Source organism: Mustelus asterias, chromosome 7 (genome assembly GCF_964213995.1).
Source record: "Mustelus asterias chromosome 7, sMusAst1.hap1.1, whole genome shotgun sequence".
Taxonomy (NCBI): Eukaryota; Metazoa; Chordata; class Chondrichthyes; order Carcharhiniformes; family Triakidae; genus Mustelus; species Mustelus asterias.
The window spans coordinates 41,783,410-41,855,498 of NC_135807.1; the positions used below are offsets into that span (position 1 = coordinate 41,783,410).

Sequence of the window (72,089 nt, forward strand, 5' to 3'; positions counted from 1 at the left end):
GGTAAAATGCTCTGTCAGAGAGTAGGTGCAAACTTGATGGGCCGAATGGCCTCCTTCTGCACTGCAGACATTCTATGATTCTCCCACTCTACCACTGTCAATCAAACTTCCGTCCAACTGCTGAAGTTTTTGTGGTAGATGTGGAGAAGCAGAAAGAAGATTATGTCTATATTACAACAATGACAACATCCACCCACTCCACCAGCATCGGCACTCAGTGGTAGCAATGTGTACCATCTACAAGATGTACTGCAACAACTCACCAAGGTTCCTTCGACAGCACCTTCCAAACTTGTGAGCTCCAACATCTAGAAGGATAAGGGCAGCAAATGCAAGGAAACAACAGCTCCGGCAACTTTCCTTCCAAACCACACACCATCCTGACTTGGAAATATATTGCCATTCCTTCACTGTCGCTGGATCAGAATCCTGGAACTCCTTTGCTAACAGCACTATGGATGTACCTATGCCACATGGACTGCAGTGATTCAAGAAGGTGGCTCACCATCATCAGATGGGCAATTAAGGATGGGCAATAAAATGTTGACATAGCCAACAATGCCCACATCCCTTGAAAGAACAAAAAAAAGCTTTGCAAGTATTTAATTGGCTGTACAACATTTTGAGATACGTGGTGTCCATGAAAAGTGCTATATGAGCTTTTTTTCCCCTTTTCACAGTTTTAAAGAGACAAAGATTGGAGTCATGCATACATTTTCCAAGTACGCATTGGTGGTGATGGACCTTTCCTTGTCATTTTAAACAGGTGCTGGAAAATGTAGCACTGAAAATCCTGAGAGAATTTTCGTATAGGAGTGAGGATGCCTTGCTGCAGTTATACAAGGCCTTTGTGAGGCCACACCTTGAGTATTGTGTGCAGTTTTGGTCTCCTAGTCTAAGGACGGACATTCTTGCTATTGAGGGAATCCAGCAAAATTTCACCAGACTGATTCCCGGAACGGCAGGAATGACATATGAAGAGAGACAGAATCGACTAGGCTTATACTCACTGGAATTTAGATGAATGAGAGGGGATCTCATAGAAACATATAAAATCCTGATGGGACTGGACAGGCTAGACGCAGGAAGAATGTTCCCGATGTTGGGGAAGTCCAGAATGAGGGATCACAGTCTAAGTATAAGGGGAAGCCATTCAGGACTAAGATGAGGAAGAACTTCTTCACTCAGAGTTGTGGAACGCTCCACCACAGGAAGCTGTTGGGGCCAGTTCATTAGATATGTTCAAGAGGGAGCTGGACGTGGCCCTTGCAGCTAAGGGCATCAAAGGCTATGGAGAGAAAGTGAGAGTGGGATACTGGGAGTGCATGATCAGCTATGATCATATCGAATGATGGTGCAGGCCCGGTGGGCCGAATGGTCTACTCTTTCACCTATTTTAAGAACATAAGAACATTAGAACTAGGAGCAGGAGTAGGCCATCTGGCCCCTCAAGCCTGTTCCACCATTCAATAAGATCATAGCTGATCTTTTCGTGGACTCAGCCCCACTTACCCGCCCACTCACCATAACCATAACCCTTAATTCCTTTACTGTTTTCTATGTTTCTATGTTTTCCATGAACAGAAAAAAACATTGGCTGGAATTTTCTGGCCATTCACACCCACGCTGCAAGCGAGGTCAGAGAATGTGGCGCTCAGCCAAATCTCCGTTCACTGCTGCGGGACCAGAGAACCTGCTGGGCGTGAGAGCGGCTACAAAATTCCGGTCATATTGCTACTTTCTGACGAGGAGCAGTTACAAGAACTCTTAAAACAATGATTACTACAGAGGATAGAGATGATTACAGTCGTCCCAAAGTGGTCCTAACCAATCATTACACACCCAAATGATGATACTGTTAACAAAAGAACATGATCTGAATGAAGTGTGTTAGAAAATGTGGTTGACTGAATTCTCTGAAAGCAGATGGGGAATATCAGCCAAAGGTGACTGCTACAAAGTTAAATATTAAGCAATGTAAACCTAAACAAACAGACGCAAAAGCTGAAGGAAGGAGTATTATTTCTGTGATGTTGCATATTGTGAAGAAATTTCATGATAAAAATCTTTGCCTTACATAAAATTCTGGAAGTTGTTAAGATGGATAATTTGTTATTTAACAGTGCAGAATTCCAACAATTCTCAGAATATCTTAAGTTTCTCACAGAAGAATAACATCGTTTTGGCCAGAGGCCAATGAATCAAAGAATAATAGAATCATAGAATGGTGCAGTACAGGAGACCATGTGAACCAGTGTGTCTGTGTTTGCTTTGAAAGAGCTATTCACTTTGTCCCTTTCTCCTGTCATTTATCTATGGCCATGCCCCGTATTTCCCCAATTCTCATTTGAAAGTTACTATTGAGTCTGCCTCCATCTCCGTTACATTTCAGATCATAACATGATCTGTGTTAAATAGTTTCTCCCCATCTTATCTCTAGTTCTTTTGCTAATCACCTTAAATCTGTGACCCATCTTCCACTACAAACACTCCGGGTGGGTAAAATTCTGCCTGAGATCAACGGACCTTTCTATGGTCCGCCCCCACCCGCTCCGATTCCTGTGGCGGGCGGGATGGTAAAATTCCAGCCACTATCCTTACTTACTTATTGAGTGTCTTTAAGACAGAGATAGATAGGTTCTTGATTAATAAGAGGATCAGGGGTTATGGGGAAAAGGCAGAAGAATGGAGATGAGAAAAATATCAGCCATGATTGAATGGCAGAGCAGACTCGATGGGCTGAGTGACCTAATTCTGCTCCTATGTTTTATATAGAATCCCAACACTGCAGAAGGAGGCCATTCGGCCCATCGAGTCTGCACCAACCACAATCCCACTCAGGCTCTATTCCCATAGCCCCACATATGTAGCCTGCTAATCCCCCTGACACTAAGAGACAATTTAGCATGGCCAATCAACCTAACCCGCACATCTTTGGACTGTGGGAGGAAACCGGAGCACCCAGAGGAAACCCACGCAGACAAAGCACAAACTCCACACAGACAGTGACCCGAGGCCGGAATTGAACCCTGGTCCCTGCGCTGTGGGGCAGCAGTGCTAAACACTGTGCCACCGTGCCACCCCAATCTTGTGATCTTATGGTCTTATGGTCTTACTCTGCCAAAACCATTCAAGATGTTAAGCACCTCTACTTTGCTTTGCTTTTCCTGTCTCTGCTCTAACGTGAACAACCTCAGTTTCTTTAGTCTCTTCACCTTACTGAGGTCCACAATCCTTGGTACTTATCTAATAAATCTCCTCTGCACGCTCTCTGTTGTCTTGAGATCCTTCCAAGCAGGTGGTGTCAAGGACTGGACTAAATACTGCAGTTGAGACTTAATCATTATAAAAATTTAGCCTGGTTTCCTTTTTTTCGTAATGAAGGCCACTACTGCTCAGCCTTGCGCCTCGCCTGAGGTGTGGTGATCCTCAGGTTAAACCCCTCAAAGGGGAGAGCAGCCTATAGACATCTGGGACTATGGCAACTTAACCTTTACTTCTGTCTACAAGGTCAAAGACCCCATATGCTTCTAAATAGCATTCTCAACTCCACATGCATATCACCTTCAAGGATTTACGTGTGTACATCTCCAGTCCTATCTAAAATAAGTAGAGGGTCAACAACAAAAACAACTACATGAATTCATATGTCACCTTTAACATAATGAAACAAGTTATGACATCTACATAGGGTATAGAAACATACTCAGTATTTAGATAGAGTGGTTTCTCTTCAATGTTTTTTTCAATTCCAGTTCCTCATTCACAATACTGACAAAAAAAACTAATCAGTAAAGTGATTAAAAAGTAAGCAACGAGTTTCTTTTCATTTACCTAAATCAGAGCAGTGCATCTAACTCCTGACGTAGCCAATGTGAGGACTGATTCAGTGATCAGTGACTCACACTTAAAAAATGGCACATTGGTTGAACCAGTAGAGAATTAAGTGAACTAGATGTAAATTATATTTATTGCTTCATTGGATGTCTGAATAATACTAAACGTATATCAGTGCAAGACTTCTCCTAATGTAAATGCCAGATAATTCCAAACGTAACTCAAAAAGCAGTTAGAAAGCACATTACCTTGATCCTACGCTGCATATCAGTGTCAGGTGGAGTTAGAAACACACGGATAGCATACCTACTCAATCCTATAAATCACAGCAGTTACATGGTGGAGCAGGGAAACGGAAAGGCTTTTCACAGTTGTGCAGATCTACATATTACTTTGATTAAAACTAATAGCTATTGTTGGCTGTGAAAGTGATCTCAGCTGAGTCCTCTGAATCTAGATTGTCCTTCGGGAGTTGGCCACAAAACTGACTTTCGCAACTATGGTTGTAATTTTTGTTGGACTCTTGCCAAGAAACCCCAGAAACCTGTTGATGTTCATTCTATCCATGTAGTTTTGTTAGGTTAAAAAGTAAATCTGCTTCCCTGGGGATGAGTGAGATGTCATTTATTACCATTCACCTCCTCTGCATGGCTCTGGTGACCAATTAAGACAGTTTCCTTCCTGGGGAGCCCAGCAGATGGTACAACCGTTGGCGAATCTTGTCCAGGAGGATCTGTAGATTGACATTGACAGAATACTGGACTCACTTCCTTCTGTCACCACATGCCTGTGAAGCCTTCTTACTGGTCCAACAATGTGTGAAGTTTGAAACCATGGTTGCTCTCTTGAGAAATCACTAAGCAGAATTTCAGTAAGAAATCATTGCAGGCTGGGCGTTCCCACAAAAACCACAAGAGAAAACCACCACTTTAGCTGCTGGACCTCTCGGATTCTGCTGACTCCTTCAATTACGGCAGGGTTTTAAATCCATCCACCATCCATCAGCAATTTATTCCAGAGATGTGCTCCTGGCCTCTCACTCAATATTTAAATGCAATGACCCACACATTCCAAGAAGGGTCGGCAATACAATTCATTGTTTGGCAGATGTCCTTCCCGTTACTGCAACACAAACGGCAACAACAATTTTCAAGTTGATTGATAACTGGAATGTGAGGTATCTGTCTCGGGATGAGACATTCGACTGAGGCCCCATCTTCCTCCTCAGCTGGTTCTATAAGATCCCATGGCCCTATTTAAAAGTAAAGCCAGGAAGTTCTTCCCGGTGTCCCGTCCAATATTTATACCCCGACCGACATCCCTAAGACAGATTATCTGGTCATTACCGTATTGCCTTTTTTTAATGGGGTCTTGCTGTGTATAAATTGGCTGCCATTTCATACATTACAATAGTATCTGCATTTTTTTTATGTTACTAGATTAGCCATGAAGCATTTGGGGGATTTCCTGTGGTTATGAAAGGTGCTATAGAAATGCAAATTATTTTCTTTCTCTTTTCAAAGCTCTTTAATATAATCCTCATTCTTTAAAACAAAACTCAAATAGCATTTGTTATTTCGTCATATTTTTGTCATTGTTACGTTTCTTTTTGTGGTTGTCTTACTCTTCTGGTTCGAACATTAGACACATTTCCAAGACCGCCTGAACTGAAATTTGATCAGGTCATTGTGAAAGTGTACATATAGTAAGAGTGGCCCTCTTATACTTCCTCTATAAAGCCAGATCCCTATAAAACTGTGTTGGTCATTTATGTCATACGTTATGGGTGGTACGGTGGCATGGTGGTTCGCACTGCTGCCTCACAGTGCCAGGGACCCAGGTTCAATTCCTTGCTTGGGTCACTGTCTATGTGGAATTTGCACATTCTCCCTGTGCCTGTTTTGGTTTCCCCCGGGTGCTCCGGTTTCTTCCCACACTCCAAAGATATGCGGGATAGATTGATTTGCCATGCGAAATTGCCCCTTAGTGACCCGTAATGCATAGGTTAGAGGGATTAGTGGGGTAAATATGTGGGGTAACAACGGGGATAGGGTGTGGGTGGGATTGTTGTCGGTGTGGATGTGATGGGCCGAATGGCCACCATCTGCACTGGAGGGTTTCTATGATTCTATGACAGCTAAGAGAAATAGAAGTTACAACAGATACCATGGGAGACTGGTGGAGGTCGGTGGCAGACATGATTAGGGAAATTGGTGAAGAAGAATGATCATTGGGGAGACGAGGGACTGGAGCAGAAATTTGAAATTTGGGAGTGGAATGGAAAAAAATAGAAAACAGTGTGAAAGAAAAGAAGGAGCTGTTAAAGACATGGAAACATCAGGGCTCAATGAAGATAATAATAACAGTGTAAAAAGGAACGCAAAGAAAGTGATAGCTATAGCAAAATCCTTGACCATGGAAAAAGAAATATGAAAGTCTGGATACCAGAGAGGGACAAAATGTTGTCTTTACAATAGCAGCTGTAAGTGTGGTAAATGTATATATAATCAAGGTGGAGCAACCTTAATAGAAGAGGATGAAATTAGAGAGTTGGGGCTGGTACTTTAACTGGCCTCTGAATGAAGAAAACCCAGAACTAAGAAATAGCTGCAATGCAAGAAATGGCAGCTAACATCAACCTGAAAGGAATCAGAACCACACTAACAGGAATGCAAAGTGATACTAGTGAAAGTTTGGACTTGCCTTGGGAAATATGGGGTCCAGATCCTGAACCATCTACAATCAGCTCTGTGGGCGGCACAGTAGTTAAGCACTGCCTCACAGCACCAGGGACCTAGGTTCGATTCCCAGCTTGGGTCACTATCTGTGTGGAGTTTGCGCATTCTCCCCGTGTCTGCGTGGGTTTCCTCCGGGTGCTCTGGTTTCCTCCCACAGTCCAAAGATGTGCAGGTTAGGTGCATTGGCCATGCTAAATTCTCCCTCAGTGTACCCGAACAGGCGCCAGAGTGTGACGACTAGTGGATTTTCACAGTAACTTCATTACAGTGTTAATGTAAGCCTACTTGTGACTAATAAATAAAACTTTAAAACTTTCACTTTATAATGAGAGAGAAAATCCCATGGAGGCAAAGCAATTTGGTACCAATATTCAAAGCAAAATGAACACATTCAAAATTGCAAAAACTACCATCGAATTAAGCTCCTATCATGATATGGGAGAGAGTCATGGACCAGAGACTGAGAAAAATAGTGTAAATCCATGTAGGTCAGTTCAGATTCATGCCCAGAGGAAACAGCACCAACGCCATTTTTGTTATGAGACAAGAAATGTTGTGAATGCCAATGCAACATGAAGATTGTATTCATTGATCTAGAGAAGCGTTATAACCGACTGAATCATAGAATCATACAGAACAAAAGAGGCCCTTAAGCCCATCAAGTCTGAACCGACACATGAGAAATACCTGAGCTTCTATCTAATCCCATCTATCAGCACTTGGCCCATAGCCCTGAATGTTATGACGTGCCAAGTGCTCATCCAAGTACTTTTTAAAGGATGTGAGGCAACCCACCTCCAGCAGCCTCCCAGGCAGCAGATTCCAGACTGAAACCACCCTCTGGGTAAAAAGGTTTTTCCTTACATCCCCCTAACCTCCTGCCCCTCACCTTGAACCTATGTCCCCTTGTGACTGACCCTTCAACTAAGGGGGACAGCTGCGCCTTACCCACTCTGCCCATGTCCCTCATAATCTTGTACACCTCGATCAGGTCGCCCTCTCAGTCTCCACTGCTCCAACAAAAATAACCAAAACCTACCCAACCTCTCTTCATAACTTAAACGTTCCATCCCAGGCAGCATCCTGGTGAATCTCCTCTGCACCCCCTCCAGTGCAATCACATTCTTATGTGTTTTGGTGCCTGGGAAGGAAGTCTGGGGATGTGCTAGAATTCATAGCGTCCCTGAGAAGTACAGACAACTGTTCTAGGACATCCACAATCAATGCCAGACAAGAGTAAGAAGCAGAGTGGGAGAGAATGAGAGTTCTTAAGCCAAAGTTGGATTATGCCAAGAATTGGCACTGAGCCCCTTCCTCTTCCTGATTGTCATGGATGTTCTAACTGAGCAAGTGACACTGAGAGTGTCATGGTCAATGATGTTTGCAGGTGACATTGTGCTATGTAGTGTGGTTGATGAGAACAGGACTGGAGAAAAGCATTGGAAGACATGGGTATGAAGATCAGCAGACCAAATACTTCAGGTTGAGTCTATGGAACAGGATCAGAGAGAAGGTGTAAAGATTTGGGTGGTAACTTAGAAAAAGTGAGTAGGGGCAGCACAGTGACACAGTGGTTAGCACTACTACCTCATAGCGCCAGAGACCTGGGTTCAATTCCCGGCTTGGGTCACTGTTTGTGTAGAGTTTGCACGCTCTCCCTGTGTCTGCGTGGGTTTCCTCCGGGTGTTCCGGTTTCCTCCCACAGTCTGAAAGACATGCTGGTTAGGCGCATTGACCTGAACAGGCACCAGACTGTGGCGATTAGGGGAATTTCACAGTAACTTCATTGCAGTGTTAATGTAAGGCTTACATGTTACTAAGAAATAAACTTTCAACTTTTAGTTTCAGTACCTACGATCAATCTGATGTGGAGATACCGGTGTTGGATGGAGGTGGGCACAGTAAGAAGTCTCACAACATCAGGTCCAACAGATTTATTTGGTATCATGAACTTTCGGAGCACTGCTCCTTCATCAGGTGAGTTTGTTAAGCTGCTCAGTATGCCTTAGTATGGTGCCTGGTGTGTAACAGCTGTCAAAGGTGTTGTCCCTATATTTTTATTGGAATCATTGTAGTCTGGTTGGTGCTCTCATCAGTGGCTTTCACCAAATCATTTCCAGTAGTTTGTGGTCACTTTCCATAATCCCAACAAACCTATCTCCAAACTCCATGGCCTGGGCTTCAGCTCCTCCCTCTGCGACTGGATCCTGAACTTATTAACTCACAGACCACAATCAGTAAGGAGGGGCAACAACACCTCCTCCACGATCATCCTCAATGCTGGTCTCCCACAAGGCTGTGTTCTCAGCCCCCTTCTATACTCCTTATAGACCTATGACTGCGTAGCCAAATTCCCCACCAACTCGATTTTCAAGTTTGCTGATGACACCACTGAGTGGGTCGGATCTCAAACAATGACAAGATGGAGTACAGGAAAGAGATAGAGAATCTGGTGAAATGGTGCAACGACAATAATCTCTCCCTCTATGTCAGTAAAATGAAAGAGATAGTCATCAACTTCAGGAAGCGTAGTGGAGGAAATGCCCCTGTCCACACCAAGAGTGATGAAGTGGAAATGGTCGAGAGCTTCAAGCTTCTGGGTGTCCAGATCACCAACAACCTGGCCTAATCCCTCCACACTGATGCTATAGTTAAGAATGCCCACCAACACATCTACTTTCTCAGAAGACTAAGTAAATTTGGCATGTCTGCTACGACTCTCGCCAGTTTTTACAGATGCACCATAGAAAGCATCTTTTCCAGATGTATCACAGCTTTGTATGGCTCCTGCTCTGTCCAAGACCGCAAAAAAACTAAAAAGGGTTGTGAACAAAGCCCAATCCATCACATAAACCAGCCTCACATTCATTGACTCCATCAAACACTTCCAGTTCCTCGGAAAAGCAGCCAGCATAATTAAGGACCCGACTTACCCCAGACATACTCTCTTTCACCTTCTTCCGTCGGGAAAAAGATACAAAAGTCTGAGGACATGTACCAACCGACTCAAGAACAGCTTCTTCCCTGCTGCCATCAGACATTTGAATGGACCTACCACATATTAAGTTGATCTGTCTCTACTCCCTAGCTATGACTGTAACACTACATTCTGCATCCTCTCCTTTCCTTCTCTATGTACGGTATACTTTTGGCCTGTATAGCATGCAAGAAACAATACTTTTCACTGTATACTAATACATGTGACAATAATAAATCAAATCAGTTCAAATCACTGGTGCATGTTGTTTCTATTCAAGTAATAATCTAATGCTCCCTTGAATGCCTCAATGAACCTGTCTGCACCACTCTTCCAGGCTGTGCATTCCAGGCCCAAACAACTTATTGTGTGAAAAAGTTTTTTCTCACATCACATTTGCTTCTTTTGCAAATCACCTTAAATCCTTGACCTCGCATTCTTGATCTTTCTACAAACGGTCTCCCTATCTACTCTGTCCAGCTCCCACATTATCAAATCTCCTCTTAGCCTTCTTCTCTCCGAGGAGAACAGTCCCATTTAAGATTACTGTGCATAGCTCTGATCTCCACATTGCAAAAAAAATTTAGAAGCACTGGAAAAAGTGCAAAAAGATTTACAAATATATCAGAATTAAGAAGGTATAACTCTCAGAAAAGTTTTTTAAAAGTTTATCAGTGTCACAAGTAGGCTTACGTTAACACTGCAATGAAGTTACTGTGAAAATCCCCCAATCGCCACACTCCGGTGCCTGTTCGGGTACACTGAGGGAGAATTTAGCATGGCCAATACATCTAACCAGCACGCCTTTCGGACTGATTGAAGATCAGAGATTGAATAGGTTGGGATTCTTTCATCTGAAAAATAGACCAAGACTTGATCTTCAAGACGTCTTTAACATCATGAAGTGGCTCAATGGGTTAAATTTGTTTGCACATGTGGGCTGTGCAAAACTATGGGCTGTAAGTAGAGTAACAAATTCAGTGCAATTCTTTACTCAGAGACTGATGAGAATGTGGAATTGACTCTTACATTGATGGTTGAGATGAATTGCACAGATTTAAGATCAGCATATGAGAGAGATAGGAGTAGAGGATATGTTGATTGGGTGAGATGGAGTAGGATAGGAGGAGCCTCATACAGAGCAAAAACACTTGAACAAAAACCTGATCGCCTAAATGGCTGTTTCTATGCTATAAAATTCTACATGATTTACAGTTCACATGGCAAAAAGAGAAGGTAGGAAATAATAAAGATATAAAGGAGGAATTTATATTTAACTAAAACTGAGGCCAATCGAAAACAAAGCCCAGCTCACCCAGATATATTTAGTTTCTCTTGTTGAATAATTTCATTCAAAAGAGGACTACAAGTTCTTACACATCAGGGAAGGGAAAGGTGAGAGGTTAGATTCAGCTGGGACCTTTCATATTATAAAAGTAAATATGATCAAGTTAGCTGTTTTTTGTTTCAGTGGTTCTATCTTTCCAGGAGATAATGTTATACAAAATCTGGAAAGACAGAACAATATGGACCATATTCTCCATGCTAACGGAATCCATTGCATACAAGTAGGTTCCTCTGGAGCCTTCTTTTTGTGTTATTCATTCATGGTTTGTGTGCATCATTGGCAAGGGCAGCATTTATTGTCCATCCATAATTGCAATGAGAAGGTGGTGGTAACTCACTCTCCTGAATCTTTGTAATCCATGTGGATTTCGACCCATCAATAGTGAAGGAATGGAGATAGAGTTCAAAGTCAGGATGTTAAGTGGATTCGAGGGGAACTTGCAAGTGATGATGTTCTCACGAACCTGTTGCCCTTGTCCTTCTAGATGGTACAGATCACAAGTTTGGAAGACACTGTTGGAGAAGGCTTAGCAAATTGCTGCAGTGCATCTTCTTACAGTTTATTGCAATACCTAACAACAGACTTTGATGATAGCCTCGGGATAGAATTTTAAATTTTATCATGGTATGATCAAACCACGTTCAAACATTTGAGGTTGAATGCAATTTTTAAGAACAGACCCAAGTGGAATTTCAACTAATGTTTCTGCCAATGTAAAGTCCACAATTGCACTTTGATTAAAGAGGTAAGACAGTTGAACACCACTGAAGAATTGCGGGAATCCGATGTTGCTGACTGTGCATCAATATAGTCATAGCAGAGAAGTAGAAAAAACACTTCCAGATGGGTCCATTCTTCAATGAAAATTCAACAAACATAGAACAGAAAAATTAAGGGGCTAATAAAGTTGTCAAAATATGAAAGGCTTTAAGAGTGTGAAAAGCCAAAGATAGTTTCCACTGAAATATTAGCAAGTCGGAATAGATTCAAGGTATTCACTAGAAAAATGAAAGGGGAGTTAGATCAAATCCTTTCACAAAGAGGATTACCTTATTTTGCCATAAAAGGATATCGAGGCAGAGACTACAAAATAATTTAAAAGGGAATTGGGATAATTATTTCATAAGAGAGAACATAGAAAGTTATGGGAGAAACAGCAGGATAACTTCAGTGGAACCAGCAAAGGTGTGATGGCCTGCTTCCGTACTCTGGATTTTATGAATCTTGTGTTTAAACTTTAATCAAATATTTTAAGTACTGCACATTTATATTCATGTTTTGCTTCAATAACAAATATGCGCATTCCTTACTTTTAATGGTTACATCTTATATTTTACAGAATAAAATGCTTATTGTTTGAACACAGGAACCATTAAGCAGTTTCAATAATGACATAATATTTGAAATACTTTGCTGTACCCAAAAAAAGCAGCTGCTAATACTACTTCGCAGGACATGTGGTTTAAATTTGTACTGTACTCTAAGATTATGTGAGCTGTTCATATGTCCAACAATTTTGGCTCGAACCAATATAAATTTGTTGCTAAATGATTGTCTTCTAATGGATGCACTTACCACTTGACCAAACCTAATTATCACTGGGGTATAAATGTCAACTGTACATACCTCTTAGTAAATTAGCAGAGGATGCCAACATTTCATTTTGACATGTTAAGTTTAATTTTAGCCATGGAGCTCCAGCCAATAAAGCTAAAGTTTTTGAGCTCAAGTTCCTTCTGCTAAAAATCTTTTGTTTATTTCCTGAGCTTGACCAAAATTCAAACTGACCACAAGTTGGCAAGACTGAAATCATCTTGTTATTTCTCGAATTTAATCAAAGGAAGAAAAAAGAAGTACATGGTGCTCCTCCAATGAGTTGTGAGGAAACATATATCGGTTGATATATTAAATTATTACCGTTGCAAAATATTTATTTTCTCACTACTTTTCATTCATTTATACGTTAATGTGCTAAAACATTCCCTTCATGGTTGCTGTACAGAATCAATGAAAACCGACAACATCATATTCAGATCATAGAATCCGACAGTGCAGAAGGAGGCTGTTTGGCCCATCGAGTCTGCACTGACCACAATCCCACCCAGGCCCTATCCCCACAACCCCAAGCATTTACCCTAGCTAGTCCCCCTGACACTAAGGGGCAATTTAGCACGGCCAGTACACCTAACCCGCACATCTTTGGACTGTGGGAGAAAACCCATGCAAAGACGGGGAGAACGTGCAGACTCCGCACAGACAGTGACTCAAGCCGTGAATCGAACCCGGTCCCTGGCGCTGCGAGGCAGCAGTGCTAATCATTATGCCACCATGCCGTAACTTCTTTCCAAAGTAATTAAGTTTAGTGACTGCGGATTTCTTAACTAAAAGGTTTTCAAGTTGTGATTTGCGTTTAATTCATATTTGGCTAAAGCATGTCAATATACATTAACTTCATTGACTGCCCTGGCTGAAAGTGTCTTATGGTCACATTAATGTTGTTTGGGTCAAGACAATAAATTTTACATAGCAAAATAAATCCTTCTTTTGCAGTATAATTGGTGAATCCAACAGGATACAATCAAAGGAAGTATTTTTCATGGATGAATTAGGAAATCCATTCATGTCTTTTTGAAGTATGTAGTTTTAGGGAGCGCCCATAGTGGTAAAAGAACTGTGCACTGAAAGTCAGAATCAATGAAATCCCTATGGTGAGTCAGTTATGAAGGCAGCTTCATTTTCCTCTTTTGAACAATTTGGAATCAGTCAATCACATATTCAATTGTGAAACATAGAATCCTACAGTGCAGAAGGAGGTCATTCGGCCCATCGAGTCTGCACCGACCACAATCCCACCCAAGCCTTATCCCCATAACCCCATGCATTTATCCTAGCTATTTCCCCTGACACTAAAGGGCAATTTAGCTTTGCCAATCCACGTAACCCACACATCTTTGGACTATGGGAGGGAACCAAAGCATCCAGAGGAAACTCACGCAGACATGGGGAGAATGTGCAAACTCCACACAGACAGTGACCCAAGGCCGGAATTGAACCCGGGTCCCTGGCGCTGTGAGGCAGCAGTGCTAACCACTGTGCCGCCTCACAACTCACATCAATCTAGATGTTACCCTCGTTTCTGCCAGTCCAGGAAAATTAACGCTATGCCAATGTGTGGTACAAGTGTGCTTGTATCAGCAGCAGAGGAAGTGGGGGAATCATGGAACTTTGAACCGGGAGGTTCAAGGCTGCAAGCATTTTCAAAAATGATGTACAGTCAACAGTAGAGTGTCATTACAGTAGCTTCACCCAATATGGGAGTGCTCCAACAGGATTTTAGATTGAGCAATGGAAAAAACACTTTGGACCAGTATTCTTATTTCCCAGTTTCTACTGCTGTTCCATTTTAAGGTATAAAAGACATTTTACTGTATTTTCACTCTCGTTTTTACTGTTTTTTTCTCTTCTGAGGACCAGGAGGAAGCATGATTATAGAGCTTGGAGTACTTTAAATAGTACTATTTAGGCGTTTGGACATTTAAAAAAAAATCTTTCTTTGTATGGGATTTTTCTGGAATAGGTAGTCAGGTCAGTTCTAAGAGAAGTCTCATGCAGGGTTGTTAACCTAAGTGCAGAGAGTGGGTACCCTGTTTTTGATCCTGCCATGTTTAGGCAGTGTTATGACCAGCCCTAGGTGAAGTGCCCCAAAAGTTGTTGAGTCGGGCAAGATCCCTCAATTTCTCACCACCCGGCTGGGATACTCCTATGTGTTACAAACCCAGGTGAGGAGGGATGACCAACTCCGTGGGGTTGATGGTGTCGACTGTGGGATCCTGTGAGGTGAACTCAGGGTACTGGTGATAGGAGGGAACAGTCACAGTCAGGTGGGGGAATTAGAGATGCAGTAGAGCCCAGGGTTAGAATCTGGCGTGTGAAGATCTCACACAGGAAGGTCACAGTGGGGGTCTAGGCAGACAGCTTGGATAACAGAAAGGGGCATGGGAATGGTAACAGAGGTCAACTCTGGGAGAAGGGAAGGCATGTGGAGGTGGATCGTGGTACAGGGTCATGGGAGGAGGTTTCAGGGTGACAGAGGGAAGAGGACTGCTGATATTGAGTGGATCAAGGGTGATTGGAGGACGTTAGTGGGTGACTGGGGGAGGGTAGAAGGTAGTGGAATGAGTTTGAAAGGTGGCGCACTCCATTTTTCCAATCTGATCTTGACCACGCAGTTATTCAGTGAAATCCCTTGAAGCGGGACGATGGTCTTTGCAGATGGGTAGAGGTCAAGGTCAGCACAAGTGACCAACTAAAGGGATATGCTAATAATTATGAAGCAATTGGATGTTAACGATGATTGGTCATGTAATCCTCTCTATGGTGAGGTCCACATTACAGCAGGTTTGTACCTGACCCATAGGTCTCATAACACCAAAACCCCAGCAATGTCTGGAGCTGCCTTTCATACTTAGCCATTTGCCATTTGCTGCATTCAGAGGTAGAGAGGGAGGTGGATGCCTCTAAGGGGCACAGTGGGTGGAAAGTAGCCAACTAGCAACTCCAAATCTTCATCCTGCCAGGTGAATGGTCTTGACTGAGAAGAGTCCATGCAGTTAGTCTTTCTATGCTGCCAAGTGTCTATATAGAATCTTGAGGGAGTTGAGACAAGAGGAATAGTGAGAGGCTTCTTCCAGGTGATTCTCATCACCCTGGTCAAAGATCGATGTTTCCATAGGCAGTCATGAATGAATGGGAGGAACACCTATTTCTGGTCCTCTAGATATCCTTTACCTTAAAGGGCTAGGGGTGCCATGTCTTGATGGATCAGCAAGATGAAGGGCTTAGAATTGACCTACTGGCTTTGAGATGGAGGGAAACCTGTAAAGGAAATGTTCATTAAATGTATCATGTCAATTCATTCACACATCCCACTGAGGTGTTGATGATACAGGCTGCAGGCAACCCTGCCTTAGTAATGGCTCTCACCCAGATGAGGAGGAGGGTCCATCGCCAGTTGGCACGGGATCAGGTGGAGGAAGATCCTGAGCAGCAGGAGGCAACAGGGCCTTGAGAAGGTCAAGATGCTGGTGAACTTGGACCACTGCAATGGTGAGCTTTAGCCCAACCATAGGTGTATCGTCAGTGGTGATCTTATCTAGAGATGAGTGAAAGGCAATGCCAGAGACCTCGTATGTCCCAGATGTGGCTGCTGACATCTGGCAGCTTCTCCAGTAGCAGCTGAGGCAACAAGGGCTCTGGAGGAGTAACATGGAGCACCTGGCCTGATTGGATGAATGTCTATCCAGGTGCCTTTTAAATATTGCACCAGAACTTTCAAACTCATGAGGCAATGGTGAGAGCGAGCGACAACCTGCCCATTTCTACTGTGAAACTCGTGAAGCTGCTTGTGGATGCATAATTAGTGAGCTGAGCAGAGGAAGATCACTTGTTTTCCACTGTCCTGTTACCCTGCAAGAATCACGCCGACCTTCACACTCACCACCGGACGTATACTTCAGAATGGAAATTGCACCCTTAGGACCAGTAACGGTGGCCATGAAATTACTGGATTGTTGTAAAAACCCACCTGGGACAAAAAGTGCTTTAGGGTAGGAAATCTGCATTTCTTACCCAGTCTGGCCTCTATGTGACTTTAGATCTGTAGCAATCTGTTTGATTACCTGCCCTCTGAAATAGCATAATGTATCATTTAGTCATATTCAAGGTTCACCATCACATTTATCAGGGCAATTAATGATAAGCAATCAAGTGAGGCCTTGCCATTGATATCAATATCCCCTGAATGAGTAAAAAAGAGAGGCGGATTCTCCATTTCTGTTTTGAAACATATATGGTGGTTATTTTGATACATTATTAATCAGTGAAAATATCTTCAGCTGATACATGTAAATGGGGTTTCTGCCAAAGTTTGAACAGTGGAATCAGTGAGGAAATAGCTGGTGAACTGTGCTGTGAGCACAGTAAGGTGAAGTAGTTAACTGAATCTGTTAAATAAAAAACAATGTAGTGACAGGAATTTGGTGAGAATGGGAATTTACTGTGGGTGAAGAAGGAAATAGGAAGTAATTTAAAGTAGGAAGCAACAGTAAATCAGTAAATAATCAGAATAATTAATTCGGACTAGGGCAATGAAATTAATATTAAATGAGTAGAGTTTGTCAAACCCACCCAGAAGGAAAAAACAGTAAAATGGGGAAATAAGAATACTGGTCTGAACTGTTTTTTTGTCCTTCTGGGCAAGGGCACAGTCAGATCATTTATCATAAGGCAATGTGGTCAGTCACCTGTGAAGAATCTACCACCTCATACATAATAGGTCCCATAGTTAGTCATGGAAAGTCAGAGTCAATGAATAGGACAAGAACTTGCCCAACAAAGTAACCAACAATTTTATGACAAAGTTGACCTAAACTCACAAGAGAAGCTAGCTTCTGAGCCTATTACATTCAAGGGAAGAGATAGCTCCTTGAGAATAGGAACATAGGCTATCAGGACTTTATATCGGCCAGGATAGATTGATAACTACATACAGGTAAATGGATAGACATTGTATTTACTAACTAGGACTTGCAGAAGTAAGATGGTTAGAATCTGGTCAGATGGAAAAGAAGAATTATGTGTTTTACTTCTTGGGAGTTAGGAATGGAGTAAGAATCTTAGTAAATATAAGATGCAAGAATCAAGGAAAAACCTTTCGATTTGGTTGTCATACAAGTATATATCCTGACATAAGATCACAATGAGCATGAAATGGAGGCATTTTATGGTGACATCCTGAGCTTTAATGATCAAGTTAAGTCAATTGATGTATGTAATGACATACATTCAGAGACTTGGTCAGGAATACACAAACTATTTACTAATTAGGAAAAACTGTAGAGACTGGCAGCCCATTGGCTGCCCCAGTCCCTACATGCCTTCTACATGTCTTCAGACTGTCTTCTGCCCAAGAGAGAGCTCCACCCCCTGGGGTGATTACCCACTCTCATCCTCATTGGTCCCCTAAGCCAGGTGACCCTCTTCTGTTGTGTTGCCTTTAAGGGGACAATCACCACAATCTGGTAATTGTAATGGGCGACTTAAATGTTAACATTGGTGAAGGAACATCAGGAGTGCATGTCAGTCAATGCCTAGAATTGAGAAATTAAAGAGGAGAGAGATTGTTATAATTTTGTCAAGAAAATGATCTGGTGGTGATAAACACCTTCTTTAAGCAATCAAAAAGAAAACTGTACACCTGGAGAAGTCCAGGCAATGTGCATTGAAATCAGACAGATTATGTGATGTCGGAGCAATTTAGTAACAGTATAAAGAACGTTCATATGTATCCCAGTGCGGATATAAATTCAGATCATTGTCTCCCTGTGGCAAAAATTAAAATGAAACTGAAAATACCAAGAAAGAAAACAATGTGCAACCATTTAGACCATGACATGTTGAAGGATGAGAACATGAGAAAGATGTTCACTCTCACAGCAAAAAAACACGTACAAATGTCTCAGGATTAAGGAACGAAGGCAAACAGAGGTCTCAGAACAAGAAATAGAAAGCAAATGGAAAAAAAACCTGAGAGAATGCAACATGCTGCATAAAAAATGTTGCCAAAGTGGAAAAGGAAAAGAGAATGACAGATGAGATACTAGTAATGGTGATAGAAAGAGAAAAGAAAAACACCTGAGTATGAGGAAATTGAAAATAAAATTAAAATGCATGGAGGCAGGTTAAAGAAAAATGGTATATTGAGATGTGTGATGAAATAGGTGGCATGGTGGCACAGTGGTTAGCACTGCTGCCTCACAGCGCCAGGGATCCAGGTTCAATTCCCAGCTTGCGTCACTGTCTAAGCGGAGTTTGCATATTCTCCCCGTGTCTGCGTGGGTTTCATCCGGGTGCTCTGGTTTCCTCCCACAGTCCAAAAAACGTGCTGGTTAGGTATATTGGCCATGCTAAATTCTCCCTCAGTGTACCCAAACAGGCATCAGAGCGGAGTGACTAGGGGATTTTCACAGTAACATCATTGCAATGTTAATGTAAGCCTACTTGTGCCACTAATAAATAAACTTTAAGTACTGGAACTGGAAAAAAATCACAAAATGTGAGTTATGCACCCCAGAAGGTGAAATCTTTGACAGATAGAAAGAAAGAGATAACAATAGATAGTGGGAACGTAAAAGACAAAGATGGTAAAATATCGTTTGAAAGGGATGCAATAGCAAAAATATGGACAGAACATGTAATTAAATTGTACAATGATCCAAATCAAAGCATAGAGGCAAATGAAGGGGCAAAAATTATGATATCAGAGGTAAAGAATGCTTTGAAATTAATGAGTACCGGAAAAGCTCCAGGCATAGATAAAGTTACCACAGAACATCTAAAAGTCCTTGGGGAAACAGAATTAGAAGTGACAACTGAAATTTGTGATCAAATATATACCAAAGAATACATTCCAAATGACTTTAAACATTCATTATCCGTTAATTACTGAAGAAACCTAATGCAATGGAGTGCAATTATTTTAGAACTTTAAGCTTAATGTTTGACCTCATTAGAAGTGATTTTGAAAATCAAAATCGAAAGAAATAGTAACACATCTGAAGCAGAAATTGGCGAAATGCAGTCTGGATGCAGACCTGGAGTAGAAACAAAAGAGGGTATACTTAACTTTTGCTAAATATCTAGTAGCAAACAAGAATATTTACCTGTGCTTTATAGACTATGAAAAAACATTCAATCACATTCATCACCAAAGTGTTGCCGAAATGTTGACTATAAAAGTTTGAGATTCATCCAGAGCCTACTGGAAACAAAGAGCAAACATCAGGTTCAAAGAGAAACAATCAAATACGTTTCAAGTGAAAAGAGGAGTAGGACAAATCTATGAGCTGTCATCAATATTATTGACTGTACACAAAAGAAATATTCAGAGAATTAGCTGTATTTGCTGGGGTAGAACTTGCGAACCCATTGAAAGTCAATGGAATTTTGGTTGGCCTGTCACATCCCCCATGGCTGGTCCTGCCAAGGTCGACCAGAAAATCCTGGCCTAGGTCATTGAATTTATTCAAGACTTGGTTAGATGGATTGTTGGTAGACAAGGGACTCAACGGTTATGTGGGGCAGTCAGGAAAGCGGAGTTGAGACCACGGGCCGAATGTCCTACTTCTGCTTTTAATTCCTGTGTTCCTATGACTCCAAGACGCTTCTTTATTATCACTTTGGTCCTGATGTGCAGGAAGTGTCTCCAGTCGCTCAAACTCACGTCCAGTGTTTCTGAGCTTGCGAATTAACTGGAGTCACTGCTGGACACACAGGAGTTGGTCAATCTGCAGCTATATAGTGTGCAGGAGGATAGTGAGGGGTGAGTATCTGATGAAGTAGGAAGAGCCAGGCGGTGCAGGAATACACTGAGAGTGTGGCACTTTAATATTGGTCTTCAGAGTTGAATACTGGTGAAGATGATGAGATGTCTGGGGGCTACAGCACATCCAAAATGCTGTGGGACAAATGGTTGCATAGGGGATTCAATTGTTGGGGTGCAGACAGGCAATGTGAATCTTGGATGTGTGTTATACACCTGGTGCCAGGGTAAAGGACATCAGTTAACAAATGCAGAATATTTTACAGGAGGGAAAAGGAACAGTCAAAAGGCATGGTCCCTGTTGGAACCAATGACAAAGGTAGGAAAAGTTTCAGGAGTTAGGCAGTAGGGTCTCAAAGGCAGTAATCTCTGGATTTATCCCAGTGCCATGCATTAGTAGGTAAGGTAAGACAGGTCAGTATGTGATTGGAGGAGAGCTTTAGAATCCTGAGCCATTAGAACAAGTGCCAGGACAGAAAGGGCCTGAAGAAGATGGATGGGTTGTACCTCAACAGAGTTAGGACCAATGTCCTCAAAGGAAGGTTAATTAGTGCTGTGGGGAAGTTTGAACTGATTTGGTTGGGAAGGCATTAAATAGAAGTGACAGCATGCACAGAGGACTAGGATTATTAGATAAAGTGTAGTTCGGAAATAAGAGGGTAAAGAGCACATACATGTCAGTGTTTCTGTTCTAGAACCTCCTCTCATCCTCTCACCTCTAAATCACTGAGACTGTGGCACTTGGATCATTTAGACCCTCTGTTCCATTCTCCCCCATATGCTTGTCTCCAATTCCAGTTCTCTTCCTGCATCTAGTGGTGCACTAAGGCAGACTTTAATCTGTTTCCATATCTAGTTACTCTTGAAACAGGTCGCTAGTCTGTCGCCAGAGGTTTGTGGCTTCACATCAAGCATGGCTGACCAGGAGTCATTCCCGCTCTTATCCCCAGCCATTGGTCTGTTTTGGAAGGATTTTGCAGGTTGACACACTCAACCTGTTTGGCCGCGTTATGAGCGCACCTTCCTTGGCCATCAAGTCCTGGGATGGGACTCGCACCCGGAACTTCTGGCTCAGAGACAGAGATGCTACTCACTGCACCACAAGACTTCTATATGCCTGTGTACCTTCCACTTAAATACTAATTGCTTCAACCACTCCTTGTGGTAGTGAGTTCCATATTCGCACTGCTTTTTGAATAAAGAGTTTTATTTTGAATTCTCTCTTTCATTTCTTGGTGACTCTCTCAGTTTGACGGCTTCTAGTTAGGCTCCACCCTCCAATGGAATCAAAGTTAACAATTAATATTCAAGCAGTGATATCACTGCTGAACAGAAGAAATGCTCTGAACAGCAGTGTCTCACCTGACTGAAGCTCTTCATTGGAACTGATCATAGACTTCACAGCTTATCGGTGGGTAAGTTTTTTTCTGCTGTGCACTCAACTTATTGGGTTACAGGCACACTGTCAAACTCCTGCGCTGTCAGGAAAGAGGGAATACAGGCACAAAATTGTTCCTAATTGCTTTCATAAGTTTCAATATTCTCCCAGTCATGGGGTTTCCTGCTGTACTCCCAACATTCCCCTTGGAAAGCAGGAAGTGGGCAAGATCATGTCGGAATCTTGACCTGGCAGTGTATTCTGCAACTTCCCAACCCACACCCACTTTGAAATAGGCTACTGCTAGCTCCCAGCAGTTTTACAAGTGTGCACACGAAATATCCATTGGTTGTTTTGTGGGCCTGTGACACTTCAGGGCTGGACAAGTCAACTCTGTCTGTTATTCAGAGCATAACGAATGTTAGAAGCTAAGTTTATCCAGGCGTTTTATTTTTCTGTGCATGGCCCTTGTCATTGTCCTAAAAAATGGTGCCAGCCAAGCCACTGGAAAGGGTGGGGGGTTGAGATTGAGAAGCTGCCATTTCCACCAAGAATTTTGATTAATCGGTATAAACATTTAACCAAGAAAGCCTGTTGGTTAGTTTGTACAAGTGTGCCTTTGAAAATCTATTTGTGATTGACAGCTTTATTTTAATTGTGAAAAATACTCTTTTGATCTTTCTTTGACTCAATTTGGACTTCAGAGCAGAGGCAGGATAACTGTTGCCCCAGACTCTCCAGTGATTCTCTGTTTCACCGGACAGCTCAGTGTTTTGCCCACTGTAACACTCCGTTAATATTTACTCCCATTTATAGCCGGTGCTTCTTCACTGTTGAGTCGAAATGAAGAGGTTGCTTATGAGATTAATAATTGAAAGAGGTTATATCGTTTTGTAACTCGCTCGGTACAAGACTGTGTTTAATCTACTCACCATTTGCTCCTGTTTGGTTTTACAGCTGAGTGAAAGTAATTGTTGTAATTGGCTGTGTGGAGTCTGCACGCTCTCCTGTGTCTGCATGGGTTTCCTCTGGATGCTCCACTTTCCTCCCACAGTCCAAAGATGTGCAGGTTAGGTTGATTGGCCATTCCAAATTGACCCTAGTGTCAGGGGATTAGCAGGGTAAGTGTGTGGGGTTGCAGGAGTAGGGCCTGGGTGGGACTGTGGTCGGTGCAGACACAATGGACCGAATGGCCTCCTTCTGCACTGTAGGGATTCTGTGAAATCCTCCAGTGCACTAGGAGGCTATTCGGCCCATCGAGTCTGCACCAACTCTCCGAAAGAGCATTTTAACCAAGCCCACCCCCCACCCTATTCCTGTCATCCTGTTCATTTACCGTGGATAATCCATCTATGTGGGTCAAATTTTGTATAGCCTGATTAGCCAAGCGCAAGTCAGGCCGAGTGCATTTGATTCTGCTTGACTTGAAGTTTATTGAACCTGGCTCAGTAGCACAAAATGGGTGGGGACCTGGATTAGGGGCTGAGGAAAGAGGATTAAATAGGGAGAGGCAGGGGTCTGATTTTTGTGGGGTGATGCCTCCATTAGGCACAGGGGAGATTCTAAAACTTGTAACCCCCTGGCTACTCTTTCTTTCCACTGTTGAAACCTACAACTACAAGTGACAGGAGATGGGAAAGTGGAGTAGGCCTGCCTTCGGTTCAGGGGTAATACCACACTAGCATGTGCCAACTGAGTGAAAGTAGACAGTGGTGTCCCCTGGGGATTAGTACTGGGATCATTCATCTTCTTGATAAGAGCAGAGCAAAATTTCAAAATTTTCAGATGACACAAAATTTGGAAGTCATGTGAACTGTGAGGAGGATAAAGGATAGTGTTAACTTCAAGAGGACACAGAGGGCTGGTAGCATGGGTGGACACATGGAAGATGACATTTATTTCACAGGAATGTCAAGTGATATATTTTGGCAGGAAGAATGAAGACAACTCAATAAGTTAAAAGGTACACTTCCAAAGTAGTTGCAGGAACAAAGAGAACTGGGGCAAAATGCATACAAATTGTTGAAGGCAGCAGGGAAAGTTGAGAAAATGTTTTAAAAGGCATACAGAATCTGGGTTTTATATATGAAGGCATAGAGTACAAAATCAAGGATATTGTGGTGAATCTGTATGAAACACTGATCCTGCCTCAGCTGGACTATTGTGTCCAATTGTGGACACCACACTTTAGGATGGAATTAGAGAGAGTGCAGAAATGATTTATGAGAATAATAGACTTAGGTTACATAGGTAGATTGGAGAAGCTGGAATTGATCTCCTCAGAAAAGGGAAGATTGAGAGGAGGTTTCACAGAAATGTTCAATATCATGATGGGTCTGGACAGAGTAGATAGGGAGAAACTGATTCAATTGATGGCAAGGTTGAGAACCAGATTACACCAATTTAAGGTGAATGGAAAAATAAACAACAGCAACAAGAGGATTTTTTAAAACTCAATGAATAGTTAGCATTTGGAACACACTGCTGGAGAGTGTGGTGGGAGCAGATTCAATCATGCTTTCAAAAGGGAAATAGATAAACAATAGAGAGAACAGAAAGACAAATTCAGGGGAAAGGATAGAGGGTTGCTCTTGTAAAGAACCAGCATGGGCATGAATGACTGAATGGCCTCTTTCTGTGCTATAACTATTTTCTGATTCTGTGGCTTGCTAGCACTGCAGGAATTCCTTAGAGCAGTGTCCTCGGCCCAACCATGTTCAGCTATTTCATCAATGACCTTCTTGCCATTGTACGATCAGGATTGGGGATATTTGCACTATTTTTAGTACCATTTGCAACTCTTCAGATATTATTAACCTGTGCCTGCATAAACAAGACGTGGACAATATTCAGGCTGATACTTGGCCAGCAACTTTGATGTCATAAAAGTGCCAGGTAATGACCATCTCTGTAAGAGAGAATCTTACCATGATGTTCCTTGGTGTTCCCCTGGATGTTCAGTGACATAACCATTGTTAAATTGCCCACCATCAACATTTTGGGGTTATTATTGACCAGAAACCTAACGGTACAGTAAATACTGTTGCTACAAGAGTAACTCAGATGCTGTGAACTCTGCAAGTAAGGTAAGTAACTCACTTCCTGACTTCCAAAAGCTTTTTCAACGTCAATAAGACATATGCCAGGAATGAAATGGAATACTTATCCCTTGCCTGGTTGAATCCAGCTCCACTATCATTCAGGCAGCTCAACATTATCCAGGACAAAGTAGCCCACATATTTGGCAGTCTATGCATCACGTTAAACATTCACTTCCTCCACCACCAGTGCACAGCGACAGCAATATGTATCAATGACTACAAGATACAATGCAGCAACTTACAAAGCTTCCTTCACCAGAATCATCCAAATACATGACCTCCACCATCTAGAAGAACATGTTTCCCTCTAAGCTATACATCACCCTGACTTGGATTTATCTTGGCAAATGTATTAACAGAAGCAGGCTGAATAGATAGTCAGACACTTGTATTGTCAGATGACCTCATTATGAATGTTGGTTGAGCTCCAAGACTCACGAATGCACTCGGCCCAGTAGTGGGTTGTTTACATGGCTACAAAGGGGACCAGTAGATTTCTTTGAACGACAGTCTTATGAGCTTGTAATAATTTTATATTGCTTTGAAATAGCTTTTCAATATCTGTCAGTTTAACTGGACAAGATTAAGGAAGGTTAGTGCATTAAAGTCTTCTTCAATGGGACTTTCACTGGCTGTGTTTGGCTGAGTTTGTTGAATGTTGAATGGCTTATTGTTTACATTGTGTTTTTCTTAATTTCAAGAGCATTTTAAAGACTTGCCAGTGTGATTATATGGCTCTTTGGTTCGGTACCTAATGCATACTGGAAGTATTTTTAAAGGCTCAGCAGATGTCAGATATTAAATCAAAGAGAATGTAGACAATCAAGATCATTGTCTACATTGACACGATTCTCCGTACTGTAGAATACAGAAGAGGACTTTATCCACTAGAGAAAGTATTCAATTCGTCTGAACCCTTACATTGTTCTGGTCAGTTTAATGGTCTCTTACCTTTTAAGGACAGAAACCTATGATAAATCACTATATTTAAAATATATTTAAATATCAAACAACACTACATTATGAGATTTGAAGTTGACAAGAGCTTTTAAACTTACCTATCAAAAGGCTCCTGACTCCATAGCAGTTTACCCCCAAGATTCATGAACTGACTTCAAAAGAGAAAATGCTGGAAAATCTCAGCAGGGCTGGCAGCATCTGTAGGGAGAGAAAAGAGCTTTGACAAAGGGTCATGTGGACTTGAAACATCTGCTCTTTTTTCTCTTTACAGATGCTGCCAGACCTGCTGAGATTTTCCAGCATTTGTTCTTTTGGTTTCAGATTCCAGCATCGGCAGTAATTTGCTTTTATTCATGAATTGACCTACCTGGCATCACTTTAAGTGAGTGTTGAGCCCCAATAGGCCACATTTCACAACCCATTAAAAATGACAGGCGATGGGAATCAGAGAGCAAGTATAAAAATGAGGTTCTTCCTGCCTCCCAATTTGTCCTCTTGGCATGGGTTTGCTCAGTGTCAGGAGACAGCATTTCAGTGCATGAACGCACAAGTCCTATTATAAAAGCTGGAATGGATCCAAGAGACCAGAAATCCCCCAAATAAATCATTTGACTCAATATCAACTCAGTCCAATATTTATTAAAAGATGGGATGGCCCCTAAATGATCACTAATTGTGCTTAATTATCGTTATTTCTTTTTTTATTCTTTCATGGGATGTGAGCATCACTGACAAGGCCAACATTTGTTGCCCATCCCTCATTGCCCTTGAACTGAGTGGTTTGCTAGGCTATTTCAGAGTACTGTATGTCATGGGCGGCATGGTGGCACAGTGGTTAGCACTGCTGCCTCACAGCGCCAGAGACTCAGGTTCAATTCCTGGCTTGGGTCACTGTCTGTGTGGAGTTTGCAAGTTCTCCCCCTGTCTGCATGGGTTTCCTCCAGGTGCTCCAGTTTCCTCCCACAGTCTGAAAGATGTGCTAGTTAGGTGCATTGACCTGGGCAGATGCCGGAGTGTGGTGACTGGGGGAATTTCACAGTGGCTTAATTGCAGTGTTAATGTAAGCCTTACTTGTGACTAATAAATAAACTTTAACTTTGTAAAGATTCAGTTACATTTTCGTGGATCTACAATTAAATGTGGGCCAGACCAAGTAAGGATGATAGATTTCCCTCCCTCCAGGGCATTAATGAACCATGATCACCATTACTGAGACTAGTTTTATATTCTAGAATTCTCAGTTGAATTCAAATTCCACCGACTGCCATGGTGATTCCTGGACTTTATACAAAATTGTTTTCTAGAATAGTATATGGAGGAACCAACTAGAGAATGGATTATTTTAGATCTAGTTCGATTGAGAAAGGGTTAATCAATAACCTTATTGTAAAGGAACCTTCCTGGAAGAATGACCATAATATGATAGAATTTTACATTAATTTTGAAAGTGATGAAGTTCAATCCAAAACTAGGCTCTTAAATCTAGATGAAGGAATGTTTGAGGCCTAATTGGCTGTGGTAGATTGGAAACTACATTAAAAGGTGTGATTCTAGACAGGCAATGGCTACATTTCAAGAATTAATGCATAGTTTACAACAAATTTACATTGCTTTAAGGCACAGTAACGAAAAAGGAAATGTTATCCAACCTTGGCTAACAAGAGAAATTAAGGGTTGTGTTCGATCAAAGGAAGAGGCTTACAAAGTTGCCAAAGCAAAAATAGTAAGTCAAAGGATTGAGAACATTTCGAATTCAGCAAAGGAGGACCAAGAAATAAATGTAAGTTTATTTATTAGTCACAAGTAGGCCTACATTAACACTGCAATGAAGTTACTGTGAAAATTGCCTAGTCACCACACACTGGCGCCTGTTCAGGTAAAATGATGGAGAATTTAGCACAGCCAATGCACTTAACCAGCATGTCTTTCGGACTGTGGGAGGAAACCGGAGCACCCGGAGGAAACCCACGCAGACAGAGGGAGAACGTACAGACTCCGCACAGTGACCCAAGCCAGGAATCAAACCTGGATCCCTGATCCTGTGAGGCAGCAGTGCTAACTGCTCTGCCGCCCAGCAAATTCAGGGTTTTCTGGGGCTGCGCTCAGACCTACAAGCAGACATACACAGGCAATGGCCTCAGCTGTTCAGCAGTGTGCATGAGGCACCTAGTCAGAGCAGTGAGCTGACTGCCACTAAGGAATGCCCAGCCTCGTGGGCTATGTTTAAATTGCGTGAACATTACCACCATTTAAAGATTATAATACGTGTCATGGCCTGATTTGCTTCATATTTTTCATAGGTGTATGGCATGGGAGTAGCTTGTGACAGATGTGAAGGCTCCAAACTTTATTTCATAGGCTGTTTGTTGACATAAGGGTCACAGGATGGTTTCATCAGGGACATTCAATAAGGAAGCATCACCCATTCCCTCATGGCCAAACCATGCCTTAGATGCCCAGATGGATGAATGAAGAATCAAGCCCTCCCAGGTCTCCCTGCCTTCCAGACATTTCCTCATTTCTGCATCCATGACTTCACCCTGAGCCTCTTCCGCCTCCTCCTCAGACCCATCTGTTGAGTCATCCTCTGTGGCCTGAGGAGTTGCCTCTCTTTCTTTGTCTTCCATTAGATTTCCCCGTGACAGAGCCAGATTGTGTAGAATCCAATGTTCCCCCTGATCGGTCCAGGCAACAGAACCTCATCTTGGGCAGTCCCATGATCATCTCCATTACTGCCCTTGTAAAGGCACAACTTTGATTGTACCTCTGCTCCGCTTCTGTCATTGGATATCTGAGTGGCGTCAGGAGTCACCTTTACAGGGAATAGCCTTTGTTACTGACCTGAGTGAACAAGGCATCATTGGCCAGTTTGACACGGCAATGTGCAGCAGATTGGGAAACACCACATAGATCTCCCACTGAACCTTGGAAGGGACCTGAAGCAACATTTTTCAGGGCCACTATTACATTAAGAGCCACTGGCATAGGATGGCTACCCTATGTTTGATAGGGTGGCCACCCAAGTTTGATCTTTACCAGCTCCGTCTTTTTCTGAGTTACCTTGCCCAAGGCCATTCCCATACAACTCCAGCAGCGATTTGATCCACCATTACTTTCTAGTCTATCACTCATATCGATGCTGTTTGCAACAACTTCAGGTGAGAATCAGCTTTGGGAAAAGTTTCTGTTAAAATTTCAATGCTATGTGCAGCCTGTTTTTTTTTTCAATGCAGTTCCACTAAATTCTTTCGTGCAGCCACGTACATGGGATATTTATCAAAGGATAAGGCCTGCACAGTACCCTCCATGCTGCTGTGCTGTGGCACACGTTCACAGCTTAACAGGAATATTTGATTTGGGCATTGGAATGAGGCCCAAGAGTTAAAATTTCCCAGTTTTCACAATCAGGGTGGTCAGATGAATCACCAGCTACTTTTGCATCCATGCTTCCGATTCCCACGGTCAATAAATTGAGCCCCTTCTGTCCAGGTTGGGTAAGAGCTTATGAATAGAGATTTGTATGCAGACTTGCCAAACGGATATGTTGTGGAGGGATACATGTTTGGACTGAGCAATAGTTATATGGTGGCTAGTTTATGTTGTGTGTGAGGGTGTGTGACGGTTCCACAGTGTGGAGAGTATTCTCTCAGCATCAGTAAATAATTAAGTACTAAGCTGTCAAAAGAAGTAAGCACCACTATAATAGAAAGTTAACATTGTGCCCAGGCTAACCAGTGGTGTTTTCCTGTAAATATTGAATAGACGGAGAGAATGAGACCGTTAATGTTTAAGTGGATGGAACTGTGACAGTGAAGAGTTAGTAATGTGTCTGTAGTGGGAATAAAGACGCTAATGACGGGGTAGCACCCTGTCTGGGCTGATCGCGCGGTACTGTAGTGTAGGGTTTATCTTGTGTCCAGGCTGGTTATTAGCAGCGGGGCTGTCAGTCTACAAAGGTAAGCAAAGCGTCTGTGTTAGATAGTGGTGGCATGAGGGAGAGTTAATAATGTGTTGCGACTGTTGGTGGACACGATGTATTATTAAAAGAGATCATACTGGCGACAGCTTACAGTCACTGTCATTTGTCCCGTGGAATGCTTAACAATGAGGTAACTGTGAAAATATACTTTTGGTGTGTTTGTGTATATTAGAGTAATGGCATTTCTGTAAATACCTGTACATTCTACCAATACAAGCACAGAGCATTTCATCTTAAATGCTCCTTCACTTTGCTGAAACCATGGTAACTCTTTAAAGAGTGTTTTACTCGTACAATTGTGAATGTAAGCTACAATCAAAAGGTCGTTTTCTTCTTTCAGCAACAGTAACACAAGTGGCTGTATTTCCTGATTCTGGATTATGTTCAAGATTTCGACTGCGACTGGACTCTTTTCTGATTAGAAAGTTAGATATTTATCATGGCCTCTCCTGTCTTCCATATCAAATGCAAGTGAAATGGTACAATGGTCAACTGAAAGGAACCATTCTTTTATTCAGCAATTAACCCCATCTCAGTAAATAATATGGTGTTCTGCAATTGAGACATTGCTGTTATGCACTGAGTCCAGAATTCGAAACGGCTTCAAAGAAGCACTCATGAAATGATGACAAGATGCTGCAGAAACAGCTTTTCATGAAGAATATAATGCAAGTATTGTATTACATTGTACAGTAACGATGAGAGTATCGCAGTGCCGATATAGCAGATAAAGTGTCTGGCAGAACTTACCTGCACGAAACCTAATCTCAGTACTTTAAATTCCTAGACCGGGGAGAATTATAAATAAATCAAGTAAGAAATGTGTTTGTGCTAAAATATTCAAAGAACACAGTATAAAATATTGGTCACTTCTTTCATTTATATTATTTTCAAGCAATGTTAAGCACTTGCAGCAAGATTGGAAGATCGTTACATCACAGTGCTGCATATTGTCAGCATATGAGTCACAGATTTAACAGTACCACGGCTTATTCCTTTATTAACAGGGTGCTTTTTGTGTCTATGTTTTTCAACAACTAGGAATTGTATTGAATATGTGAGAAATTGTACATCGAAAGCAGCAAGTGCTGAGCAAATGTTTTCTCAAATAATTCTAGGTATATTGTAAATGAGAATCTAATTTTGTGCATTAAGAACCAAAAACAGTGAACTCAAAGAGTTTAGAATTTGCCGACATGACCTTTTTGCTGCAGAATTTGGCTGTGTAGTGCCAGTATTTCTGGCACTGTGGGTGCTGTTTTAAGTCAAACTGGTGTTGACACATGCACATGTGAAGGCTACACCAGACACTACTTTCGGTTGATTCCTAATGTTGGAGCAGGGCACATGCACTGGAACAATACAGTGTAAGCAGATTGTAAGGCCAGTCAACTTGATTCTCAGGGTGCCATTTCAACCTGAATGCTTCAGCTGACACCTTCCTTTAACCTCACACAGCTGAACATGTATTTGCCAGCAGGAAGGACCCCACATCAGTGCTATTTGCAGAGATCATTAACTACTTGCAGAGATTAACTGTTGATTGATTTCTGGTGGCTATTGCTGATTTAGTGCAAGTATTTGTGATGTTGCGTTGCTAGTTGAAGTTGCTGAGGTCTAAAGAGAATGGTGCGATGTATGGCAAAGGCATTGGTTCTGATTTCAGGAATCATGTTTAGATCATTTTCTCCCAGTCAAGGGTGTGTTAGTTTATAACTCCCCAAGTTGTGACAATTCCACCACAGCAGCTGAGACAATGCCTCCATGCACTGGAGGAAAGATCGCTGGACTTTAGTGAGACCTTGCAAGCCCCTTTAATTACTGTCATCTGTAGCATGATGGCAGCGGTCTGAGCTTAGTGTGACAGCAAGCTGTGCATGCTAAGCAACATGCTGAACTTGCATGACCTATGTCTGAGCATCCACAATATTGGAAGCAGAGATTTTGACCATCTAACTATGGGTGGGTCCACAGAATGTGAACGAAGTTGGTGACCACCTCCATACTGGAAAGGATGGCCCTCAAGTTCTGCAAAAACCGTGTGCAAAATTGGTTGCAGGTTCCTCCATGTTCCTTAATAGTGACCACAGGCTTTCTGCTAGGTCTTCCAAAACACCAAGCATTTCTGAATGCACAACCATTAGTCATTTTTCTATCAGCCATCCTATCAAAGTCCTCATCTCTGTCCTTTGCAGCAGAACTTGTGTATCATCTACCTTGGTAAGTTGGCAGCTGGCCATCCATTTCAGAGGCAAGAGTACAATCAACCAGAACGTTCCCTAGTTTTTCCTCAGACAGAATGATAGAATCTTATAGCCCATCATGCCTGTGCCAGTTCTTTGAAAGGGCTATCAAGTTTAGTCCCACATCCCAACAATACCCTATTTCCCTGCAAATTAGTGCTCTTCAAGTGCTTTCTCAATTCCCTTTGGAAAGTTCTTGTGCAATCTCATTCCACTATTCTCTTAACTTCTCCTCATTATCCCCGATGATGTCTGGTTACTGATGCACATGTTGGACGAAACAGCTTCTCTCCTCTTGTTCTATCAAAATCCATCATAATTTTTGATAGCTCTATTCCCCTTTAGCTTCTTTGGTCTAATGGTAACAAGCCCAACTACTCAAATCTCACCACGTAGCTATATCCTTCAAGCTTGATGATATCCTGCTGAACCTCCTCTGTATCATCCCCATGACCTTGACATCCTTTGTGAAGCACAGTGCCCAAAACTGTACACAAAACTCCACATCCAACCATTGATTGTAATGGTTTAGCCTGATTTCCTCCATTTAAAAAGTCACTAATCCCATATGCTTAGCCGCCTTATCAATTTGCCCTGTCACTTTCAAAGGAATACACATCCCAGGTCCCGTTGCTGTTGCACCCTCAAAGGACAAAGAACAAAGAAAATACAGCACAGGAACAGGCCCTTTGGCCCTCCAAGCCTGTGCCGATCGTGATGCATGCCCAGATCCCTCTATATGTTAATGTTCCTAAAGGTTCTGCCATTTACAGTATAATTCACACCTAAATCTGATCCTCCAAAATGCATCACCTCGCATTTGTCTGGGTTAAACTCCATCTGCCATTTCTGTGTCCAATCTGTCTACATCCTGTTATACCCTCTGATGATCCCTAGCACTATCAGCAACTCCACTTCATGTCATCCGCAAATTTACTAATCAACCCCCCCCCCCCCCCCGCCACATTTTTCTCCAGGTCATTTATATATATACTATAACAACAGAGATCCCAGAACTGATCCTTGCTTCATCCAATCCCATCCAACAATCTACTCTGAAAACTCTGCTCACATTTTGACCTTTGCAGCTGAGATAATCCACAACATTCTTAAACATTTGATTTGATTTAAATTGATTTGATTTGATTTATTATTGTCACATGTATTGGGATACTGGAAAAGTCTTGTTTCTTGCGCACTATACAGACAAAACATATCATTCATAGAGTACGTAGGGAGTAAAAAAAAAAGAGAGTGCAGAATATAGTGTTACAGTCATAGCTATGGTGTACAGAAAGATCAGCTTAATGTGTAGTAGGTCCATTCAAAGGTGTGATGGCAGCAGAGAAGAAGCAGTTCTTGAGTCAGTTGGTACGTGATCTCAGACTTTTGTATCTTTTTTCCGATGAAAGAAGGTGGAAGAGAGAATGCCCAGGATGAGTGGGGTCTTTGATTATCATAGAATCATAGAATCCCTACAGTGCAGAAAGAGGCAATTCAGCCCATCGAGCCTATGCTGACAACAATCCCACCCAGGCCCTATCCCTGCCTCCCCACATATTTATCCTGCTAATATCTCTGATACTAAGGGCAATTTAACCTGGCCAATCCACCTAACCTGCACATATTTGTGAGAAGAAACCGGAGCACCCGGGAGAAACCCATGCATACACAGGGAGAATGTGAAAACGCCACACAGACAGTGACCCAAGACCAGAATCAAACCTGGGTTCCTGGTGCTGTGAGCCAGCAGTGCTAACCACTGTGCCACCGTGCTGGCTGCTTTTCCGAGGCAGGAGGAAGGGTAGACTGAGTCCCAACCAGATGGGAAGCTGGTTTACATGATGGACTGGGCTACGTTCACAACCCTTTTTAATTTCTTGCGATCTTAGTCAAAGCAGGAGCCATACTAAGCTGTGATACATCTGGAAAGAATACTTTCTATGGTGCATCTGTAAAAATTGGTGAGAGTCATAGCAGACATGCTGAATTTCCTTAGCCTTCTGAGGCGTTGGTGGGCTTTTTTATCGATAGCATCAGCATGGGGGGACCAGTACAGGTTGTTGGTGATCTGGTCACCTAGAAACCCGAAGCTCTCGACCATCTCCACTTCATCACTGTTGATGTAGACAGAGGCATGTCTTCCACTGCGCTTCCTGAAGCCGATGACCATCTCCTTTGTTTTACTGACATTGAGGGAGAGATTATTGTCATCGTACCATTTCACCAGATTCTCCGGCTGAAATTCTCCCACCCTGCCCGCTACTGGAATTTTAGTGGGCGGGTTGCGGACACCCCATTGACAGTCGAGCAGGAATTTCCGGCTTTTAGACCAGCACGGCCGAAGAATTCCATCCTCTATCTCTTTCCAGTACTCCATCTCATCATTGTTTGAGATCCGGCTCACTACGGTGGTGTCATCAGCAAACTTGAAAATGAAGTTGGAGCAGAATTTGACCACACGGTCATAAGAAGTATAGTAAGGGGCTGAGGACACAGCCTTGTGGAACACCAGTGTTGAGGATAATCGTGGAAATTCTAAACAAAACAACCCACAGAATTATTACAAAAAGTTTCATTCTTTCCATCTCCCAACATTAACAAATCCATTAAATATTCCGGGATCCGGATGTGTATCTTAGCCCACATCTGGCAGAGGTAATTATACTGCCTCTCTCTGTGTGTCCTCTCAAAGTGTATCATGTCATACTGTTTACATGAACTTTTACCTGGCATGTGAGTGCCCATGTCACCAGTCGGTCAACATTCATCTGAAGTCCACTATACTCCCAATCACCATTTATTACATTAGCAGTTTTGTGAATTTCAAAATTATACTCAGTATATTCAAGTCCAGGTCATTTATATATACTGAGAAAAGAAGAGTTCCTTGGCTACTAAGCTGTGAGTGGCTTTAACACATACTTCTCCCCAGTCAGATAAACATCCACATCCATTCACTGCTACTTCTGCCCCTTATCCTTTAGCCAATTACAAACGCAAGTTACCACTGTCCTGTTAATCCAAGTGCTTCACATAAGTAGTCTGTTATGTGGTACTTTATTAAATGCTTTTTGAAAGTCAACATCTACAACATCAACTACATTACCTTCATCAGCCTCTGTTACCTCACCAACAAATTCCCTCCTCTCTCAGCTTCTTGATGCATTTTGGATCTGACTAACACAATCTACACAGTTGGAGTAGACCTGCATTTCTAACATTGGAATGAGCTCTTATCACTGCTGGTGGAAAGTAACCTAGACTAATAGCATTCCTGATCTAAATCAAGAAAGCAGGTCTTTTGCTAGCAGCCAATATTGATTAGCCAGCTCACATTTCTAATTCCTTCATTGTTCATACAAAATTTCATATCTAGCAATTTGAAAGGCGGCTTCAGTAGCTTCACACTATACATAGAATGAGCCCTGGACCAGCGGTAACTCTCCTGCCTCTGAGGAAGAGGGTTATGGATTTGAGACGCACTCCAGATGAGGGGAAGAGTCTGGCCATCCAGTGGGATTCTCATGTCCGATATTAGTGTTGTATGACATCCCTTATTGCATGTAGTTGGTCCTTCTGATAGGAAGTTATTGTTTATGCTATTACTTGCCCACATAAAAAGTAATTTCATTACAGGGGGAGGCAATGGCCTAGTGGTATTATCGCTAGACTATTAATCCAGAAACTCAGCTAATGTTCTGGAGACCCGGGTTCAAATCCCACCATGGCAGATGGTGGAACTTGAATTCAATAAAAAAAATCTGGAATTAAGAATCTGCTGATGACCATGAAACCATTGGCGATTGTCGTAAAAGCCCATCTGGTTCACTAATGTCCTTTAGGGAAGGAAATCTGCCGTCCTTACCCGGACTGGTCTACATGTGACTCCAGAGCCACAGCAATGTGGTTGACTCTCAACTGCCCTCGGGCAACTACGGATGGGCAATAAATGCCGGCCCAGCCAGCGACGCCCATGACCCACGAATGAATAAAAAGCTATCCAAAGTATGATCTGCTGGTTGGAAAACAATGGGTGAGATTCTCCGTCTGCGCTCGCCCCAAAACAGAGAATCCCACCTGAGGTGAATGGATCTTTGCTTGGTCCACCCGTTGCCCGCTACAACCCCCGTGGCAAGCGGGACGGGAGAATTCCCCTAAATGTTTTTCTAATGTGCGACTAGAAACAGAAGAGAAAAATGAAAGAAGAAGTCTGTGTGGAGTTTGCACATTCTCCTCGTGTTTGCGTGGGTTTCCTCCGGGTGCTCCGGTTTCCTCCCACAGTCCAAAGATGTGCAGGTTAGGTTGATTGGCCAGGTTAAAATTGCCCCTGAGATGCGTAGGTTAGAGGGATTAGCGGGTAAATATGTGGGGGTAGGGCCTGGGTGGGATTGTGGTCGGTGCAGACTCGATGGGCCGAATGGCCTCCTTCTGCACTGTAGGGTTTCTATGATTTCTATGAACACTATGATTTCTATAAGAACCTAACAGATTTTGAATAAAATCCATCTTTGACATGTTAATGACACCAAGGAATTACATGGGTAGTGTTACTCCTAATAATCCCTCTTTGAATTGACTTGAAATGATTTATGATAAAACTTCAATAGCAGTGATTTAATGGGATGGTCACAAGGACTTTAAACTAGCAAGTGGGGGGGGAAGAGAAGGGTAAAACTATGGGAAGTTTAATGGTTAATGGGAAGCAAAGCAGCAGGTTAACATGTGGGGAGGAAGGTTCAACTACATGGTGATGCGCGATAAATCACACGGGAGGCTAGATTGTACCCGGGAAATAAAGGCTTTTATTACCAACAATAACGGAGCTACTATATACAATATACAATCCCAGACTAAAGGGTCACCAGACAGAGCAGTGGCCTTTATACATCTCCAGGAAGGCGGAGCCAACTGGAGTGTACCATAGGACAATATTAACAGGTAGAACAGCCCAACCCTAACCCCAACAGTAACATATCTACAAACCCATAGTGCTGGCCAAACATGGCTCAGCACTCCTGGTGGTAACCAACAATGGTTCACCACACATGGAAAATTATGAAAGAAGTTAAAAGGAAGGAGAACTCAGAGGATGTTATAAATGGAGGTGTTAGGATTCAAAAAGGTATAAAAACTAGCATAAAATACTTTACCTAAATGCTCGTAGCGTTCGAAACAAGATAAATGAGTTGACGGCACAAATCATCGCGAATGAGTATGATTTAGTGGCCATTGCAGAGACATGATTGCAGGATGGTCGCAACTGTGAGTTAAATATCCAGGGGTGTCAGACTATTCGGAATGGCAGACAGGAAGGTAAGGGGGTGGGTGTAGCTCTGATATTTAAGGATGACATCAGGGTGGTAGTGAGATGATATAGGTTCTATGGAGAAAAGGATTGAATCCATTTGGATGGAAATTAGAAATAGTAAGGAGAAAAGGTCACTGATAGGGGTAGTCTACAGGCCATCAAATAATGATGTCACGGTGGGGCAGGCAATAAACAAAGAAATAACTGATGCATGTAAAACTGGTACAGCAATTATCATGGGGGATTTTAATCTACATGTCAATTGGTCAACCCAAGTTGGTCAAGGCAGCCTTGAGGAGGAGTTCATAGAACATATCCGCGATAGTTTCCTCAAACAGTATATAATAGAACCTATGGGGGAGCAAGCTATCCTAGATCTAGTCCTGTGTAATGAGACAGGAATAATTAATGATCTTACAATTAGGGATCCTCTCAGAAGGAGCGATCACAGTATGGTTGAATTTTAAATACAGATGGAGGGTGAGAAGGTAAAATCCAATACCAGTGTCTTTTGCTTAAACAAAGGAGACTACAATGGGATGAGGCAGGAGTTGGATAAGGTTGGACTGGGAGCAAAGACTTAATGGAGGACAATTGAGGAACAGTGGAGGACTTTCAAAGTGATTTTTCACAGTGCCCAGCAAACTTATATACTAATGATAAGGAAGGACTGTAGGAAAAGGGATAATCAGCCATGGGTATCAAAGGAAATAAAGGAGGGTATCAAATTGAATGAAAATGCACACAAAGTGGCAAAGATTAATGGGAAACTAGAGGATTGGGAAATCTTTAAAGGTCAACAGAAAGCCATGAAAAAAGAAAAGTAAGATAAATTATGAGAGTAAACTAGTTCAGAATATAAAAACAGATAGCAAAAGTTTCCACAAACATATAAAATGAAAAAGAGTGGCTAAGGTAAAAATTGGTCCTTTAGAGGATGAGAAGGGGGATTTAATCATGGGAAATGAGGAAACGGCCGAGGCATTGAACAGGTATTTTGTGTCGACCTTCACAGTGGAAGACACAAATAACATGCCAAAACAAGGAGGCTATGGCAGGTGAGAATCTATAAATGATCATTATCACTGATGAGGTAGTGTTGGGCAAGATAATGGGGCTAAAGGTAAACAAGTCTCCTGACTCTGATGGAATGCATTCCAGGGCAATAAAAGAGATGGCAGGGGAAATAGCAGATGCGCTCATGGTAATCTACCAAAATTCACTGGACTCTGGGTCGGTTCTGGCAGATTGGAAAGCAGCAAATATGACACCAATGTTTAAAAAAAGGAGGTAGACAAAAGATGGGTAACTATAGGATGGTTAGTTTAACTTTTGTAGTGGGGAAAATGCTTGAATCGATCATCAAGAAAAAAATAATGAGACATCTGGGTAGAAATTGTCCAATTGGGCAGACGCATCATGGGTTCATGAAAGGCAAGGCACGTTTAACTAATTTATTGGAATTCTTTGAGGACATCATGAGCAAGGTGGACAACGGGGAACCTGTGGATGTGGTGTATCTGGATTTCCAGAAGGCATTCAACAAGGTGCCTCACAAAAGGCTGCTGCATAAGATAAAGGTGCAAGGCATTACGGGTAATGGATTAGCATGGATAGAGGATTGGTTAAGTAACTGAAAGCAAAGAGTGGGGATAAATGGGTGTTTTTCTGGTTGGTGACCAGTGACTAGTGGTGTGCCTCAGGGATCAGTGTTGGGATCGCAATTGTTTTCAATTTACCTAGATGATCTGGGGTTGGGGACCAGGTGTAGTGTATCAAAGTTCGCAGATGACATTAAGATGAGTAGTAGAGCAAAGTCTGCAGAGGACACTGAAAGCCTGCAGAGGGATATAGATAGTCTAAGTGAGTGGACAAGGGTCTGGCAGATGGAGTACAATGTTGATAAGTGTGAGGTCATCCATTTTGGTAGGAATAACAGCAAAATGGACTATTATTTAAATGGTAATAATTGCAGCATGCTGCTGTGCAGAGGGACCTTGTGCATGAATCGCAAAAAGTTGGTTTGCAGGTGCAGCAGGTAATCAAGAAGGCAAATGGAATTTTGTCCTTCATTGCTAGAGGGATGGAGTTTAAAAGCAGGGAGGTTATGTTGCAAATGTATAAGGTGTTGGTGAGACCACACCTGGAGTACTGTGTACAGATTTGGTTTCCTTACTTGAGAAAGGATGTGCTGACATTGTAGGGGGTGCAGAGGAGATTCACTGGGTTGATCCCGGAGTTGAGAGGGTTGGCTTATGAGGACAGACTGAGTAGACTGGGACTATACTCTTTGGAACTCTTCTATACTCTTATAGAAACATATAAAATTATGAAGGGAATAGATAAGAGAGAAGCAGGGAGGTTGTTTCCACTGGTGAGTGAAACCAGAACTAGGGGGCATAGCCTCAAAATAAGGGGGAGCAGATTTAGGACTGAGTTAAGGAGGAACTTCTTCGCACAAAGGGTTATGGATCTGTGGAATTCCCTGCCCAGTGAAGCAGCTGAGGCTACCTCATTGAATGTTTTTAAGACAAAGATAGATAAATTTTTGAACAGTAAAGGAATTATGGGTTATGGTGAGTGGGCGGGTAAGTGGAGCTGAGTCCACAAAAAGATCAGCCATGGTCTTATTGAATGGCGGAGCAGGCTCGAGGGGCCAGATGGCCTACTCCTGCTCCTAGTTCTTATGTTCTTATGATTTTTTAAAAATAAAACAAAATCAATAAATTAAACAAAAATGAGGGGGGGGGTGGGGCAGCGAGAGCCCTGGTGGGACACTGTAATTAAAATGAAAAGTCAAAGGAAATTAATATAAATGCTCTTTTTTACAGATTCTGAGAGGTCTGCTCATCGAATTTAGAAGATAGGATCTGAACATGGAAAAGAAGATTGTGGATAACTGAAGTTCAAGCTATTGTGAAATGTCTGTTTTTTACACATTTATTAATAGGTTGTGGAGGTGATTTGAATATTAAAATCCCTATTTTCCTATCATTAGCGGGCCTGGTTCTGAAATCTCTGGGTTGCTAGCCTCTCCGTCCTCACCAGGAGTGGTTCACTCCAGCGGGATTTATAGCAGCTCCCCACTAATGGGGAACAGGCAGCCGAACCTGCTATAGTGAAGGGAGGCCATGGAGGCCCTCCAGGAGGTCAGTGGTAAGGAGGGGTGCTCCCAGGCATTGCCAGCCAGGTGGTGTCAGCCTTGCCCCCTGGCGCTGCCCAAGGGGCAAAGTGCCAATGACCAAGGGGCACCTTGGCACTGCCGACCAGGCATTGGGCAGTGCCAAGGGGGTGGGGCTAGAGGGGGCAGGGCCTATTGGGGGTGCAGGGCCTATGAGGGGGAGATTGGTGGGGGTGGGGGGTCCGCTGCCACTCTGCAGTCAGGATCAGTGGCAGAGGGAGGGAAGGGGCTGATCGGGGTGGTCGGGGAAATCGGGGCTGGTGGGGGGGTGGGGGAGACATTGGGGCTGGCCCGGAGATGTCTGGGACGCCAGTGATCGGGGGGTGAGGGGGATCGGAGGGGCAATAATGCGAGGTCGCGGGGCTGGCCAGTGATCAGGAAGCCGGCAGTGCGCTGCTACTGCGCAAGTGCCAATCTCCGCAATGACAGATCAGCTCATGCTCAATGACCCACTCAGCGCTATGCTGCCAACCTCTCCAGCAGGAATAGGCCCCGCCCAGTGATTTTCAGCGTGAACCTCCCTGAGGCACCCTGTGATGCACAGAGTGTGGGAGACTCTTTCTGAAAATCCCAGTAAAAAAAAACCAGCATGAGTTACTCCAGTTTTTACGCAAATTCATCACTTGGAATGTTTTTGGGAGAATCACCCTCCTCTCCCCACCCACCTCTCCCCCCCCCCCCGCCCCCCCTACCCGTGTCATTTATTTTTTCTTTTGAAAAAGTGGAGGAATAGAGTCACATGTTTGCTAATCCGTTTTTAACAAGAATAAAAAACATTTATTAAACATGAAGAGTTGGATTATAATACAATACTCCTTTACTCTCCCCTTAGGTTCACAAATGTATACAGTTTTCAAAAATAACACCATTTTGAAATCAAACGGCCGATGCCTTCTATGGATTTCTTCTCACAATCCCCTCAGATTATTGTCACATGAGTGTATCCAAACTCCACTCCCAAATAGACCGGCCTTAAAATCTTCTTTCAAACAATGCTTTCCATCAGCTGTTTGCATTCAGAATCCGCTCCATGTTTTCCAACTATCCTGTCAAACAAAGCTTCCGCTCCACTGTTTTAACAAGGAACCCAGCTCCAGGTTTTCCACTTCTCCTTGCAAACTTCCTTTGTTTTAAATGCTTTCATATCAACTCTGAAATCCAGCCACTGATTTCTTCAATTATTTCAAATAATGTCTCACAAACTGTAATAAGTTCTCTCAAACCTTATAACTACTTCAGATATCTTCCTGGCCTCTTGTGGTCCAACATCCTTTCAACTCTCCATGACTTTACTGAACAATATCCTGTTCTGATCTCTGGTTCCTCTGTTCCTTCAACTTCGGACTTCTTGGAAACCATTTTCCCATTCCCTGATTTCTAGAACTAACTGTATGTTCATTCCTCTGGAGCTTGCTTTCAGGCACATTATTCCATTGAATGACTTTTCTGCTTCTAGCAGAACTGAGAGTTATTCACTCTCTGACTTCTCAGCCCCAACTGCTATGAAATGCAGCTAAAACTAAAAGCATTCCTACCCTAAAGGCGCCCCTGGTTACTAAGCAATGACTTTTTACTTCTCCCAGCTTGTTTACTTTTCACACCATAACTCTCTCTAAGCATAAGTGAAGCACAGTGTGTGAGCAGACCAAACCCCCACACATACAAACAACTTTGTCCAGCATGAATCTAACTAGAGTTTTATCCCTCTTATGCAGAACCACTAAATTAAACCCCCACCTTCAACAATACAAAAATAAATCCCTTAAAACAATCTATTTTCCTAAGCAATGGGTTGAAACACTTCTTTTTTAAAACACTTCTTGTTGCAGTTAGTTGAGAGATGGAAAAAAAGGGGGATCGTCTCTACCCTGTCTGTGGCAATGGCAAAAGGTTGTGGGTGAGGGTGAGTTGTATCTGTTGAGATGTAGATTTCAGAAGGATGGAGAGAAAGAAATGCAACTGCAAAATGGATTAGTCAGAGGAGAGCTGTTTAGAAGAATACTAGGAAGGTGAGAGAATGTAATGCCAGCTGAGAGCTGTAGGATACTGACCTTGCCTGACCTCATAAAGTCATTAAATCTTTTTTAGTACAGGAATCAGGTCCTGGGCACAACACTTTGGCTATTGATGACCATCATTGCTGCAACCATTGCTGCCATTGTGACTCCTGATGGCCTCTCCTTCATTGCTGCACTGAGGGTATCATGTTGCCATCTTCTGTACTTGGTCAGAGAAGCCAGAAGTGGGCCAAGGAGGTGGTTTGCTCTGGGAAAGGGTAGCTACAAGGCACACAGGCAGACTGAAATGGTTCCTTCATTCAGCTAAGGGCTAAGGTGAGACGATTTTGTCCTTTATCTTAAGATAAAAGCAAAATATCGCAGATGTTGGAATCTGAAACAAAAACAGAAAATGCTGGAAAATCTCAGCAGGTCTAACAGCATCTGTGGGGAGAGAATCGAGCCAACGTTGAGAGTCTAGATGACCCTTCATCAGAGCTAAGAGCAAAGAGAATCAACAGATTCTCCTTGCTGATTCTCCTCACCTTTAACAATCTGCACCTTTTTTCTGCCATTCTCGCATTCTGATCACTTAATGGACACTCTTAGCACCTTCTCAGCCTTTGGTATCCTCATTTACATTCCCTTTGTCCAATCCAGCCCCCCCCCCTCCCCCACCCCTGCCCAATAGTCTAAATCTCTGTTGATCCTCTTTGCTCTTAGCTCTGATGATGGGTCATCTAGACTCGAAACATTGGCTCTATTCTCTCCCCACAGATGCTGTTGGACCTGCTGAGATTTTCCAGCATTTTCTGTTTTTGTTGCCCTTTGTCTTGTTCGGCTTTGTGACAAAATAATCTAAATTAAAACTGAGATTCTTCCTTTTCCATGTTTAAAATGGAGGACACAATATGTTCCACTCACAAGATTAGATAAAGGTTCAATTTGATCAATTGAAATATTGTGCTTGCTTCAGCAGCACATATACTTAAATTGGAAAGGTACAGAGAAGACTAGCATGGCCCATGTGCAAGGATGAAACGCAAATTTGTGAAGCTTTCCATATTTTTTAGCTTGCAGAGTGTGCAGCATTCCCCATCCCCCCTCCCCTTAGGTCCTGCACCAATCCAGCTCCCGCCTCCCCCTTAGGCCATGCCTCCATGCCCCACCCCCTTGACCCTACCATTGTGCCAGTCTGGCACTGCCAGGGCACCAGGATAGCAGTGCCAGGCTGCCTCTGAACTTCCGGGTGCCCTCAATGGTCTCCGGTCCTACCGTTGAGGCCATCAATGACAGGTCCCCGTTGATGGGGCCCATACTTGATCCTTACCAGTGAGGACCTTCATCGACAAGGCTGCTAAGGCAAGTGAGCCCGGACGATTGCATCCTGGGCTCACTTGTAATATTTAGATCTGTATTTAAATAGATTTAAATATTGAGGTCAGCCTTGCGTTCTTTTTGAGTGCGAGGTTGATCTCGTTGGGTATCCAGTGCCGCTAAGATCGCAAGAGGTGAGAAATCAGGCACAAACTCAATTTTTTGCCTCACTCTTACTGGCTCACCCCACCCATCGACCGGCATGATGAGAAGGTAAGATCGCCCCGCCCCCCCCTCCCAAGTGTCCCAGTTAAAAGCTGAACCATAAGGTCATAGCTATTGGACAAATCTATTTTGGTTGCATTTGAAAAACGCTAATTCTGTGCAGATTTTCATATTTCTATATTAACAAAAAGCTATCTCCATGATGAATACAGAATATTTTATTTCCTCAATTTCTCAGAATATTATCCATCCATTCTCAATATGACAATTGTCATGAAAATCCATCAGGTTCATGAAAATCCTTGAGGGAATGAAACCTGCCATCCTGATCGGAGCGGTCTACATGTGACTCCAGATCCACAGCCATGTAGTTGATTCTTAAATGGCCTCGGTTCAAGCGTAATTAGGGATGGGCAATAAATGCTGGCCTGGCCAGCAATGCCCACATCCCATGAAAGAATTTTATAAAAGAGCCAATCCAATGTGTTATTCTCTACACCCCCCCAACCTACTGCCACAGGGCTGAGATAAATCAAATCTGCAGAATCTAAACTTTATGGTGCTACTGTGTCTTTAAGAAATGTTTTTTAAGCATGTTCCCTGTAGTTATAAGCAGGCACCGAGCTGTCTGTCCTTTTATTACTGCGAGAAGGCATATAATGGGCCTTTTTGTTTATTTTTAATTTGGGCCTAATCTGGAGTTTATGACCATCTTGAATTGTTGGGGGAAGACTGATTGACAGGTCAAGGTCAGGTGGTTCCTTCACAGAGGAATCCAAGGATTCACTTTCAATTTGTTAGAAGCTCTTGGATTCCAGACTGAAAACAGTGTTTTTCGCTCTCTCCCTTCTCCCGGCTTTATAAATTCTGCTAGCTAGTTGGAAGCAGTCTTTCTTGCCTCTCTGGAATGGAAAACTTTGGTGTCAGTGGTTCTCTGGCTAAAAGCTAGAGTCGATGGTAGTCATGGGGGAGCACTTCAGCGGTCACGGGCATTCAGCCTCTGATCTTCGGGTAAGCGTTCTCCAAGGCGGCCTTCCTGACACACGACAGCGCAGAGTCGCTGAGCAGAAACTGATAGCCAAGTTCCGCACACATGAGAACGGCCTAAACCGGGATCTTGGGTTTATGTCACACTATCTGTAACCCCCACGACTTGCCTGGGCCTGCAGAATCTCACTCGCTGTCCTGTCTGGAGACAATACACATCTCTTTAACCTGTGCTTAATGCTCCCTCCACTCACATTGTCTCTATCTTTAAGACCTGGTTGGCTGTAGAGATTCGCATTCTAATCAGTATTCTGTAACTTGATTTTGTGTCTCTGTATGCCCTGTTTGAGAGCAGATTTCCACTCCATCTGACGAAGGAGCAGCGCTCCAAAAGCTAATGGCATTTGCTACCAAATAAACCTGTTAGACTTTAACCTGGTGTTGTTAAAACTCTTACTGTAAAAGCTAGAGGCCAGCAGTGGCTCTATCTCTACCTCGTGGTGTGCTGGGAGTTCCAGGGTGGGGAAGGCAGAGTTCCAATTCCATATTCACAGTAGGTGTTGTAAAGCTGAAAAATCCAGCATCATGTGAGCATATTTCCTTTCTGTATTAAGCCTGGAATGAGGATGTATGTTTGTAGGGGTGGTTGTGTTGAGCTGTTAAGGTTTATACAATATCAAGATTGGTTTTTTTTCTTGTTTGTAATTGGTAAAAGTTATTGCTAATTGACTTATTATATGTTAACTATATTCTTAAATAAACTTTGTTTGATAAAAGCTCCCTAGTGGGTTGTTTGAATCATACCTGGAGTGAAAAATCTTATGCTTATCCTAGCCAAATACAAAGTGCAAACTTATGATGTAGGTGTCTTTATATGCCCTGTTTGTGAACAAAACTTAACTGACGAAGGAGCAGCGCTCCGAAAGCTAGTGGCTAATGAGAACCTCAAATTTGCACCCTTCATGTGTTTTAATCTGGAGTCTCTCGGTGAGATGCCAGATGCCTGACAAGGAGCTGAACAAATAGGACAATAATTCCAGATTTTTGCATTTAATTGCGCAGATCTAGATTCTGGGGGTTGCTGTCAGATTTACTACTCAATAATTCTGAGCCTTACCATTAATTCTGTTGCAAAATATCTCCTCAGACTTCCTCCACTTCATGATAGTGCGACCACAACCCTCAATTTACCATCAGGCCACCCAACATGGCACTCGAAGATAGTTAATAACATGGGAAGGAAGCCCAGCCCCCAAAATGGATGCAATCTACAGCTGGCACTCTCAGAGAGTCGGTTCACACACTTTGTAAGTTAATTGTTCAGTAAGTTAATATCGATCCCTGAGTATTTGTGGTGAACATCACAACGGAACCTAATCCTCACAGTTGAGCGCAGCTGTGTTCTGTGTAGACATCTAAACCCAAGTAACTTCAAGTAACCAAAAGAGAAAATGCTGGAAAATCTTAGGAGGTCTGGCAGCATCTGTAACGAGAGAAAAGAGCTGACGTTTCGAGTCCAGATGACCCTTTGTCAAAGCAGTCACTCAACTGTGAAGATTAGATTCAGTTGTGATGTTCACCATAAATAATTAAGATATTTGGAATTAATTAACCCCTACAATAATTAAGACATCTGGAATACCGCACCCAGTTCTGGTCGCCACACTACCAGAAGGACGTGGAGGCTTTAGAGAAAGTGCAGAGGAGGTTTACCAGGTTGCCTGGTGTGGAAGGGCTTAGTTATGAGGAGAGATTGGGTAAACTGGGGTTGTTCTCACTGGAAAGATGGAGGATGAGGGGTGACCTAATAGGGGTGTATAAAATTATGAAAAGCATAGATAGGGTGAACGGTGGGAAGCTTTTTCCCAGGTTGGTGGTGAGGTTCACGAGGGGTCATAGGTTCAAGGTGAGCCGGGGGGGAGGTTTAACACGGATATCAGAAGGACGTATTTTACACAGAGGGTGGTGAGGGCCTGGAATGCGCTGCCGGGCAAGGTGGTGGAGGCAGACACACTGGGAACGTTTAAGATTTATCTAGATAGCCACATGAACGGAGTGGGAATGGAGGGATACAAAAGAATGGTCTAGTTTGGACAAGGGAGCGGCACGGGCTTGGAGGGCCGAAGGGCCTGTTCCTGTGCTGTATTGTTCTTTGTATATAAAAACTCAGTTACTTTGAGCTTTGACAAAGGGTCATCTGGATTCGAAAGGTCAGCTCTTTTCTCTCCTTACAGATGCTGCCAGACCTGCTGAGATTTTCCAGCATTTTCTCTTTTGGTTTCAGATTCCAGCATCCACAATAATTTGCTTTTATGACTTCAAATGTTACTGGGTACAATCAAGAGCAGGAACCTTGGTTCCCTGCTGCAGAGGCATTAGGATAATTGCAGCGCTCTTGTATACCCAAGTGAGATGACCCACATTTTTTACCTGTCTAGTCACTTTAACTCTCACATTCATAAGTCAAGGTGATTCATCTGATTAATGATAGCATTGTGTAAAAGTGACCAACAACACACTGGCAGGTGTGTTACACCATATAAGTTGTTACACCATATAAAGTACCAAAATAGATATGAAGACAACAAGAGACTTTTCCCAACAGACTCTTTTGCTTTAATGAAAGTTTAGTTTCCCTTGCCCCAGGTAAACTGGGAACAAGATTATATCTTTCAAACAATTACACTGTCACAATCAAAGGAAACAGACTTTAAGTAGTCTGTCAAATCACATCAGGAGCTAATAACTACTCACCATTCCTACTAAGTCTGAAGGACTCGGATCCTCCTTTGTTCTTCTGATGATCTGTGTCAAAATAGGCTGCTTAAAGTTACACTACAGGTACTTAGATGATCATGTTTGAAAGCCAGGCTTACCCCTCTGAGTACAAAGGGAGCATCCATTCCCAGTTGCTAAATATGACAAGATCAGCTGTGTTCTGTTTGTGCCTAAATACTTTAAATAAAATTATCTGTAAAGGGTTACTTACTGGCATTAACTACTTCACAATAGATATTGTGATGGCTTTGCATTGTATAATCCTCAAAGTTATTCTCCAAGGTAGAACTCGCTGCCAAGCACAAACTTGCAATAGTTTTTTTTCCATATAAAGGGTTAACACTGGAAGTCACACTAATCTAGTGGCCCATGGAAGATCACAGACCCTCTGGGGTAGAGTGTTTGGGCTGTAGCATCTAGCAAATACTGCACAGTGCAACTAGCCAACCTTTCAGTGCACTGGCCAATAATGATGGGTTATTGAACAGAACAGGTTTCAAACACTGTCATTACGTTTGAAACTCTCACAAGGCAGAGTGGGCGGGTGTCCTAGTTACTGTCCATTTTGAAATAAAAATACATGTTACCATTTGAAGATACTGCAAGGTTTTGTATTCACAATGCTTTGATGTGTCATTCTGACCAGTTCTGAAGGAGATTGAGAATATCTGTCCATTTTGTACACAGTTGTCCAACAAATTACAATTGCACCAAACTGGATCTAAATCTAGTCTATGTTATTTTCAGGCAGACTGTAAAAGATAACACAGACCGACACAGGTCCTATTATACAGGTTATAAAGATTTTGTAATATATTTTGTAAAATATGTCATATTTTGCCCTTCAGTAAAGCCTGAACTCATGGGATACAATAATAGAAATGAAAATTGCTGGAAATACGCAGCAGGTCAGGCAGCATCTGGGGAGAGGGAAAAACAGTGTAAATGTTTTATGTCAATGACCATTAACCAGAATGGCCTGATTTGGTTGTGAAGATCAGGGCACGAATTCCATTGCTTGCTGAAGTCCAGGTCTGAGGCGTTCAAGTCAGGCAGTCTGGAACTATACAAGAAATCCAGATATGATTTCAGGAGATCTATCATTGATGGCAACAGATGGTACCGGACCAAGCTAGAGTCCCAGGCTAGCCACACGGACTCCCGCCGACTATGGCAAAGTCTGCAAGACATAACAGGCTACAATGAAGGCACATAGAATCGCCGGCAACAATCGACCCCTTCCCAATGAGTTCAAAGCATTCTATGCACGTTTTGAGAATGAGGTCAGCGAGAGCATGCTTTCCATCCCGGAAACCTCAGCCAAACCAATATCTGAAGTCACCATCGCAGATGTCAGACCAGCCTTCTGGAAAGTCAACCTACGGAAAGCAACTGGCTCGGATGGGGAAGCTGGACAAGCACTCAGATCCTGTGCAGGCCAGTTGGTGGGGATATTCGCAGACATCTTTAACCTCTGAGGTCATGTACCAACCAACTCAAGAACAGCTTCACCCCTGCTGCCATCAGACTTTTGAATGGACCTACCATATTAAGTTGATCTTTCTCTACAGCCTAGCTATGACTGTAGCACTACATTCTGCACCCTCTCTTTTCCTTTTCCATGTACTGAATGTCTTGTCTGTACAGTGCGCAAGAAACAATGCTTTTCACTGTACACAAATACATGTGATAATAAGTCAAACCAAATCAAATCATTGCATGTAATTTACCATCTATCAGATACAAAATTCGCATTGCTGACTTAGAATCATTTGAATTCATCCATTTAGCTATAAATGTAATTTTACTTGATTAAATCTGGATTCCAGAAGAGTAAATATATGTGTTTTAGTCAAGCTATATTTCACAGATATGACATAATTTCTGTGACATAAAAATGTTTCATACAATCCAGATTGAAACAATAGCATATTTCTATCTATGAAGAGTAGAATTAAGGTAATGCAAACAACTTCAGTGATGAAACTGTGCACAGTTGGTCAATAAACAGGGCAGGACAGTGCAACTCAAGTCAGGCAGGTATATGATGAAGGAGTCTCCACCCTTGAATTTGTACTCATTACCTGTATGGCTGAGAATAAAGACTACAATTTGGCAAGCAAAGTGACCATGGCACCGTAGCACAGGAAGCCATTCCAGTTGGAGGAGGAAAAGGGATAAGGGCAGCAATAGTCAAGGGGATAGAAATTGCTCTCTGCAGCCTTGACCAGGAGTTCCAAAGGTTATGTTGGCTGCTGAGTGCGAGGAATAAGGGTATCTCCTCATGGCTGGAGATTAATTTGGAGTCAGGGGCGGGGGGGGGGGGGCGGGGGGAGGGGGGTGGTGGAGGATTATCAGTTGTTGTGAATCAGAATGGGAAATGACGTTATGCTGAGAATGTTTGAGGAGATGGGCTCCAAATTAAAATGCAAAACCTCAAAGATAACCATCTCAGGATTGTTACCTGAGCCACATGCCAATTGGCATGAGGTTAAGCAGATTAGAGAATTAAACCCAAAGCTCAAAGAGTGGTACAGGGAATTTTGTCCATGGAATACTGACACTAGCATTTCAAGAAAGAGGGAGCTATTCTATTGGAATGGGCTCCACATAAACCTACTGGGCCAAAAGTCCTGGGAAATCGTATAACTAGAGCTGTGGATAAGGCATTAAACAAAAGGGGTGGGGGTACGGCATTTAGATGGAAATTTGGAAACCAAAGAGTAGAGTCAAGATAATCGAACAGTGTAGCATTATGGGTAAATTGAGGGAATTATGGGGTATTATTCTATTTTGTATCTGTGACATGGTCATGATGTATTCAAACTTGATACAGTCTTGGTTCTTGGCACATGCTGATACTTACTGCAGGATTCTAGGTGCCATCAGCCTGGTGTTATAGTCAAACTGCTCTTCTGGTTGGGTAATTTGTCAGCCCCTTGCCCATCCTGGGTTCTATGTATTAAAAAGGGTTGCAGCTTGCTTTAAGAGCTGATCACATGATTTGCTGGTGACATCATTCGGGTGTTACCACAGGCTGCTATTTTGCTTTCAGTTTGTACTCTGTGCAGAAAACATCTCCGAGAATAAATCTATTGATGTTATTTTGAATCCACGTGTGCAAACCACGTTCTTTTCTTTTGGTTAAAAACCCACAACTCCGAACATAGTTATCACATTACACTGAGCATCTTTCACCTTCCTGTGTTTTTTGATCAAGGAATCGAGCATTCATGGGAATACACAGTGATTGATGACAGGGGAAATTTGCCTGCTGATTCCTCTGGTGGGCAAACAGCCTCACTGAGCAATGTCAGTCTGTGATACAACATGGCTGCATGTAGATTGTGTTTCTTTTGATGTCACTTCATGGATAAGGATTTTATTGTTTGAACCATAAATTGTGTCATGCCATTGGATATGGGGTAATGCGGTGATAAAGTGGCATTGTTAACACCCACTTCCCAAATTCTGCCTTAAAGAGTTGCTGTCAGAAACAACCTCCTGTTATGCCCCAAATAGATTGAAAATTGAACTTCACATGTTCAAGCTTGCACTAGATAGGTTGTGCAATTGATGGATAATGGGAATTTTGGAGAAGAAATCCATTACAATCCAAGAAATCACCTCCACAGACACTAAAGAGATCAGTTATGAGTCTGGTCCATGGATGTGTGGGTATCTTGTGAGGAAATGGTGATTCTTTCTGGTTGCTAGGCATGAAGGTTTGACATGCCTTAAATTCCCTCCTAGCCTTTTTGATATCCTGTTGGACTCCTGGCCAATATACCATCTCTCTGTCCAATCTTCAGGTTTGATCAATTCCTGCGTGTGCCCAGTGCAATTGTTAGAGGATATCAGGCCATATGGATCGTGGGATGATGATGTGTTTGCCCTTAAAATGACCTGACATCTTGAGTTCATCTCTATAAGGCCAAAATGGTCTTTTAGCCTCTGGAATGACATGGAAGGTCTCTGGCCATCCACCAGTCACTGTCTTACTAAGTCCCACAGGAGGTAAATGTCAATCAGCTGAAATGACAAGGATTTGTTCGGGACGTTGAATGTAAAGGTCATTGGGAAGGCAGAACCAAGGACAAATCAAACCCATTCCAATTCCTCGACTACCATACAGTCTGATTGCATCGAGGACAAGATCCCAAATGCAACCAGGAAAAACATCAAATATTGACAATCCCACAAATCATTGTGAGCAATTAAAGAAACCTCCTAACAATCTGAGTGTAGCAGCAGATTACATCTACGCATTAGAGACTCATAAATCCATCAGTTATGTAATGGTAACTAAACATGAACATGTATTGTATATAGTTATAGGAAAATTATCTTCAAAAAGAAAAGGGAATGTTGTAACATGCCTTAAAGGAAAAGCAGCATTGCATCACCAGAAGAAGTGTTTCATATGATTCAGTTTCAGTTTCACTTTGGTGTGTGGGCAGAACACAGCACACGCAGCTCTGCTGCTGATGTCTTGAGTCTTAATAAATGAACCCATGATGTGTTTACCCAATCCCTTATGAGTGATTAGTGCTGCAAGAGTAGTCAGAGACTGGGAATTCTGAGGCAAGAGTGTAATGAAATACCCTCCACTTGCCCTAGGTGAGTGCAGTTCCAGCAACACTCAAAAAAACTCAACACCATCTAGAAGAAAGCAATTCACTTCATCTGCACCACATCCACCATCTTAAATATATACAGTGGCAGCAGTGTGTACTATAAAAAAGATGCAAAGTAGCAATTTATCAATGCTCCTTCTACAGCACCTTCCAAATCCACAACCTCTACCACCTAGAAAGACAAGGGTAGCACCCATTTGGGAACACCATCTGCAGGTGCCCTCCAAGCCACACACTATCCTGACTTGAAACCAAATCGCCGTTCCTTCACTGTCTTTGGATCAAAATCCTGGAACTCCCTTCTAAGCAGGCTGTAGGCATACCGTGGAGATGCCTGGAGCCGGTAGTTTGCGGTGTCGATGGTAGTCATGATGTGGAGATGCCTACCTGTAGGCATACCTACAGGACTGCAGCAGTTCAAGAAGTCAGCTCACCATCACCTTCTCAAGAGCAATTAATGAAGGGCAACAAATATTGGCCTAGCCAGCAATGCTCACATCCCACGAAAGATTAAAAACAAATAGAACTGGAAATAATTTAGAAGTTGTAACTGTCGAAATGCATGATTTAATTTAGAAATAATGTTAACTTAAGGTCATATTAACATCTTAGAAGAAAATAATATATACTCCCATTACTATAAGGTTTAATATATGATGACAGTTGGATATTGACTGCAGACATTGAAGTTTGGGAGCGGGACTCACACTAGGATTCAAAGCAGTAAACTTGACATCTGCTTTCAGTTTTGACTGCTTTAAAGGTTCTGAAAACAGGCAAACACACAGCAAATGTGGTCCTGAAATAAGGAGCTGGATTTAATGGATGTAATGTGGGTCTCACCCACTGGTTGGAGAGCCAGCGGGAGACATTCATCGCCTTTCTTACGGAAAGCCCATTGAATGAATTGCCACTCAGGCACTTATCTGGATAGTGGTGGGCAACCCCAGGGATTACGGACCAGAAGTCATGTCTCCCGAGAGCTGTCAGTCAAGCAAAGTAAGAAGTCTCACAACACCAGGTTAAAGTCCAACAGGTTTATTTGGTTTATTTGCTACCAAATAAACCTGTTGGACTTTAACCTGGTGTTGTGAGACTTCTTACTGTGCTTAACCCGGTCCAACACTGGCATCTCCAAGTCAAGCAAAGGCCAGCAGCTTTATTGATAGGGAACGCCATCAGGGAGGTAGGCGGCAGTTGTTGTAACATCCACCAGAGGGCTTGGACCGTCACTGGATTGCACTGGTGAGTGATAGAAGAGGCGGTGGGGCGGGGGGGGGGGGGGGGGGGGGGGGGGTTGGTGGGGGGGGGCTGCTGAGTAGGGATTGGGGTGGGAGGGAGATCGGCAGCAAGTACAGGAGGCTGGTTCTCCCTTCCTTCCCATTGCCTGTACCCTCGATCAGATACTGAGGAAACCCCGCACCCCTGGAGCCGCAAGCAACACCACATGGATGTAATCAGACTGGGGGTGGGATCATAGTGGCATCCATCCTTCTGTCTAACTAAATGCCACTCCCCACGCAACCCCCACTCCCCCCTCACTGTTGTCAAACTCGTCACTGGGAGGATATCAAATTCCGTTCATGGGGTACGTTTGTTCCTTTTGCATTTTAATTGAGATGCCCCAGAAATTTGTGTGTTGATTTCTTGATCAATTGGGTCAGTGACTGATGAATGGCAGATGGAGTTTAATTTAGAAAAATGTGAGGTGATGCATTTTGGTAGATTGAATTAGGACAGGACTTACTCAGTTAATGGTAGGGCGTTGGGGAGAGTTATAGAACAAAGAGATCTAGGAGTACAGGTTCATAGCTCCTTGAAAGTGGAGTCACAGGTGGACAGGGTGGTGAAGAAGGCATTCAGCATGCTTGATTTCGTTGGTCAGAACATTGAATCCAAGAATTGGGATGTCTTGTTGAAGTTGTACAAGACATTTGTAAGGCCACACTTGGAATACTGTGTACAGTTCTGGTCACCCTATTAGAGAAAGGATATTATTAAACCAGTGTATCCCAGGACATTGTGGGAGGCTCGGGAGGAAATTGCGGGTCCCCTAGACAAGATATTTGAATCATCTTATCGATAGTCACGGGTGAGGTGCCTGAAGATTGGACAGTGGCAAATGTTGTGCCTTCGTTTATAAAGGGCTGCAGGGAAAAGCTTGGAATACTGTGTGCAGTTCTGGTCACCCTATTATAGAAAGGATATTATTAAACTAGAAAGAGTGCAGAAAAAATTTACTAGGATGCTACCGGGACTTGATGGCTTGAGTTATAAGGAGAGGCTGGATAGACTGGGACTTTTTTTCCCAGAAGCGTAGGAGGCTTAGGGGTGATCTTATAGAGGTCTATAAAATAATGAGAGGCATAGATCAGCTAGATAGTCAACATATTTTCCCAAATGTCGGGGAAGCTAAAATTTGAGGGCATAGGTTTAAGGTGAGAGGGGAGAGATACAAAAGGGTCCAGGGGGGCAATATTTTCACTCTGGGTGTGGTGAGTGTCTGGAACGAGCTGCCAGAAGCAGTAGTAGAGGTGGGTACAATTTTGTCTTTTAAAAAGCATTTAGACAGTTACATGGGTAAGATGGCTATAGAGGGATATGGGCCAAATGTGGGCAATTGGGACTAGCTTTGTGGTAAAAACTGGGCGGTATGGACAAGTTGGGCCAAAGGGCCTGTTTCCATGCTGTAAACCTCTATGATAGAAACATAGAAACACTACAGTGCAGAAACAGGCCATTCGGCCCGTCGCGTCTGCACCGACCACAATCCCACCCAGGCCCTATTCCCATATCCCTACACATTTACCCGCTAATCCCTCTAACCTACGCGTCTCAGGACACTAAGGGGCAATTTTAGCATGGCCAACCAACCTAACCCACACATCTTTGGACTGTGGGAGGAAACCGGGGCACCCGGAGGAAACCCACGCAGACACGAGGAGAATGTGCAAACTCTACACAGACAGTGACCCAAATCGGGAATCGAACCCAGGTCCCTGGAGCTGTGAAGCAGCAGTGCTAACCACTGTGCTACCGTGACGCCCTGATTCTTTGGGCCCGATTTTACCATCAAGTTGCGCCAGTTTTCAGGCGTGAAAACTTGGTAAAGTTGGGCATGAGGCAAGTAGCATGATCTGCGACCACCTCCACACCCGTTCTCCCTTTACCAAATGCCTAACGTGGCCATGATCAGGACTGTGCCCAAAATGGGCATGACAGCAATTTAAATGCATTTGAATGCATTTAAATTGAATTAATGGGATGGACATCCAACTTTACCGGCACTTCCCCTTTTACCACAGCGTTTGCCAATTGGGAATTGGCGTGAAACAGACATGCTCAATAAAAGTCCGATTTGGGCACTTCATCAGTGAGGGTTAGGGAGGATGTAAGTGCATAGTGTCCGACGACTCTCTGCTACTCACGGGTGTCCTGTTGTTGCGGCCATTTTCTATGTCAGGTCGGTGGCGGCTCTGCGAGTGTGTGGGGGGCTGTTGCTCTGCAGGGTCTCCGATGTCCGACATGCAGCATGGAAGTCTCAGCACTAACCTTGGGTCTTGGGTGCTGCTGGGTCATAGTGCACTCATCTCACTTCCAGATGAAGGATGTGCACAAAGCCTTTGCAAATTGCACTTCTTCAGCCTCTCAACTTTGCAAGGAGCTGTCATTTTGGGGAGCATGTAGCTGGGGGAATTGGGGGGGGGGGGGTGGGGGGCTGTGATTGTGGGGATCATGTGGCTGGGGGAATTGGGGGGTCTGTGATTGTGGGGAACATGTGGCTGGGGGAATTGGGGGGTCTGTGATTGTGGGGATCATGTGGCTGGGGGAATTGGGGGATCTGTGATTGTGGAGAGCACGTGGCTGGGGTAATTGGGGGTGCTGTGATTGTGGAGAGCATGTGGCTGGGGGAATTGGGGGGTCTGTGATTGTGGAGAGCATGTGGCTGGGGGAATTGGGGGGTCTGTGATTGTGGAGAGCATGTGGCTGGGGGAATTGGGGGGCTGTGATTGTGGAGAGCATGTGGCTGGGGGAATTGGGGGGTCTGTGATTGTGGAGAGCATGTGGCTGGGGGAATTGGGGGTGCTGTGATTGTGGAGAGCATGTGGCTGGGGGAATTGGGGGGGTCTGTGATTGTGGGGAGAATGTGGCTGGGGGAATTGGGGGGTCTGTGATTGTGGAGAGCATGTGGCTGGGGGAATTGGGGGGGTCTGTGATTGTGGGGAGAATGTGGCTGGGGAATTGGAGCGACTGTGATTGTGGGGAGCATGTGGCTGGGGGAATTGGGGGGTCTGTGATTGTGGAGAGCATGTGGCTGGGGGAATTGGGGGGGTCTGTGATTGTGGGGAGAATGTGGCTGGGGAATTGGAGCGACTGTGATTGTGGGGAGCATGTGGCTGGGGGAATTGGGGGTGCTGTGATTGTGGAGAGCATGTGGCTGGGGGAATTGGGGCTGCTGTGATTGTGGGGAAGATGTGGCTGGGGGAATGGGGGGAATATGGACAGTGACTGTTGATGTGCTAGGGGCAAGTAGCATTCCATAACCTCTACATATATTCCTTTCCATCTTCCTCCCCCGCTCCCCCGGGCATGCAGGGCTTCAGTGACCTGCCTCGCACAGGTGTGCACGGCAGATTGGGTGATGCCACAGACATCTCTGCTCGGGGTCTGGGAAGAACCAGTCCCGTAAAAGTTTAGAGCGACCGTCAATTTCACAGCTGCTGAAAGTGGGTGCCCCCGAAAGTGGGTGCCCCCACCCCACCCCCCCCCCCCACCCCCGCCTCTAGGTGCCAGGTCCTGCAACAGGTTGAACAGGTGTTGCACGGTCTCCTTTTGGAGTCGGAGACGTCGGCAGCACACGGTGTCCGACATCAATTTGACAGCCACCGAGACAGCTTCATTGTCAGGAGCTCGGACATCCCGGAGGCATTCGAGGAGGAGCCCAGGCTGCGGGAGTGGCTCATGGGTGATATGGGTTACCCGCTTCGGACATGGCTGATGACGCTTGTGCGGAGGCCTGTGTCTGAGGCGGAGACCCGCTACAACGAAGCCCATGTAACCTGCGCGATAGTTGAGAGGTGCAAGGTACGATTCCGGTGCCTGGACCTATCTGGCGGGGCCCTCCAATACAGTCCAATGATCTGTTCCCGCATAGTGGTTGTGTGCTGTGCCTTGCTCAATCTGGCTCTGCAGAGAGGTGCCCTCTTGGAGGACGAGGAGGACATGCAGGCTGATCAGCCGTCCATCGCTGGGGAGGATGACCAGCAGGAAGAGGAGGAAGATGTGGAAAAGCATGCCAAGGAACATCAACCAGGTGCTCAAGAGCTGGCAGCCCAAATGTGGCTTGCGAGGGTGGCAAGGGAGGCCCTGATCACCAGGCGGTTCACTCGCTAGGGATTTGTGTCTGTGGGTCCCATCCCGCCACCCCCCCCCCCCTACCCCCCTCCCCCCTCAAATGCCTTCTATATCCTGCAGATCATCACACCAGAGTGGTGGATCTGGATCTCTGTTGGCGTGTTTTTGGCAGGCAGGAGAGTGATGATGAGTTGCTAAACACCATTATGATGATGCCCTGGTGCAAACTAGTCTGACTCCTACCTGAGCTCTGCATACGCGCTGGCACCTGTGTAGTGGGTAAGGGATCTGAAACCCCCATACAGGGCCCTGGGATGGGAGGGAATCGCTCATGGGGTCTGGTGAACCAATGCCTTCCTTTTCTCAGTGACACAGCATTGAGGGGCCTCCCCAACTGACATCAACATGAAGCATCCCTCAGGCGATCAATGGAAGAGGATTCATAATCAAGACAAATTAATCATGGGTGGGTAGTGAAAAAACATTTATTTACAATAAAGGTGTTTAAATAAGACATTCTAACATAGAAATATGTGAACAGAAAACGTTATGGTGCTTCATTATCTTTCTAACTAGTGCAGCCCTTCACCCGTGCCATCTCAGTGCAACTACAACTTCCTAACTTTACATGGCCTACCATTACGTCTCAGTGATTCCCCAGAATGTACATCGGAGGTGGAGGGTGCCAGTTGCCTACCTCACCCTGTGGCCTGTGATGCGCGTGGTGGGCGTCCTCCGGAGGCCCTGGACCTTGAGGGCCCTGGCCTGCTTCCAGGTGTGTGGGATGTTTCCATGACACCCTCTTCATCCCACTGCCCCTGAGTGTCAGGAAGTGGGGGGCGGGGAGTCAGAAGGTGTAGTCACAGCCACGGTCTCCTGGCTGAAAAGCCCCGGCATGGGCTCGAGCCCTTCCTCCTCCCTTGGGGTTCCTGTGGGCCCCTGGGTCACTCCATGGGACGGCGGTGCTTCTTCAGTGAGCTCCAGAAGCTCTGGCGTCACCTGGCACTGCCAGTCCTGGAGGACCACCTGCATCCTACCCATGGTGATCGAGCCCTCTGCAATGGCCATTTGAGTCGGGGGCCACCTCTCAATGGCCGCAGCAAGTGCCTTCTGAGACTGGGCCACGCTCTGCAAGCCCTCAGCCGTGGCCCTCTGAGACTGGGCCATGTTCTCAATGGCTGCTGCCATAGCCCGCTGTGTCTCAGCACTGTCCCACTGGGTCTCCTGCAGGCTCTCGAACCTCTCAGCCATGGGCCGCAGAATCTCGAGAAGCCTGTTCAGTCCCTCAGCTGTGGCCTGCTGTGACTCAGCCGCGGCCCTCTGGGACTCTGCTGTGGCCCGGCCATCACTTGTAGCCTGCCACTCATGGTGAGGAACCCCTGCCCCAGGCTTTCCACTGCAGACACCACCCTTGCAATGTTGGCTGGGAAGCACGCCAGACAGGCAATAGCTGGTCCGCCTGAAAGCTTTGGGACTCCTCCCAATAGCCTTGCAATTGGTCCAGTGTGGCCGTCAGTCCCTCCTGCATTCCCTGGCTCTGTTGCTGCATCTCCAGTAGCTGAGGGAGAAGTGATCTCAGAGGACCAGCATCTAGCCTGGGGCCAGCTGAGTCCTCGCCTCCAGCAGGCCCCCGCATGCCAGAGGCCTTGGGCGATCCTTCCTCCACCCGATGTACATCAGCAGATGTGTCGTGCTCACCAGAGAGTGACCCAGAACCCTCAAAACTAACTGGACCCACAGACGTGTCAGTATCGGGGATGGGGAGTTGAGGTGGCATCTGACGCCAAAATGGTGCCACCCTCAGAGGTCCCTTCACCCATATCTCCAAGGGCTTATCTGAGCTGTCTGGACCAGGATGGGCGGGAGCTGTAGCTGGGGCCTGTAGTCCAGAAGGCCCCCGGGACAGCTATTGCCTGTCTTGCAGGGATCTGTCCCTACAACACAGGACACAAGGTTAAGTGCAAGGAAGGGAGAGGAATCTGGGATGCTAAACACATGATTCACATGTCTCCATTGAACACAGAACAAAGCAACAAAAAAATTACATCACAGGAACAGGCCCTTCAGCCCTCCAAGCCAGGAGCAACCAAGCTGCCCATCTGATTTGTAAAGCTCTACCCTTCTGGGGACTATATGTCTCTATTCCCATCCCTTTCAGGAGGGGGGAGGGGTGGGGGGGAGGGGTGGGGGGGGGAGGGAGGGAGGGAGGGGGGAGGGATGGGGGGGAGGGATGGGGGGGAGGGATGGGGGGGAGGGATGGGGGGGAGGGATGGGGGGAGGGATGGGGGGGAGGGGGGAGGGATGGGGGGGAGGGGGGAGGGATGGGGGGAGGGATGGGGGGAGGGATGGGGGGAGGGATGGGGGGAGGGATGGGGGGAGGGATGGGGGGAGGGATGGGGGGAGGGATGGGGGGAGGGATGGGGGGCAGGGGTGGGGGGCAGGGGTGGGGGGCAGGGGTGGGGGGCAGGGGTGGGGGGGGAGGGGTGGGGGGGAGGGGTGGGGGGGAGGGGTGGGGGGGAGGGGTGGGGGGGAGGGGTGGGGGGGAGGGGTGGGGGGGAGGGGTGGGGGGAGGGGTGGGGGAGGGGTGGGGGGAGCGGTGGGGGGAGGGGTGGGGGGGAGGGGTGGGGGGGAGGGGTGGGGGGAGGGGTGGGGGGGAGGGGTGGGGGGAGGGGTGGGGGGGAGGGGTGGGGGGAGGGGTGGGGGGAGAGGGGTGGGGGGGGAGGGGTGGGGGGAGAGGGGTGGGGGGGAGAGGGGTGGGGGGGGAGGGGTGGGGGGGGAGGGGTGGGGGGAGGGAGGGAGGAGGGGTGGGGTGGGGGAGGAGGAAGGGGTGGGGGGGAGGGAGGGGGGAGGGTGGGAGGGAGGGGGAGGGGTGGGAGGGAGGGGGAGGGGTGGGAGGGAGGGGGAGGGGTGGGAGGGAGGGGTGGGGGGGTGGGAGGGGGAGGGGTGGGGGGGAGAGAGGAGGGAGGGGTGGGGGGGAGGGAGGAGGGAGGGGTGGGGGGGAGGGAGGAGGGAGGGGTGGGGGGGAGGGAGGAGGGAGGGGTAGGGGGGAGGGAGGGGTGGGGGGGAGGGGGGAGGGAGGGGTGGGGGGAGGGAGGGAGGAGGAGGGGTGGGGGGGAGGGGAGGGGGTGGGGGGAGGGAGGGGGAGGGGTGGGGGGAGGGAGGGGTGGGGGGGAGGGAGGGGGAGGAGTGGGGGGGAGGGAGGGGGAGGGGGAGGGGTGGGGGGAGGGGAAGGGGGAGGGGTGGGGGGAGGGAGGGTGAGGGGTGGGGGGAGGGAGGGGGAGGGGTGGGGGGAGGGAGGGGGAGGGGTGGGGGGGAGGGGTGGGGGGGAGGGGTGGGGGGGCGGGGTGGGGGGAGGGGGGGGAGGGGTGGGGGGGAGGGAGGGGGGAGGTGGGGGGGAGGGGTGGGGCGGAGGGGGGGAGGTGTGGGGGGGAGGGGGAGGGGTGGGGGGGAGGGGGGAGGGGTGGGGGGGAGGGGGGGATGGGGGAGGGGGGAGGGGGGCAGGGGGCCGGGCTGGGTGGAGGGGCTGTGAGAATGGGGGGTAGGGGTGGGGGGGAGAGGTGGGGGGTAGGGGTGGAGGGGGGGTGGGGGGTTGGGGAGTGGGGGGTTGGGGCTGAGGGTGGTGGGGGTGGGGGAGGGGGGTGGGGGGGCCGCGATCGGTCTGGGTGGTGGGCTGGTGGGGCAATAAGAGGGTCAGTAATATCGTGGGGGTGAGTCAATGTATATGGGGGCCAAGGGGAGGAATTATCCAGTCCAGGCGCGATGTGGTCAGGGAGCAGCATTCGATCATTTTGCTTTGTGAGCATGCGCAGTTAGTCGTGCCGATCGGAACTGCAGGATTTTGGGTGTATTGAGCCACGCCCACAGGCTTGTGCAGCGCAATTCAGAATCGCTGATTTTTTTTTCAGGAAGAGTGCGTATGGGGGGGCGTCGGAGAACGGGTCTAAAAGTCGGATCTGAAACACACCCAGGTTTAAGACCGTCCAGCACTTAAAATCAAAATGGGTAAAATTGGGCCCTATGACTCTAAGGTGGAGGAGAATACTCCCAGTATCTCTGATGTAGCTCAAGTTTCTTATCTCCAAGTTTTCCTTTCATGTCTTCTTGTGTCTATGTGACCCATCTCTCTCTAACAAATGCTACGATTCTCTTTCTCCCAAATTTCACTCTTCCTCCATATTTTCAATGTGTGCTGCAGTTTTGTCTTTCGCTAACTTCCAGCGCTCAGTTGTATCCCGCAACTCGTGGCTGAAAGACAAATTTGGCAAGGAGACATTCCTGCCTCTATGGAGTGAAATATACAAAATCACAAAAGCTTTATGGCATTCGCATGAAATTTTCATTTGCTTTACTCGGGATCCTCGCAGGAACTCATGACTGGATTAGAAAAATAATGCTGAGTCTCTGATGGAACTAAAAATCATTCAGAAGTGAATACCGTAATTACACAAATAGCTTCATGCCATTTTTAGACTCTGAAATGCTGCTGTAGGTTATCGGTGTGCAAACACTTTATGCGCTCTTAAACTTGAACACTTTCCCAGTTCAGGTAAGTATATTCTTGCTAGGAATCTCACAGCACGGTTTCGAAGAAGTATAAGAAATGCAGCTGAAATAACATTTCTCGGTCTGATGTGAATTGGTTTGACAAAAACCTCTTCAAGTCTACTTTGTGACATTCAGAAATCTTGGTCAAAGCTGAACATTAAGGACAAAATCCAAAACTCTTTTGTTTGTTCTGAGTTTCAGATCAGTCAGCATTTAGAAAAGTTAGAAACATAGAAAAACTACAGCACAAAACAGGCCCTTCGGCCCCACAAGTTGTGCCGAACATATCCCTACCTTTTAGGCCTACCTATAACCCTCCATCCTATTAAGTCCCATTAAGTTCTCTGGCATATTTTTATTACACAGTCACAAGAAAATATCTAGTAATATTCTTTATAAGAAATCAATCACTGAGATATATCTTTGATTAGGAAGGCCATACTGTTGGGTGCCAAACACAGTCCATTTGCGTGAGTTTTAAAAATAATACAATGGTTCTACAGGTTAAAGTCTGAATTCAGATGTAGGGTCTCACCTGAAACATTAGTTTATCTCTCTCTTTCCAATGCTGAATGGTCACTTACTGCATATTACTTTTGTCATGTGGTCGCAGTAGAACCTTGTTAATGTGATAACCCGCACCTGGCTTCAATATAGTGTAATGATAATACATTGACACAAAGCTGTGTCCAATGAAAGTACCCTTAGGAGCCATGCTGTGCAGCACAGTTTGGAACATGTGGCTGTGTGCAAAATGCAATCTCTAGCATTAAATTAACTAGGATATTAACTTTAAAATGAATGATATATATTTTCAGAAGGAGCATATATTTCAGAATCAATGGAACTCAGATCTAGAGGAACAACAGCTGAGTTCAAATCCCAGCATGGGGCATCTGAAGTCGCATTGTTAATGTTTCACCTCATTATTGATCGGTTAGTTTCCCCAATAATGAGTGATGGCGGACACGGCTATAGAAAGGATGGCTGTTTTGGAAAGCATTACTTCTGAAGGCTGAAGAAAAGTAGCTTTATTAAAAAATAAGAATCATGAATTACCTGACAAACATGGGGTGAGGACCAGGACAGGGGTGGGGGAGTGGGAGCCATTATTAAGTTGCTCAGTCAGTCTAAGGACATGGTCTCTACCATTTTCTTCTGGGAAGGGACCAGAGAGATGAATGTTAAGATATGATGCTACTCGTCATTAATTATGATCCTTTCTATATTTACCTTTTTCACTCCTCCTCATTCGTGCTAAACTTGCCAATAAGCTGCATGATGTATAAAGTAACTTATAATTTTACCTCTCTCTTTGAAGTCTTGAGGACATATTGGGTGGTATTTTATGACCTCGCTTGGGCGAAGTTCGTAAAGTCCCGCCCGAGACCAGCAGAGAATTCCGTTCTGCGAGCCTCACCTGCCCCGATTCTGGGGCTGACCAGGCAGTAAAAATACAGCCATTGGCTTTTTTTTCCTTTTGACATTCCTGTAGGTTTCCCCCAGATTAAGGAATTGGTACCAAGTGACAAAGCTCTCTTTCTGCACCGCACAACAGATTATGTTAAGAGCAAATTACTGCGGATGCTGGAATCTGAAACAAAAACAGAAAATGTTGGGAAATCTCCGCAAGTCTGACAGCATCTGTGGAGAGAGAACGGAGCCAATTGGAGAGATTTTATGGCCTCGCTTGATTCTGTGGCGGTAGAATTCCGGCGAATGTGTCGAATCTGGATGACCCTTCATCAGAGCTGAAGAAAACTGGAAATAGGATGAGATTAATGCTGTTGCGTGTGGGGGAGGGGGCATTGGAGCTGTGGGGGGAGGGGGGCATTGGAGCTGTGGGGGCGGCGATAGGTGGAGGCAAGAGAAAGATTGATAAAGATGTCATGGACAAAAGGACAAAGGGAATGTAAATGGTGGTGATTATGACTAAGAAGGGTACTAATAGTGGCACATTAAGAGATCAGAATGTGTTAATGACAGAACAAAGTTAAGCAGTGTAACAAAGGACAATCTGAAACAGGTAACAGATGGGAATGGATGAAAACAGATTGTGGTGTACACCCTCTTCCACCAGCACCAGCGCAGCTGTTCGCATTGCCGGAGAATTTCGAGAAGATACGATGGATCACTCACAAATGAGAAGGAGGAGAAACTGGAGCTAAAAAGCCAAAGTAAAGAAAGAGTTGGCAGGCTACAAATCTACATTGTGAAGTTGGGCAATGGATTGATGTCTTACTGTGGCTGTTTTCAGACATGAGCTAACACAAGAGATGCATTGGCCAAAAGCGGAGCTCTGACATTACTGCAATGCTGTCGGTTGGATTTGTGGAGAAGGAACCCCAAAACAGTGAAGCGATTAGTGCAGAACATTATTTCATGAACAGAGAATGCTGGGGATACTCAGCAGATCAGGCAGTATCAGTGGAGAGGTCAATAGAGTTCAGGTTAATGACCTTTCATCATAAGAAACTCTTTATTTTTTATTTTCTATTTTGATTTAGGATTGTCAGCATCTGCAGTATTTTTCTTGTGCAGTTTTTCATGAACAGAAGCCATTCATCCTTGGGCTTCTAGGAATAAGACAGTTAATGTGGGGTTGGATCTTTGGAGAGAAGGTGGCTTTGTGCACCTAATGATTTGCCCAAGAAGCTTACAGACTGTCCAGTTGGGATTCCAGCACTGGCGGCCTGGCAGGAGGAGAACCCCATGAGCACAATGTACAAGAGCCACATGTTACTCGAGTTTGACGGACATTTGTGTTGAATAAACAGAAACCGTGGAGTAAGTCATCCACTGTGATGAGTGCTTGTAAATATACTGTATAAAAAAGTAGACTGCATTGGGATATCTTTGAACTTGTATAATGTTTGAAATAATACTTGAAACTTGTACATCTGATGTGCTAAGTGTAATTTTACAAGATGTAAATTTTAAATTTAAATTTGACACATTTGGAGCATTTAGATATAGTCTTAGTTTAGAATAAACACATTCTGTGGGATCATCAAGGAGAAGCACCAGCATTGATTCTGCAGAATAGTCTCCCAGGTTTCTAGGTTACTATTTCAGTAACATTTGCAATGCTTGCAACAAACTTCCTCTCACTGCATATACCAGCAACTGGTACTAGAGTTTGAAAAATGTAATGTTGATAATGTAGCCTAGTTCCATACATATATAACTTATACTTACATCATCTGGTTGTCCCAAAACTATCAAGCTCAAATAGTCCATTAGCTTGGACTGAGTCTAACTTTGGTTTACTTTAAAATCTATTGTTAAAAAGCCCAAACTCTCTAAGCTTATGGTAGTTACTGAAGGTCCTTAAATTACTTTCAGTCCAGTAGCCCTCCATTGTGTATGCCCCTGTGGACTAAGGGGCATAAAGAATCACGAGGTAGACTTGAGTACTTCAGTATGGAGAGCTGTTTATTAAAACTGTGCACTCATTCACTGTCAGGTCTAAGTGTGCCCAACAGGGTCCCACATTGGGAGGAGCTAATAGCTCAGGGGTCACCTGACCTGTACTCTTAAAGGAGCAGTCCTCACCCTAAACCCCAACATACAATATCACACAACCTCCTCTGAACCTTTCCCAGGGCATTGGTAACACAGAGCATGTGCAGCCTAACCAAGGCCAAATAGGGAAATATAATAGTATTTCTTGTTTTTACAGAAAAATTGCAGAGGTCAAGATTTGTTGTGAAAGATCTGTTATCAGAATAAGATATTTTATTTGGTTATATTTACCTTGCTGCCAACAGATTTAGTAAGATTAAATTATAATTTTAAAACTGAAAAATTCGAGTTTGAATATTTTAGTATTTGCAAAACACATTAGAATGATTGTGGGACAGATGAGGCCATTAGAATCATAGAATCATACAGTGCAGAAGAGGCCCTTCAGCCCATCGAGTCTGCACCGACATGGGAGAAACACCTGACCTCCTGCCTAATCCCATCTATCAGCAGTTGGCCCATAGCCTTCAATGTTATGATGTGCCAAATGCTCATCCAGGTACTTTTTAAAGGATGTGAGGCAGCCCGCCTCCACCTCCCGCCCAGGCAGCGCATTCCAGACCATTACCATCCTCCGGGTAAAAAAGTTTTTCCTCACATCCCCCCTAAACCCCCACATTGAACACATGTCCCCTCGTGACTGACCCTTCAACTAAGGGGAGCAGCTGTTCCTTATCTACTCTGCCCATGTCCGCCATAATCTTGTACACCTCAATCAGGTCGCCCCTCAAGTCTTCTCTGTTCCAAAGAAAACAACCCAAGTCTATTCACCCTCTCTTCATAATTTAAATGTTCCACCCCAAACAGCATCCTGGTGAATCTCCTCTGCACCCCCTCCAGTGAGATTAGAATGGAACAAATAATCCTCTGCTTTACACGTTTATCTCACGTGCCTTAACATGACATTGTCGGAATTCCAACCGCATGCTTCACGTGATTAAGCTTTGCATTAACACAATGAGTACCAATGCTCAGACCAATGCAGCAACAATTAAACCATACTTGCTGCTCATTATGGAAAATAATAGTGCCAAAGGGTCTCATATGGAACCAGCTGCAGAAAGGTCCATACTTAATTTCCTCCGACTAATTTTAAAATTCATCGTATGCGATGTACAAATCAATCCTTAAATTATGAAGAATGTTCGCATGTGAAAGCAGATGTTTGCAAAAGGCCAGTGATGGATCTACACTGTCAGGCACAGCTGTCGTTATAGCAACAAATTAACATCATCTGTTTTGTTTGTTCTCTTAAAAAAAACGGCATCTCATCATTGCAAACTTGCCTGCCTGCCAACATAAACTGAATCACTGCAATCAAAATAATTGTAACACATTTCCCGCACAAGCTCCAGTTGACCAACATGGCAAGTGTGAAAGGGCAGGAAGGATCGATTGCAGAGACCACTTGATATTCTTAAGCTCCAACTGTTTTGAGTGGGAGAAAGCATATCCAATCATTAAAAGAATTCCTGAAAAACAGGAATAAAAAAACAAACATATTTAAAAGGGAAGTATTTTAAAGTTACACCCAGCCATGCCGTTTCAAGAGACAAAAACACAATGAATGTTGGAAATTTCTAGTAAAAGCAAACATTGCTAGAAATGCACAATATTGGAAAGCAAAATAAAGATTTATATTTCATAGAATCTCTACAGAGCAGCAGGAGGCCATTCAGCCCATCATGTCTGCATCGACTCTCCAACAGAGCATTTTACCCAGGCCTTATCCCATGAACCCACATATTTACCCCGCTAATCCCTCTAACCTACATATCTTTGGACACTAAGGGTCAATTTAGCATGGCCAATCAATCTAACCTGCATAGCTTTGGACCGTGGGAAGAAACCAGAGCACCCAGAGGAAACCCACGCAGGCACAGGGAGAATGTGAAACTCCACACAGTTTCATATGATATGGTTTATTTGAGGTTTAATATTGCGTCACACCCAAATCTTGAATCAAACTTTCCCTTTCTAAGCCCAAACATTTCCAACTCAAATCTGCCTGTAGGCCTTGTATTAAAATAAGACTCAGACTAAAAGTGTTGTGCAATACTGGCTTAACTCAACCTAAACAGCAGACATCTGATCACTTTGATTGCATGGAAAAAGACATAAAGTACTCTGAAATTCAGCTTGCAGCAAAGGTGAACTTAGAAATTAGTGAGCGTTGAAGACATTTTGTGAATAGAGATCTTTTACAACACACACAGTAATCTCAGTCTACAATCTTCATCAATTGGGCCAGTGGGCTGACGAGTGGCAGATTGACGGGACTGGGGGCATTCTGGCCAAGTTTGCCGATGATACAAAGATAGGTGGAGGGGCAGGTAGTATTGAGGAGGTGGGGAGGCTGCAGAAAGATTTAGACAGTTTAGGAGAGTTGTCCAAGAAGTGGCTGATGAAATTCAACGTGGGCAAGTGCGAGATCGTGCACTTTGGAAAAAAGAATAGAGGCATGGACTATTTTCTAAACGGTGACAAAATTCATAATGCTAAAGTGCAAAGGGACTTGGGAGTCCTAGTCCAGGATTCTCTAAAGGTAAACTTGCAGGTTGAGTCCGTAATTAAGAAAGCAAATGTAATGTTGTCATTTATCTCAAGAGGCTTGGAATACAAAAGCAGGGATGTACTTCTGAGGCTTTATAAAGCACTGGTTAGGCCCCATTTGGAGTACTGTGAGCAATTTTGGGCCCCACACCTCAGGAAGGACATACTGGCACTGGAGCGGGTCCAGCGGAGATTCACACGGATGATCCCAGGAATGGTAGGCCTGACATACGATGAACGTCTGAGGATCGTGGGATTATATTCATTGGAGTTTAGGAGGTTGAGGGGAGATCTGATAGAGACTTACAAGATAATGAACGGCTTAGATAGGATGGACGTAGGGAAGTTGTTTCCATTAGCAGGGGAGACTAGGACGCGGGGGCACAGCCTTAGAATAAAAGGGAGTCACTTTAGAACAGAGATGAGGAGAAATTTCTTCAGCCAGAGAGTGGTAGGTCTGTGGAATTCATTGCCACAGAGGGCTGTGGAGGCCGAGACGTTGAGCGTCTTCAAGACAGAAATTGATAAATTCTTGATTTCTCGAGGAATTAAGGGCTATGGGGAGAGAGCGGGTAAATGGAGTTGAAATCAACCATGATTGAATGGTGGAGTGGACTCGATGGGCCGAATGGCCTTACTTCCGCTCCTATGTCTTATGGTCTTATGGAGTTTAATTTAGATAAATGTGAGGTAATGCATTTTGGTAGATTGAACCAGGGCAGGACTTACTCAGTTAATGGTAGGGCATTGGGGAGAGTTACAGAACAAAGAGATCTAGGGTTACATGCTCATAGCACCTTGAAATTGGAGTCACAGGTGGACAGAGTGGTGAAGAAGGCATTCAGCATGCTTGGTTTCATCGGTCAGAACATTGAATACAGGAGTTGGGACATCTTGTTGAAGTTGTACAAGACATTGGTAAGGCCACACTTGGAATACTGTGTACAATTCTGGTCACCCTATTATAGAAAGGATATTATTAAACTAGAAAGAGTGCAGAAAGGGTTTACTAGGATGCTACCGGGACTTGATGGTTTGAATTATAAGGAGAGGCTGGATAGACTGGGACTTTTTTCTCTGGAACATAGAAGGCAGAGGGGTGATCTTATAGAGGTCTATAAAATAATGAGGGGCATAGACAAGGTAGATAGTCAATATCTTTTCCCAAAGGTAGGGGAGTCTAAAACTAGAGGACATAGGTTTAAGGTGAGAGGGGAGAGATACAAAAGTGTCCAGAGGTGCAATTTTTTCATACAGAGGGTGGTGAGTGTCTGGAACAAGCTACCAGAGGTAGTAGTAGAGGCGGGTACAATTTTGTCTTTTAAAAAGCATTTAGACGATTACATGGGTAAAATGGGTATAGAGGGATATGGGACAAATGCGGACAATTGGGATTAGCTTAGGCGTTTTTAAAAAAAGGGTGGCATGGACAAGCTGGGCCGAAGGGCCTGTTTCCATGCTGTAAACCTCTGTAAACCTCTATGACATCAACAAGTTCCATCCCACCATCAGACTCACCATGGACTACTCTCCGGAATCGGTTGCATTCTTGGACACACACATCTCCATCAAGGACGGTCACCTCAGCACCTCACTGTACCGCAAGCCCACGGATAACCTCACGATGCTCCACTTCTCCAGCTTCCACCCTAAACACGTTAAAGAAGCCATCCCCTACGGACAAGCCCTCCGTATACACAGGATCTGCTCGGATGAGGAGAATCGCAACAGACAGCTTCAGACGCTGAAAGATGCCCTCATAAGAACAGGATATGGCGCTAGACTCATTGATCAACAGTTCCAACGCGCCACAGCGAAAAACTGCACCGACCTCCTCAGAAGACAAACACGGGACACAGCGGGCAGAGTACCCTCCATCGTCCAGTACTTCCCCGGAGCGGAGAAGCTACGACATCTTCTCCGGAGCCTTCAACATGTCATTGACGAAGACAAACATCTCGCCAAGGCCATCCCCGCACCCCCACTTCTTGCCTTCAAACAACCGCACAACCTCAAACAGACCATTGTCCGCAGCAAACTACCCAGCCTTCAGGAGAACAGTGACCACAACACCACACAACCCTGCCACAACAACCTCTGCAAGACATGCCGGATCATCGACGCAGATGCCATCATCTCACGTGAGAACACCATCCACCAGGTACACGGTACATACTCTTGCAATTCGGCCAACGTTGTCTACCTGAAAAGCTGCAGGAAAGGATGTCCCGAAGCATGGTACATTGGGGAGACCATGCAGACGCTACGACAATGGATGAATGAACACCGCTCGACAATCACCAGGCAAGAGTGTTCTCTTCCTGTTGGGGAACACTTCAGTAGTCACGGGCATTCGGCCTCTGATCTTCGGGTAAGCGTTCTCCAAGGCGGCCTTCACGACACACGACAACGCAGAGTCACTGAGCAGAGACTGGTAGCCAAGCTCCGCACACATGAGGATGGCCTCAACCAGGATCTTGGGTTCATGTCACACTATCTGTAACCCCCACGACTTGCCTGGGCTTGCAAAATCTCACTAACTGTCCTGGCTGGAGACAATACACATCTCTTTAACCTGTGCTTAACCCTCTCTCCATTCACATTGTCTGTACCTTTAAGACTTGATTACCTGTAAAGACTTGCATTCCAACCATTATTTTGTAAATTGAGTTTGTGTCTTTACATGCCTTGTTTGTGAACAGAACTCCCACTCACCTGATGAAGGGGCAGTGCTCTGAAAGCAAGTGGCTTGTGCTACCAAATAAACCTGTTGGACTTTAACCTGGTGTTGTGAGACTTCTTACTGTGTTTACCCCAGTCCAAGGCCGGCATCTCCACATCATGGCAACCTCTATGAGGGCATTCATAGAAGGGGAATCAATGGAGCCCACAAGAGTGGGAAATGTGACGTAATTAGGTTGGATGCAAAATCCTACCTGACGGTGGTTTATGATGCAGTCATAAAATCAATGGCATTTTATCGAATGTCAAGCTTCACACCAACTTGTGACAGGTTCATACATATGATACTTTTAAATGCCATGAATGCTTAGAAGTGTGGAACAGTTTACGATAAGGGATAATGTTACTGGCACATGAGAATCTCACAGCACCCAGTTCATGATTGTTTAAAGGCGACATGAACCAGTTGGCTTTGTGCAGCTGTGATGAAAGTAAACAGTTATCTATGTTGAACTCTGTAGCACAAGACTGGGTATGTGGGGAGGGGGGTATTTGGCTGCTGGCAGATATGGAAGAGGGAAGGCAGGAAGAACAGAGGGGGTGAGGGGGCTGTTCAGGTGCAGAGGAGGAAAGGGCTTAGTGTCCTGAGTGTGGTGGTTCAGTATGGTGTGCAGTTGCATACAGAGAAAGTACGAAAGATAATGCACCTAACAGGTTTGGTTGGTGCTCTCAATGTTGAGGTCCAGTGGATTAAGTTAATGGTATTGGGTTGTGGAGGGTACAGTCATAGTCAAAGTGGGGAATTGGATTCGTTAAGGGGGCAGAACCCGAGTCAGGGTCAGCTATTCAAAGGTCTCATTGGGTGGGGAATCAGGAGTGGGCAAAAGCATCGAGGAAGATAATGGGGGGGATCAAGGTCAGAATGAGCATTTGGATGGTCATGGACGTTGGCATAGGGGAGAGAAATGGAACGTCCAGGAAATTAGTGATGGGGTTCATGATACGGGGGAGGTTTTAAGGGTAGCAGAGGGATGACAAAATTGTAGTTCAAGGGGG

At 44.5% G+C, this 72,089-nt stretch overlaps 1 non-coding gene across 1 annotated transcript; it reads left to right on the top strand.

The window, feature by feature from the left end:
- The first annotated feature begins 43,392 nt into the window (after positions 1-43,392).
- On the top strand, positions 43,393-43,499 carry LOC144496205 (U6 spliceosomal RNA). Its single transcript, XR_013498391.1, has one exon. It is a non-coding gene; the product is annotated as a U6 spliceosomal RNA (small nuclear RNA).
- The last annotated feature ends 28,590 nt before the right edge of the window (positions 43,500-72,089 follow it).